Source organism: Salminus brasiliensis, chromosome 4 (genome assembly GCF_030463535.1).
Source record: "Salminus brasiliensis chromosome 4, fSalBra1.hap2, whole genome shotgun sequence".
NCBI classification, from domain to species: Eukaryota; Metazoa; Chordata; class Actinopteri; order Characiformes; family Bryconidae; genus Salminus; species Salminus brasiliensis.
In genome coordinates this window covers 50113820-50185908 of record NC_132881.1, presented here as the reverse complement: position 1 = coordinate 50185908, position 72089 = coordinate 50113820, and the positions used below count along the sequence as shown (strand labels likewise).

General features: G+C 41.4%; 5 protein-coding genes across 8 annotated transcripts in view; 2 read left to right on the top strand and 3 right to left on the bottom strand.

Annotated features, from left to right (window-relative positions):
- Nucleotides 1-18353, bottom strand: part of LOC140555024 (uncharacterized) — a 25337-nt gene extending 6984 nt beyond the window's left edge. The window contains exons 1-4 of one of the 2 annotated variants that reach the window (XM_072678628.1): nt 18017-18353; nt 17296-17397; nt 17121-17213; nt 16930-17022 (exon numbers count right to left, since the gene is read on the bottom strand). In XM_072678628.1, the coding sequence (XP_072534729.1) occupies nt 16930-17022; nt 17121-17213; nt 17296-17397; nt 18017-18326 (598 nt within the window). In that variant the 5' untranslated portion in view covers nt 18327-18353. Of the gene's footprint in view, nt 1-6187; nt 6308-6843; nt 6946-7310; nt 7410-7616; nt 8611-16929; nt 17023-17120; nt 17214-17295; nt 17398-18016 lie in introns of those variants that run through there. The other variant, XM_072678629.1, reaches the window with a different exon arrangement.
- Nucleotides 18345-25698, bottom strand: LOC140555025 (uncharacterized). 3 transcript variants are annotated; one of them, XM_072678631.1, is made up of 3 exons: nt 25633-25698; nt 22181-22997; nt 18345-18367 (listed from the first exon to the last, which is right to left on the bottom strand). In XM_072678631.1, the coding sequence occupies exon 2, from the start codon at nt 22902-22904 to the stop codon at nt 22215-22217; it is 690 nt and encodes a 229-aa protein (XP_072534732.1). In that variant the 5' UTR covers nt 22905-22997; nt 25633-25698; the 3' UTR covers nt 18345-18367; nt 22181-22214. The 3 variants fall into 3 exon arrangements, with proteins under 3 accessions (XP_072534732.1, XP_072534731.1, XP_072534733.1); XM_072678630.1 differs by lacking the exon at nt 18345-18367 and having other exon boundaries at nt 21971-22997; XM_072678632.1 differs by lacking the exon at nt 18345-18367 and having other exon boundaries at nt 21971-22967; nt 25633-25672.
- A 14792-nt stretch (nt 25699-40490) lies between these two features.
- On the top strand, nt 40491-43977 carry LOC140555023 (uncharacterized). Its single transcript, XM_072678627.1, has 2 exons — nt 40491-40568; nt 41497-43977. The coding sequence occupies exon 2, from the start codon at nt 41641-41643 to the stop codon at nt 42742-42744; it is 1104 nt and encodes a 367-aa protein (XP_072534728.1). The 5' UTR covers nt 40491-40568; nt 41497-41640; the 3' UTR covers nt 42745-43977.
- A 3367-nt stretch (nt 43978-47344) lies between these two features.
- On the top strand, nt 47345-52543 carry LOC140555022 (uncharacterized). Its single transcript, XM_072678625.1, has 6 exons — nt 47345-47618; nt 47725-47816; nt 49811-49901; nt 50090-50205; nt 51060-51135; nt 51221-52543. The coding sequence occupies exons 1-6, from the start codon at nt 47405-47407 to the stop codon at nt 51949-51951; spliced, it is 1320 nt and encodes a 439-aa protein (XP_072534726.1). The 5' UTR covers nt 47345-47404; the 3' UTR covers nt 51952-52543.
- A 1168-nt stretch (nt 52544-53711) lies between these two features.
- Nucleotides 53712-61091, bottom strand: LOC140555021 (uncharacterized). The gene is made up of 6 exons (XM_072678624.1): nt 60712-61091; nt 58703-58809; nt 57659-57785; nt 56312-56388; nt 55888-55975; nt 53712-55552 (listed from the first exon to the last, which is right to left on the bottom strand). Exons 1-6 carry the CDS (start codon nt 60947-60949, stop codon nt 54750-54752), a joined length of 1440 nt encoding a protein of 479 aa, XP_072534725.1. The 5' UTR covers nt 60950-61091; the 3' UTR covers nt 53712-54749.
- Nucleotides 61092-72089: the final 10998 nt, after the last annotated feature.

The window sequence follows — 72089 nt, the reverse complement described above, 5'->3', positions numbered from 1 at the left end:
CAGAATAGTCAAATGTTTTCGTCTTAGCCATTCTTGGGTGTTTTTAGCTGTGTGTTTTGGGTCATTGTCCTGTTGCAGGACCCATGACCAGCGACTGAGACCAAGCTTTCTGACACTGGGCAGAACATTTCTCTCTAGAAACCCTTTATAGTCTTGAGATTTCATTGTACCCTGCACAGATTCAAAACACCCTGCGCCAGATGCAGCAAAACAGCCCCAGAACATAACAGAGCCTCCTCCATGTTTTATAGTAGGGACCTTTCTTGATATGCTTCATTTTTCCATCTGTGAACATAGAGCTGATGTGTCTTGGCAAAAAGTTCCATTTCTGTCTCATCTGTCCATAGGACATTCTCCCAGAAGCTTTGGGGCTTGTCAACTAGATTGGCAAATTCCAGTCTGGTATTTTTATGATTTGTTTTTAACAATGGTGTCCTCCTTGGTCGTATCCCATGAAGTCCACTTTGGCGGATAATGCGATCTCAGCTCAGCTGTTTGCGTATCGCATCTTCCTCTTCACAATACCCCATAGATTTTCCATGGGGTTAAGGTCAGGCCAATTTGCTGGCCAATTAAGAACAGGGATATCATGGTCCTTAAACCAGGTACTGGTTTTTACTTTTTGAATAGAATTACTGAAATAAATCATCTTTTTCATGATATTCTAATTTTATGACCAGCGCCTGTATGTGCAACTGTAGTCACAGGAACATCAAGCTGCTTGGAGATGGTCTTATAGCCTTTACCTTTAACATGCTTGTTGTCATGATCCACTCGGTGAGATAAGCTCAGTATCCTGAAGTAGCCCCAAAGGTTTCTAAGGTTCAATCTGCACCGCTGGTTCGTTCAGTAAGCTAAGTTAGCTACGGTTGGAAGAGTCCACTAGATCCAGTAGGCTCAACAAGCTCGACCGGTGAATACTGAGTCCAACAGGTTCGCTGAGTACAATGGGTGCATTGGGTGCAATTCTCGGCAACCGGCAGCGGACACGAGCCCTCCTTAAATATGCCAGCCACAGGTGGAACGCATTAATCTAATCGATGAATGGACACATGATGCTAACACAAACGTGAAACAAGATACAAACAATGAGTGTCAACGTAAAAGTCTGTGTCAACCTAAAAGTCCTGAAACATAACATGGCCGTGACTGTGAACGTGAAACCTCACGAACGCCTGCGGGCCGTGGCCCGAGACCACCCCCGGGGCAGGCACGGTGATGTGGGCGTGACACTTGTCTATAATTTTCTTTCTAATCACCTGAGACAACTCTTTCCTTCGCTTCCTCTGGTCCATGTTGAGTGTGATACACACCATGTCATTAAACAGCACAGTGACTACCTGTAGCCCTATATATAGGCCCACTGACTGATTACAAGATTGAAGCCTTAAGGCAAAGAATTTTTTTAACTGAATTATTTGACTTACTAGAATAATCATTTCAGCTTTAGATAGGTTACATAATGCTGCCTGAACAGGGACAGTCTGTGGAGGGATTCTCACCCCCACTGGCTTTCACTGCCAGACCATTTTGTAGTCATCTGTACATAGAGTCTAAGGAAAAGGAAGAGATTTCTGCATGTGATCAAGAGGAAGTGGCGGAGTGGCCATTACCCCCTCCTCCACCCCACCGAGGACAGCAATCAAAGCAATCTGGTAAAGCGTCTGACTTTAGAGGAAAGAGTCAAGGCAACAGCCTTGAAACAACTCTCTAGGAGATTCAAAGGTACACTGAAAAACACCATGACGATAGGAGAGGAACTGAGGACAATGGGAGCAGAGCTAAAACAGAATGTCATTGAAGAACGACTCACATTCAACTTGCAGCAACAGGACGAAAAGCTCAAGAAGGTCATCGAATTAGAGGTGCAGGAGCTGGGAAAGTCAGTTTCTGTTTTAAGAGAAGGGATAAACAGTTAGAGAAGCAACTTCGGTCTGTGACACCCTTGGCTTCCACTCCATTTCCATCTGCTCATCTTATGAACCATACCTCTGGACATCTTCAAACCAAACCAAGTGCTATTGGTGGCTGCCTTTCCAGCATGCATCTAAGTTGAGTCCATCAAGTCCTCACCCGTTTTATCTGGAACTGCTAAGGACTTGTTGAAAGCCGGAAAGAAGACACTCAGTTCAAGAAAGCCTTTCTCAGATAATATTTATCAGAGGACTATGAGGCTGAAGCAAAGAGGCGATTGAGAGACAGGAGGCAAGACATTCATGAAAGCATCTGGGATTTTGCCTTCCAGTATCAGGCTCTGTGTCTTCAATGGAGAGAAGACATGTTGAAAACTTGCTAAAGGCCATCCTGAGTAACTACAATCCACAGCTTGCAAGTTTGCTGGGAGAAACAGTGAAGTCGGTAGATGAGCTGGTAAGGGTTGGGGCTTTGGTGCTGCAAAGAGCTACTGGAGCCAAGCCCAACAAGAAAAGCTCAACCCAAAACCTGGGTCATGCCAATGTTCTCCAACATGCTCCATCTCAGGTCAACATCATCATAAGAAGACAAGAGCCACATGCCAAGGGTTATTTGAGTTTGTAGTTCTTCCCTTTGGAATGCTGCAGCGTCATTTCAGTGTCTGATAAAGACAGTCTTGCAGGACCTAAGATGGAAATCATGTTTTGTCTACATTGACATTTTGATCTCTTCAGCTTCCATCAAGCAGCATTTCAGCCAGGAGGGCATTAGCACTGAGCCCAGCAAGGTGGAAGCAGTGCAGAGTTTTCCCCAAACACAGTCGACCAGAGATTTGCAGAGTTTCTTGGGTTCAGCCGGTTGGTATCATCAGTTTAGCACACATTTTTCAGGAAGAACAGCTGTCCTGAATGCACTGAAAAGTAAAAATGCAAACTGGGCATGGACACCGCCCAATGGACTGGGCGGAAATTGCCAGTGCGCAGGAGGAAGATGTATCAGATGTATCATGCCTATCAGGGAGGAGGGTGAAAATCCAAGGCAAAGGCTGGACAGGATCCACTTTGTTCTAAAGATTTTATTCCATGCAGTGCCCTAGCAATATCAGGGTCAAACATTGCAAGTGGTGGTCCCTAACAAATTCAGGAAAGCTTTTCTCCAGTATGCCCATGATACTCCATTAAGTGGACACTTGGGGCAGCTAAAGACCCTTCTGCGGTTGTTGGATGTGGCACACTGGCCCTAAATACGAAAGGATGTTTGGGCATATTGTAAGGAGAGTGAGAACTGTCAAAAGTACAAGCCTTGTATCTCAAAGCTTCTACTCCGGTAGTAGAGCCTGGGTCCATGCTTGGTGTTGACCTTATAGGTCTACTGCCCAAAAGCCCACGGCAGAACAAACACCTTCTGGTTATCGTTGATTACTGCAGCAAGTGGGTGGAGATGTTCCCTCTTAGTGTTGCCAAGGCACCACAAGCTCCTCCTGTGTGTTCCAGAGTTCTGTTTTTTCCAGAATACTGCTTGGCAAGAGAGTATTCGGATTTCACACCTGTCGAGGTGGCTCTGGGGGAAAAAAGGTTTCTGAGCCAGCCACCAAGCCCGGAGCAAGGAGCTTATAAGGTCATCCAGAGGCAGCAAGACCTCATTAAGCAAGGTCGGAAGAATGTGGAAAAGGATGAAGTTAAGCAAGCTAAATACTACAACCACTGACAGAAGTCCGAATTCCATGAAGGCGATCTGATTTGGTTGAGGTCACTGTTCCTGATTCTGGGTTTACTGCTATTTTTGCTGAAAAATGGAAAGGTCCAGCTCATGTCATTTAATAACTTAATCCAGGCAATTATCAAATTTCCCAGAGATCCCAAACAGGTTGAGGTGATGGATGTGAGGATGCTGTTTGGGGACAACAGGCGACACCAATCTCCAAGATTTGGGTCTGAACAGCTCTCCATGCAGCTGGATCCTGAACTTCTTGACGGGATGACAGCAGGTGGTAGGGATGGGCCATCACCACATTGACCTATTGACTCACTGACCCAAAACACCAGAGCCCCCCAAGGATGTGCCTAGCCCGCTCCTGTACTCCCTCTACACCTGTGACTGCACAGCCAGACACAGCTCCAGGGTCATCATTAAATTTGCGACAATCAAAGACATGACAATCCTAGACCTGATCTCCAACGAAGATGAGACAACCTACAGAGAGGAGATCAGCTTCCTGTCACACTGGTGCCAGGAAAACCACCTTTCTCTTAACGTTAGCAAGGAGCTGGTACTGAACTTCAGGAAACAGGAGAGAGTGCACACCCCTGTCTCAATCAACAGGGTCACTGTGGAGAGACTCAGCAGCTTCAAGTTCCTTGGTGTTCACATCACTGAGAACCTTACATGGACAGAACACATTAGCACCTCTACTACCTCAGACGTCTGAGGAGGTTTGGTATGAACCCCAGCATCCTCAGGATGTTCTACACCTGCACTGTGGAGAGTATTCTGACGGGCTGTATCACCACCTCTTTATGGGAACTGCACTGCTCAAGAGCGGAAAGCTTTGCAGAGGGTGGCGCGCACCATCAGGGTTCAGCTTCCAAACCTTCTGGATTTAAACACCAGCTGCTGTCTGAGGAAGTAAAGGAGTATTATCAAGGACTCCACCCCCCCCAAGCCACTGCCTGTTCTCACTGCTGCCCAGCAGCAGGAGGTCCAGAAGCAGTCGGTTTTGAGAGAGCTTCTGTCCTCAAGCAGTTCAGCTGCTGAATGAACAATAGCGTAGAGGACCGGTCCACAAGCTATCTGCGCACCTCCACTCCACACAAACACACTACTACTGAAACTTTTGTAAATAATGCAAACATTCAGATTATATCAAACCTGCACATTTAACTGCTTAACCAGTGCAATATTGTAAATAGAGATTGTGTATAGTGTGTGTATAATGTGTGTGGTGTGTAATGTGTGTAATCTGTGTGTATAGTGTGTAATGTGTGTAAATAGTGTGTAATGTGTGTGTATAGTGTGTAAAGTGTGTATAGTGTGTATAGAGTGTGCTGTGTAATGTGTGTGTATAGTGTGTAATGTGTGTGTATAGTGTGTAATGTGTATATAGTGTGTGTGTATAGTGTGTAATGTGTGTGTATAGTGTGTAATGTGTGTGTATAGTGTGTATAGTGTGTAATGTGTGTGGTGTGTAATGTATGTGTATAGTGTGTAATGTGTGTATAGTGTGTAATGTGTGTGGTGTGTAATGTGTGTATAGTGTGTATAGTGTGTAATGTGTGTATAGTGTGTAATGTGTGTGTATAGTGTGTAATGTGTGTATAGTAAGTTAATGTGTAAATATTCAGTATTTCTATTTTGTACATTTGTGTTCTTTTTTGTAACTACGAGGGACAAGTTTTTCACTCACTGTTACACCTGTGTAATGTGACGTGACATTGAACCTGATTTAATTTGAATTAAGTATTAGAGAGAGGACAAGAGCTCAAAAACCATAAAACATAAAAACCCCTTGTGAATAAACCAAAGACAAGACCATCTTCACCATTAGTGTTGGACACACACAGAATTTGGCCTCCACCTTTAACCCATCCATGCAGTGAAAACCCGGTCATCAATAGCCTGGAGCTCTAAAGTCAGAATCTCCCTCAGAGCTGGAGGAAGAAACCTAGGGTTATGGTGAATAATAATAATCATAATAACAATCTTACAATCCACATAAAATTCAGTGTAGTTGGTAGTAGAGGGTGGGCAGCTGGCATGAGGCAGGTAGCAGGTTTCTGTATTTCTGAGAGTGTTAAGAACTGTTACTACATGATACATGTATAATAGTTACCCCTCCCCACCCAAGTAGGATTATTAATGTAACAGAGCATGCTGTTGTAATGAAATACATTACTAATTAAAGTACATATTTAATCACTGATGCAGAAATGTAAACCTGCCTCCAACGTCTCAGTTTAATGATGCTGCTGCTGTTAATTGGTCAAACTGAATTAAGCACTGATTTACCAAACCAGGTGTTGATCTGAGGAGAACTCTAAATAATACTAGACTCCATGAGGAGACCTTTGAAGATGTTCTAATGATGAACACAGTGATGGAGAACCACCACCACTTTCTGTAGGAGTGATATTATTAGTGTTTATTCTAATATTCTAAACGTGATTTACTGAGCAGATCAGTAGCACATTTATTCCAAAAGTTTGTTTATTGTATTGTGTATTTCAAATATAAAAACAAATTTCACAAATTTCATTACAAATAAAGAGATGCTTACTCCCTGTCTCTCTGTGTTTAGAGAAACATCCCAGTCTGCGGGAGCCACGGCGATGCAGCACACACACCACTGACACCCATAGGATGAGGTGTAATAGCGCCTCCAGTGGAAGTATCCATGCTGAAACAACACTAAGCTATGTAGGATTATACACTTTTATACAGACACATATTCCACATGTTCAGTACTGCATAAGATCATTAAATAACTTAAGTTTTTTCATTCATTAATTAATTTATTTTTATATTTATTTATAGATTGTCTCTGTAGACATTTAGGGTGATAAAAGACAGGAACAATTTGTGGATATCACAGACATGAAGTTGCCATGTTTTTGTTTTTCTAATGTGTCCTTTCTTCCTTATGGGAAGTTTTAAGGATGTGTAATTCATGCAAAAAAGTTGAAATAGGCTTTCGGAGAGAGTGAGAAAGAAAGTAAAATATTTTTCTCATATAAAGGTTTTTTAAATAAATGTTGCCTATTTTACAACAGGACTGTAGCATAGTAACAGTAAGGTCAGTATGGTAACAGTTGCAGGCAGTCATAAGAAAAGTAACGTTCAACCTCTGACCTCCAGAGTCCATGATTAGATGTTCACAGCCAACAGTCTGTGAATTAACCACATCTACTTCAAAGTGCAGAAGGTTTTACTCACTTCTGTCAAAGTTTCTCATTGAAATGCCGAGGAGAACAAAAACCCCGATTTCCACCAGGCCGAATCCGATCACAATCACAGACGACAGCACAATATGACGGCCTGAGAACACACAAGGCTGTTTACTACTAATTGCGTCCTTCTGTGTTCTCCTAATCAACTTCTCAATATCTTTACTGGCCAATCGCACATTCTGACCACTGACTTTATGTTTATTTGGGTAATTTAAATGTTATATAGAGTTAATTACAGGTAGACACTCACTGACCACTGACTTTATGTTTATTTGGGTTTATTCTAATGTTATATAGAGTTAATTACAGGTAGACACTCTCACTGACCACTGACTTTATGTTTATTTGGGTTTATTCTAATGTTATATAGAGTTAATTACATATAGACACACTTGGTACTGAGATACACAGTGTTATCAAAAGGTTTTAAAAGTGTATAAAGAAAATACTTACATTCAAAGGGTTTATTTTGGAAGCCGTGTGTTTGCAGCGAGAGGACCATCATGATTAGCATGATAATGGGTGGTAAAATTGAAGGTATCTGTATGCTGTCTAAAAAAAAAAGTGTTATATAATATGTATGGATAAATGTTAGAGCACATTAGATGGCAATGTTCACAATTCTGATTGGATTTTTATTTACTGCAACATTACATCAAACATTACATGAAAAAATCAATAATTGTATTTAGTGTAATTTCATTGATTAGCTTAATAAGAAATACTTCATCTTAAAATAAAGAAATACCCAGTACTTACTATCAAAGCCATATTTACTTCTGGCCAGAAATAGACCCAGCAGAGCCCCACTGCACAGCTCCAGACCTACAGCTGAATGCATCTGGAGAGCATTAGCAGCTACAACATAAGGATGGTGGTGTTACACAGGCACTATGTTTCTCAGTACTGTCCGCTACATTTAAAAATAAACTTTAGATTTCTGTTCAGAAAATTAGAACATCTGTAGGAACAACTGAAGACTCACCAAAAACAACAGAACTGATCAGACACACCACAGCTAAACCTGCCAGCACTGTTATTACATGTTCAGATGCTGCCTGTGCCCATCGAGCGTTCTTCAACAGCACTAAATAAAATTAACAGACCTTTACAATTAATTTGATATAAAAATATAAAATTAAGTAAACATGTATAAATATACAGTTACATTTAAAATGATTCAACCCCCAATGCAAATAAGCTAAATGTCAGCTGTTTGTCATAAACCAATCATACAAGACTAATTTAATCTCAACACAGCTAACAGGACAAGTGTTTTCTCTCCAAATTCATCACAATACCCCTCTTACTGATGCCTGCAGCCTCAGAATAATTAACCCCATCATGACACCCCATTGCCACGAGAGGAGCGAACGCGCTGGACCTTGTTTACACAAACATCCCCAGCGCGTACCGGGCGGAGCCCCGCCCCCACCTCGCGTTCTCGGACCACATGTCTGTGTATCTGACTCCAGCTTACACACCCCTCATCAGACGCTCCAGACCAGTTCAGAAGCAGGTGAAAACCTGGCCGGCAGGAGCCATCTCTGCCCTTCAGGACTGTTTTGAGTGCACTGCATGGGACATGTTTAGGGAGGCTGCGACAGAAGGCGACTCTGTTAACTTGGAGGAGTACACAGCATCAGTCACTGGCTACATCAGTAAGTGTATTGATGATGTCACTGTCTCCAAGACCATCACCACACGCCCAAATCAGAAGCCGTGGATGACTCCTGAGGTGCGTGCGCTACTGAGGACCCGCGACTCTGCCTTCAGAGTGGGTGACAAGGCGGCCCTGAGGAAAGCAAAAGCCAAATTGTCACGAGCCATCCGAGAGGCAAAGCACACACACGCCCAGAGAATCCACAGCCACTTCAAGGACACTGGTGACACACGGCGCATGTGGCAGGGAATCCAGGAAATCACAAACTACAGGACAATGCCACCGTCCTGTGACAGTGATGCCTTCCTCCCCGATGCCCTGAACGACTTTTATGCACGGTTTGAGGCACAGAACAACACGTTGGTGAGAAAGACCACACCCAAGCCGGACAAGCAGGTGTTATGCCTGACTGCAGTGGACATGAGGAAAACTCTGCGCAGAGTCAACCCACGGAAAGCTGCAGGACCAGACAACATCCCCGGCAGAGTGCTCAGAGAGTGTGCAGACCAGTTGACAGATGTTCTCACGGACATCTTCAACGTCTCCCTGCGCAGCTCCACTGTCCCAACGTGCCTCAAGACCACCACCATCGTCCCCGTGCCGAAGAAGTCCACGGTGTCCTGCCTCAATGACTACCGTCCCGTAGCTCTCACGCCCATCATCATGAAGTGCTTCGAGAGGTTAGTCATGAGGAACATCAAGAACCAACTGCCCTCTTCATTGGACCCCCTGCAATTTGCATATCGTCCCAACCGCTCCACGGACGATGCCATCACCACCACCCTTCATCTCTCCCTTACCCACCTGGAGAAGAAGGACACCTACGTCAGAATGCTGTTCATAGACTTCAGTTCAGCATTCAACACCATCATCCCACAGAACCTCACCAGGAAGTTAAGCCTGCTGGGCCTCAACACCCCCCTCTGCAACTGGATCCTGGACTTCCTGACAGGAAGGCCCCAGTTAGTCCGGTTCGGGGACAGCAGCTCCAGCACCATCACCATGAACACTGGGGCACCTCAGGGCAGTGTACTGAGTCCTCTGCTGTTCACCCTGCTGACTCATGACTGTGTTGCGAAACACAGTTCTAACAGCATCATAAAGTTCGCCGATGATACAACTGTGCTGGGTCTCATCAGCAAAGGCGACGAGTCAGCATACAGAGAGGAGGTGTAGCAGCTGACAGACTGGTGTACAGTCAACAACCTTCACTGGAATGTAGAGAAGACCAAGGAAATGGTTGTTGACTTCAGGAAATCAAGACCGGACCACTCTCCGCTTAACATCAACGGCTCCTCTGTGGAGATCGTTAAGAGCACCAAGTTCCTTGGTGTCCACCTAGCGGAGAACCCCAGGAACCCTGGTCCCTGAACACCAGCTCTACAGCCAAGAAAGCCCAACAGCGTCTCTACTTCCTCCGGAAGCTGAGAAAGGCCCGTCTCCCTCCACCCATCCTCACCCTCTTCTATAGGGGAACCATAGAGAGCATCCTAAGCAGCTGCATCACTGCCTGGTTTGGGACCTGCACAGCCTCTGACCGCAAGTCCCTCCAACGCATTGTGAGGACAGCTGAGAAGATCATCGGAGTCTCTCTCCCCTCCGTCATGGACATTTACACCACCCGCTGCATCCGCAAAGCAACCAGCATTGTGGATGACTCCACCCACCCTTCACACAGACTGTTCTCCCTCCTGCCATCAGGAAGAAGGTACCGCAGCATCCGGTCCAACACGACCAGACTCTGCAACAGCTTCTTCCCCCAAGCCATCAGACTCCTCAACACAACTCAACTTCTGAACTGATATCTTTCTGGTACATGTACACTCTCCCTCTCTCTCTCTTTCCAACCATTTACCCCAGATAACATGGGAAGCATTTTTTGCACAAGCATTTGCACTAATAACTTTACGACCTCACTGGACTCTATTTATTGCACATTGCACAACTTGCACACTACCATCATTATTTATTATCCTCTGTCTGTACTGTGTTGTGTTGTCTGTCCGCACTTGTTTGTTTGTGTTGCACTTGTGTCTTGTATGCACTGTCTATGTTGCACCATGGTCCTGGAGGAACGTTGTTTCGTTTCACTGTGTACTCTGTATGTAGTTGAAATGACAATAAACCCACTTGACTTGACTTGACAGGCGTCTTCAGCACTTAGCAGAGAACCCTTCTGCTGGTCTGACCTGCTGTGATGCAGAGACCGAAACCTGTCTGAGGAACCAAAGCCCATTCCTCATGAGCAGTGGCCTCCAGTTCACTAATATCCAAGCTTTAACTTCCTTAAAGATGACATGATTTTTTTTCTCCTGGGATTTCCTGATACTTGATTGAACCCATCTTACCTTTCACAGGCTGCAGGTTTCCAGAGCCAGATATGGAGGAAGCAAAGCAGCCCCAGAGCATCACTGATATACCACCATGCTTCTTCTGAATCCTTCTCCTTGTTTGTGAAGTTCTCTGAACAACTCCCGGACAACTCTCTGGCCAAGCTCACTTGATGCAACTAATAAAGTCATTGATTTGCCTGATTTGTAATCGTGTGTGTTATGAGGGATTCTGTTCAGTGGGTGAATAATTCTGATACTGCAGTCGTCAGTAAGAGTGGTATAGTGTGTGTGAATGTGTTGTGTTAAGATATTTAAATTAGTCTTGTTTAATTGGTTTATTGCAAACAGGTGAAAGTTTCTACATTTTGCTAATAAACCTAATTTACAGTCTGGGTGAATACTTCTGTGTATATATTTGGTTGATTATCATATTTTATTGATATGTAATGCAATTTGCAGCCATTAAAGAATAATTACTAAGTTATAGATTGATAACTTTTCATATATGTTCAGTGTCTTGTGGCGTGGCGCGCAGGACTTCATGAGGCGGAATGGTGTTTCGTCTCAGTGTGTGTTTACACGGACTCTTTAGGTTCACGGACTGTGTTTTCTCCAGGACTCTTATGTTGACGTGCTGGTTGGTTTCTGCCTTCACAGTTTTGTTCCTGTTCGTGCTCGCGCCTCGTTAATTTGCATCACCTGTGGGCTGTGGTTCTCTCCCAGGCACGGCCTGTTGGGTTTGGTTGGCTCTTTCTCTAGCTCAGACCTCTCCCTGGCTTGCCAGCCTAGCCCTTGTCTCGAGTCAGCCCCAGGTGTGCTCTTTGATTTGTCCAGTTCAGTTGTCACTGTTATTGTTTTGTTCACGATTATCCCTGGTTAAATCCTGCTTCTGTTCTGCCCTGTTTATTTTGTAAATAAACTCTCTTGCTTTGGTCCATCCCCTGCGATTATTCACCCTCTTTGAGTCAGTCCCAGCGGATCAAGACATTCAGCAAGACAACAGGTAACATAACTAAATGAAAAATGTTTTTTTTAAATGAATCTAAATCCAGTTAAACATCAATTTCTCTAACTGAAAATTAGGAATTTTCAGATTAGGGTTAGGGTTAGAGCTGAAAAAGACAATTAGAACAATAATAATTAGACATGATGATGATGATAATAATGATGATGATGATAATAATAGTAATAATATGATGAAGAAGGAACTTTATTTTATAGCTATACAACTTTATAAACAGCACCTCCTGGTAGACTAACCTCAAAATAATGGTATTACAGCGTCACTTACCTGAGCATGCAGCGAGTGCTATGAGGGAGTAATAAACTGGAACAACCAGAGTTTTCACTGCTTTCTCTGAGAGCTCTGTCAATCACATTAATGTAGAGTGTTTTTACTGTTCTTTTACAGTTCAGTACAAACTGTTCTCTTTATACACTATATCACAGCTCGTAAAGCTGGGATCATGGCTTAGGGTCAGCTATGCTACAGCTGGAATCAGAATCAGAATCAGAATCTCTTTATTTCACCAAGTATGTTACCCATACAAGGAATTTGTCTTGGTGAGAGCAACACGCATGACAAGTAACAAAGAAACACAGAACACAGTCTTAAACTAAAGGAAAATGACACTAAACAATAAATAGGGTAGGGGATAAATTAAAAAAAGTAGAAAGTACTAAAGGTAATAAAGGTAATAAAGAGCTGAAAAATATATTTACAGAAAAGAAAAGGACATGGGGCATGGAGAGTTTAGGGTTAAGCCACGCCCAACAGCGGCAGTTTAGGGGAGCCAGGTATTGAACTCACAACCCTGTGATTAATAACCCAGCGCTGTAACTACTGAGACAAAACTGCCCTGTTTCACAAACCAGGCAGCACCTCTAAAGTGAAGGCATACTAAGCTCCTCCCTAGGATGCATGTAAAACAAAATGGTTTCTTGGACAATGTGTGCATGCATGTTTAGAATCTTTGTGGTTTAGTTCTAAGACCACCCACGTCATGTTAAGGTTCTATAAACAACCTTTAAATTGTTGCAGTGCTTTTGCATTATGTGAGGATCCTGGGTATTACATCCACACATCATTTACAACAATGATATATATATTTTTTTTTTTTTTAAACTAAAAACAGGGTCGACATTGAAGACGACTCGTGCATCATTCTGGATCAGTTGCAGGGGTCTGATGATGCGCAGAGGGAGACCAGCCAGAAGAGAGCTGCAGTGGTCAAGGCTGGAAGTGACGAGAGACGAGAGGGTGGAATTCTCCGGATGTTGTACAGGAGAAATCTGCAGGACCGAGTTACGTTTGCAACATGACTTGAGAATGATAACTGATCATCCATGACTACTAAATAACTGGAAACTAAATAAAACAGAAACCAAACAAGCACTAAGATTACCAAATCTAACAAACAGGCCATGTCAACAAACCGTAAAACCACATGAACATGCACAAGACCAGACAAGGGAAGGTTGAAACAAAGGGGTGCTAATACACAGGGACACACAAGGAACACCTGGGACTAACAAGGGGGCGTGGCTAGTGAGGAGACACAGGTGGGAACACTGACCAACAGGCGGGGCTGGGATGGACAAACAGAGCCATGTGATTAGGGGCACATGGTGAAACAAAACGAAGGGACAGGCGTGACAAGGACAGACAGGAACAGAGGCACATGCGTGTGTAACGGTGGTTTTACGTGTATTGTACTACTGCGCATGTGCGCCAGAGTTGTGCCTCTCTATGAAGACGGTGAGTTAGCTGTAGCATGGCCTCCGGTCTGATGTACCTACTCTAAGCTATCTGGACAGTAATGGGGAGATGCGTTGGTGCTTATGTACTATTAAACCCGTCTTCTACCCCGCATGGAGTGTGTCCTGTGTGTGTGCCTCGAGGGAAGCCAGGATTAAGTGTATTTTCTCTGCTAGCTCCTCCACCACCCGCGTTTTCACCCATTACAAGTGGCGCCCGAACAGGGACCCCAAAGTACCTGATTTCAGACAGGGGTACACCGTTCATGAGTGAGCTTTTCAATCAAATGCTGAAAATTGTGGGTTCTGAGCATCGTCTTACCACAGCTTACCACCCCCAGACGAATGCGACAGAGAGAGTGAATCGCACCCTCAAAACAGCAATTCGTGCATATGTCGGGGATAAACATAACACCTGGGACAAGTATATCCCACAAATTTGCTTTGCACTCAGAACAGCCCCTCACGAAAGTACGGGTTTCAGCCCAGCGAAAATGCTCTATGGGAGAGAACTTGCCACCCCGGTAGACTTACTGACCCAACCGTCCACTGATGGGACAGACGACCCTTTCTTGACCCCGCCACAAACCCTTGAACAGTCTATGCAAGAGACTCATGATCATGCTCGAGCAGCACTTCAGACTAGTCACAAACGTAAAAAGCACTATTATGACTTAAAACGTCGACCTGTCACCTATCAGCTCGGAGATCTGGTCCGCCTTAAGACTCATCCCCGCTCTGACGCTGTAGCAAACTTGACTGCAAAGCTAGCATGCGTTTATGCTGGACCTTACCGCGTTGTCCAAAAGCTGTCTGAGGTCAACTACCGTCTAGCCAATACGGATGGCACAGATGTGGGTGTTGTACACGTTGCTAACCTCCAGCCTTTCCACACGTGGACCACAGCAGAGTCACAGAATAAACGGCGGCGCAGCCCAAGCCGTTCCAGACAGCACGGGTCTTACAGTGCAGTCGATGAGAGTCCTGATATGCCAAATGGGAATCTGGATGGTGATAGCAGCTCAGAGGACGAGTGTTCAGCACCTGACGAGGCTGTAGGAGAGGAGCCTACGCTCGAAAGTCAAATAATCAGTCCTGAGTCTGGCCTTGTTGACTTGTCACAGCCCTTAGCTGACATGTTTGACGGTGACACTGACGTCCCACTTGCTTCAAATTATGATTTGAGGAGTAGGGCAGACACTGCTCCTATGCTTGAGGCAGACATTGACTTTACTACAGGCCAAGACCCTGACAGTAGTGCTGCTGACAGTCCTACACACTTAAGTGACCCATCTGACTTTCCACAAACTAACACGTACAATCTCAGGCCTAGAGTTCATCCTAGAGTTACCACTGACTGGAGTTCTAATAGATGGACAAATAGCTATCATACTGAGAGACTGAACCAGGTTTGAAACCTAGGTAGCGCTGGTTAAGTGCAAATGTTTTGTTTTTGTAAAAGTTTTACAGACCCGTTTCGGTGATTTGAAGAGCACGTTTTATTTCTATACTGTACACAAACAAAAGAAATGTAAATGAGTTGTAAAAAAAAAAAAAAGGGGGAGAATGAACTGTTCGTTGTTTTTATATTGAAAGTGTAAGAAAAAAAAAAACAAGGGGAAAAGATAAATGTTTATTGTTGGAAGGTTCTGTGTTTAAGCTAGTGTTTATATAAAAGAGAAAATGCGGGTCTTGAAAAGAATTGTTTAATATGCATATGTGCTTTTGTATTTTGTTTTATATGGATGTATCTTTTATTCCTTTTCTTATATATGTACTATGCCCAACTGAAATGCCAGGTATGGCCGCTAATGTGTTGACCTTTTTATAGCTTGTTGGCTGGGGTCAGCCTTTTTTTGTTGGGGGGGAATCTGTAACGGTGGTTTTACGTGTATTGTACTACTGCGCATGTGCGCCAGAGTTGTGCCTCTCTATGAAGACGGTGAGTTAGCTGTAGCATGGCCTCCGGTCTGATGTACCTACTCTAAGCTATCTGGACAGTAATGGGGAGATGCGTTGGTGCTTATGTACTATTAAACCCGTCTTCTACCCCGCATGGAGTGTGTCCTGTGTGTGTGCCTCGAGGGAAGCCAGGATTAAGTGTATTTTCTCTGCTAGCTCCTCCACCACCCGCGTTTTCACCCATTACACGTGACATAGACTTAATGTTAGACTTGACTGATACTTCCATTATTCCTGGTCCAGCAGCTAAAAATCTTGGCATATTCAATGTATCATTTGAGCAACATATATCCAGTAGTAGGACAGTGTTTCTACATCTTAGGAACATCACCAAACTAAGATACTCCTTATCTCTACAGGATACAGAAAAGTTAGTACATGCTTTTATTACCTCAAGGCTAGATTACTGTAATGCACTACTGTCAGGTTGTTCCAGCAGGAACCTCAATAAACTTCAACTAGTTCATACTTACTAAACCTAGAACTGCCACTATTAATATTACTACTATTAACCATTCCTCTCATTACTCTGACCATCACTGCTATGACTATATTAAGTTCTACTACATCATGATTATTATAGACATATTAAGATTATGTTGCACACCAGGGCAGTAGAACAGTCTTATGTGGTGGTTCGGTGACTTATCAATAATTTATAAATGGTTCTGATCAGAGGAGGATGGATCGGGTCCTCCCTTGTGAGTTTTGGTTCCTCACAAGGTTTCTTCATCCAGCTCTGAGGGAGGTTATCCTGCAATGTGGTCTTCAGCTGCTCACTGGGGGTCTTAGGTTTTCATGTATTCTTATGTTTTTGTGGTTCTTCTATGGAATCCTTCAAAGAACATTTCTCTTTTTCTCCCAGTTAAATTCAGTACTGATTACAACATCTAAAGCCCTACATGGCCTCGCTCCTGAGTACCTGCGGGATCTTATTACTGATTATGAACCATTAAGATTACTTAGATCTCAGTCTGCTGCTTCTCACTCGTTCCCAGAATTCAGAAAACTTCAGCAGGGGGAGGAGCCCCTTTTTCTTAAAGCAGGGGGGTGCAAGCGTCGGGCTGCACGCGCCTGTGTTGACAATTCACTGCCAAGATAGCATCGAACGCCTGACTGTTGACGTCTGCCTAGGTTGTTTTCAGTCAGTGGCGCTTGCGTATTTTTTGTCGCTTAGATAGCAATATTTGACCTGAACTTACCTCATTTTGAGACCACTACACCCATTGTCGCTTAGATATTCTCAAACACCATTAGCATAGCAATGAGCATCACCACACACTTTGCGCAGGGTGTAAGATAGACCCTCTGAAGTCAAAACAGACCAAAAGACGACCACCACTGGGCAAAGACTTACTTGGAAACCTCCTGAGGTAAGGAGAGGTCTTCACCAGCATGAGGGGCCGTATGATGCTGACCACTGAACAGGTCACAATCTCAGCTAGAGTCCCTGCATGTAAAAAATACACCAAACCTAAATACCCTGGACTGAAGACTAGGACTAAAATTTGCTGTTTCTGTTAGAAATAAAGATCACTGTGACCGTACCTTCCGTTGACCAGGCGATGAAAGCAGCACACATCAGAATATTGGGGCAGATGATGAGGGACGCGTGCAGCTTCACCACTCCTCCACTTGAGTCTGAAAAACACAGCAGACTCCACAGTCACACCGGCACGGATACAGGCTGGGATTATAGTACAGATACAGAGTCAGAAAATACCTTCCTTTCTCTGGAGGATGAAGATGAGAACACCAAGTCCTACTGAAATCAGCACCACACAAAAGCACAGCACTAATATCCATATATGGAACCCAGAGAAACCTGCAGAACACACAGAAATACAGGACCGTGTGCAGTAAGGGTGTTGTGGTTGAACATCTTAAAGGAAAGTTAAACTGTGGTTATCCTGACATAGTTCGAACCATGAACCTCAAACTGAAGGCAGGCAATTTGTACCATCGGCCACCAGCAGGGGGACTGGCCAGCACAATAGGAAAGCTGGTGGAGCTGGAGCCCCAGAACCCCCAGCGGTCATTAAAGCTGACTAGACCCACCTGTGTGGCACAGTATATTATATATATTCACTTCAAACATTCACTATTTGTTACACACATGACATAAACCCCCCAAAAAGTAAATTCATTACATAAATGAGCATTTTTCACCCCAACCATAAATACACACTCACTATTTATACATCAAACAACTTAAACACTCAATACACAACACATATAACACCCTATTTAATAGTATATATACTGTTTAATCACACTTAAAGATCCATCATTAAAATGGGTTTAATTAGCACAGCTCTTACAGATGTAACATTTGATTTGTCCTTCATGCACTTCAATCAACAAACACTGCATGAATGGAAAAGTTCTAGAAAGCGAGGGCACTGGAAATAACTACACTTTGAAAAAAAAAGCCCTCATGTTACCTAGTCTCTGTAGAACTACAGTGGTTCTTGCTGATAAGTTCCTTGTGTGGACCTCGCACAGGAACTCTCCTTTATCCTCCAGCCGTACATCCTTCAGCTTCAGAGAGAAGTTTCCTTTGGGGATTTCAGTGATGAAGAACTCTACTCGTCCTCGGTAGTTGTCATGTGACGAGTCTGAGAGAACCTCACTGTCCTGATAGAGCAGGACGAGAATGTCTTGGTCTGTCCTTTTCCAGGACACTTCTTCTATATCGCTAGCTGGATCTCGAGAATCCACCGAGCAGTTCAGGATGACTTCCTCACCCACCATGGCAAAGACAGCACGGTCGGCCCCCTTAATCTCAAGACCCTCTGGAAGAATTCACAAGCAAAAGATGGACAAAGTTGGACGAAGCTGGACACAAAACCTGTGTTGTATTTGCATCAGTAGAAGGATACTGTGGGTCCACCACTGGCATTAAGGTTATGCAGACCATGGTTGTGGGGTATTCTGGGTTCTGGGGGGTTGTATCTGCACTGTGCTTCTATAAATGTGTGCTACATGTTTATTGGTCCTTTAGGTGCCGTTACTGAGGACCCTGTTGTGTCTACTGACTTTGCTCTTTTTGTATGCTGTTTGTATTGGTTAGGCTTAACGAGTCATTACTAAGTGACTCACCTAAATCACGTCAGGTGAGGAATTACTTCATGATAAAAGAATTCCTTGTTTTTCCAACCAACTTTACTTCCTGGTTCCTCTGCACTGATACACAATACTCAGTACAGGACACATGCAGTTCACACTGTCCCACAGCACTGCTTTAATCGTATATATATTAATAAATACTTATAAACAAATAAATATATATTCACTATATAGTGCACTACTTTTGGGTTCCACAAATTTCTAGTGGTGTCCAAAAATGTTGTGCAGAATTTTCAGTGCACAGTAACAATCCCACAATGCACTGCAATACATATAGTACACTAAACAAACATAGACTACCCATAATCCATCACGTCGTTTGGTTTAAATTGTTTATGCAATGCCACAAGCTCCTCTAAGCTGCTGCCAAGACCCAAGAGTGATCATCATACAGTGAAGAGATTTGTAGCTGATTCAGAGCAGAGACGGGTTTGAGCAGATACAGGAATAAAAAAGAGGAAGGTTTTTTGCTGGACAAACTCATGGGATAAAGGGAACAGCTGCTAAAATCCTTTAGGGTCCCTGAAGGTGTGAAAATGACAATGGCAAAGTATATGAGTTTCTGACTGAACATTTTCCTCGATGGTACAAAAAGAAGAACTGTGCCTTCTGTATCTTCATGAATGACAATTCACCTTCTCATGCTGCAAAGAATACCCCTGTGTCATTGGCTGTTGCGAGCTCAAAAGGAGAGAAACTTATGGTGTGCCACCATCCTCCCCTGACCTCAACCCTATTAAGAACCTTTGGAGAATCCTCAAGCAAAAGCTCTGGGAGTTCCCATCACAACAGCAGCTCTGGGAAGCTATTCTGACATCCTGCAAAGAAATTCAAGCAGAAAACTCACAAGTTCAATGGATGCAGGAATTGTGAAGGTGATCTTTGTTAAGAGAGAAGGAGTCCTATGTTAACATTTAACTTGGCCTGTTAGGATGGTTTTGATTGAAATAACTTTTGATTTCAGTAAATGTGGCATAATGCAGCAAATTTAACAAATGAGCATTTTCAGTTCTTTACAACCTAGAAAATGCAAAACTCTGTTGTGAATAATAATTAAAAACATGTGATTTAAAAACAAAAAAAGTACTGTTCTCGTTGGGATGTTTGTTCAATTAAATAAACGGTTAATGACTTGAAAATAATACTGACTCACTTAGGAAAATCCGAGAATTATATAATTTGCATAATAACTTTGTACGCGGTGTAGAATGGGACTCTCTGGCCCTGAGAAACACAAACCTATTATAAGTAGAAAGTCTTCTTCAGTAGACAGTTACTCCAACAACAGGATCAGCTCTAATACCCTTGATTTCGGAAGAAACAATGAATGAGCAGGTGTCTCAATACTTTTGTCCATACAGCTCAACGTTGTGGTTCCTGTGGTTCAGTGTGCAGAGTTTCAGCTGTGAAGGGCTGACTGCCAGAAGGCCATAAAAATAAAAAGAGCCATCGGCTAAAAAACAGGATTCAACAAACTGATTCCTCGTTTTCTTACAATGTCATTTTCACCCTTTTGTCTACCTTTTTTCATTCAGGTAAACAGACATAGCTAAAGAGTCTCTTTGGTAGACTCTTTGTGTTTAGTTTTCTGATGTTCTCTTTTTTAAATTACAGTCGAGGACCTGAAACCATTTACTCACAAATAAGCAGAAACAGGAGATTATTTTTTTCACAATATCACAGTGTGACTGTTCCTTAGAACCAGTCTGAACATGCTGTTACAGGTCTGTCATTTTCTTGCTTTAGGGAACCAGAGCCAGGCTGGTCCGTTCAGCTGTACTATATAAACACTTACCTTCACATCCAATAAACAGAAGAACGAACAAGACAGAAAAAAGCATTTCCCCATAGAATCACAGGACCGATCAAGAGAACAGTAAAATATATGGTTGTTTGATTAAGCATGTAAATACTGTTCAGCATTTGTGGGCGGAGTTAAACTCTGGCTCTCTGGGATTAAAGAGACAGAGCGATTTTCCTCTAAACTAAAAAACAGCTGGTTCCTGTCTTCTCGCTGCTGATGCCCTTGTTCAAATAAAAGAGTATTCATGGGCACCAACTCTCCTGGCTTCTTCAAAACCTGCCCATGCTACAGCAGACAGGGGCGCTGATGTTGAATTTGGTCAGCTTTTTGCCCCCACCCATTTACCCTACAGCAGTTTGGCTCCACCTTCTACCAATTTAACAAACCCTGGCTAACATCTGGGTAAGGAACTTCATGTCTTTGAGTAATGTCCAGGTTCATGATTCCACCCTCAGGCAAACACTGAACAAGAAGGGAGCCAATAGCAGGATAACAAAATAGGAAGGCACTGATCTCCAAAAAGAACAGTGTTTGCTCAGAACCACATGGATGGGTGGCAGCATAATCCTTTGGGGGCGGCTTTGCTGCCTCAGGTCCTGAATGGCTTGTCATTAATGACAGACCTGCGAACGTGTGTGTGAATTAGTACCAGCAGGAGAACATTGGGGTATCTGTCTATGAACCGAGGCTTAGCCATAAGCAAGGAGTCATGCAGCAAGACAACATTCCTAAGCACACAAAGAAGTCTTTAAAGAAATGGTTAAAGAAGGACAATATCAACATTCTGGAATAGCCAAGTCAAAGTCCAGATCTTAACTCAATAGGAGCAGTTTATGCAAGGATGCTACCATCGCCATCAGTCTGAACAGTGTTTTAAGAAGTTATGAGCCAAAACTCCAACCTGTTGTTCAGGATTGTTCAGTTAGTGGAAACTTTTTTACCTGAAGGAAGTACAACACTTCCTCAAAGCAAGGCTTCACACTACACAGATATTTAGGGGTGGATCTTTTTGTTCAGTAAATAAAATATAAAACTTTAAGCTGTACGTTGTTAGATTTGCATGGTATTGAGGAAACTGTAGAGGTTGAGGACTATTGCTATGTAGTCTTATCTCCCTCAGCCCCCTCTTCGGCCTACCGTCGGTGCAGTCCCCTTTTATTCTTTATCTTAGTTCTTTTCTATTATGAAATGACTAAAAATAAACAGGTATTTCTGCCGACAATGAAGTCATGGTGGATCCATTGAGGACGGTGTGTTGCTGAACTGCCGAAGAGTTTGTGTGCTTAAACACATTCAACACACCAATGTTAACACCTCCCCCGTTTAACAAACTACAGGCTGTAACAGCTACCACTGGGGAGATCATACTGCAGTAAGAGCAACCGTACAACCGTCTTTTCAAACTAATGAAAAAGTTAATATAGAGTTCCTACTACAAAGTTATTGCTTTGAATAATGCTGGACTCGTTTGTTTTTTTCAATGGGGATCCATTCTTTTATTTTTGTTGAACATTTCTTGTGTTAATGAAAGCTTATTAGAAAAAGTGCTATAAATGCTCAGATCCAAGGTTTCACAGCAGACCTGGTGCCAGCATGTCTGCCCATCCACATGATATAAGGAGAACAAGAACAAACAAGGTGGACAGGAAGTGGATTATTAAACCCAAACAGTTACCTAGGTTTTTAAAATTTCCATTGAAACCAGCCTTTCACTCCTGTGATGGCTGACTAGTCTTAGTGCACTTGTGTATCTTAAGATCTCGAGAAATCCTGAAGTTCTTCCCACACTCTGAGCAGAAATACGGCTTCTCTCCAGTATGAATTCGCTGATGTTGTCTGAGACTACTTTGTTGATTAAACCTCTTCTCACACTCAGAGCAGTGATACGGCTTCTCTGCAGAGTGAGTGCGCTGGTGTTCTTTGAGATTACCAAGCTGAGTAAAACTCTTCCCACAGTCTGAGCAGTGATAGGGCTTTTCTCCAGTGTGGGTCAGCTGGTGTCTTTGGAGATGACTCTGATGATTGAAACTCTTCCCACAGTCTAAGCAGTGGTATGGTTTCTCCCCTGTGTGAATACGCTGGTGTCGCTGAAGATGATTTTCCTGAGTAAAACTCCAACCACATTCTGAGCAGTGATACGGTTTTTCTCCAGTGTGAATGCGCTGATGTCGTTGGAGATGACTCCAATGATTAAAACTCTTCCCACAGTCTGAGCACTGATATGGCTTGAGTGCTGTGTGACCAAGATGGTGTTTTTGGAGAGTATTCTCCTGAGGAAAACTCAAAAGGGGTCCACAGAAGGGGTGAGATTTTTCCTTATCTGTATGTTGTCCAAGAGATTCTCCCAGGTGCAGAGGACCAGAGGACATTTGTTGAATACTGGAGACTCTGGATTCCATATTGTTGTACTAATTCTCCTCCGGCAGCGTCTTTGTGGAAGTAAATTCAAGCTCTGTGGGAAACTGGATGAATGAAAACGATATTATTCATTTCTGGAAGAAAGAAAACAGAAAAGGACATTTTAAATAACTAAATTAATAATACAATTGTACTGTTCATGACTTTTACTCAATACATCCACAATGCAATCTCTGAGTAATCCTTTCTAAAAGGCTAAATTAGAGGAGTTCGGAAGTGTGGGTTCATGGGTGCTTTACCCATTAAATACAGTGAAAGAAACCCTGCTTACTGACAAATCTTCTCATGAAAGACTGGTTAGTGTGAACATTCAGAAGAAGTGTTACAGAGACGCAAGAAACTGGAGAAGGCCACAAAAGCATTGCTCAAGACCACAGTGTACATCAATCCAGTAAGACAAACAGGAAGTCCAGAAGTGCTGACACTCTAGGATAGGGCTTTAGGATCTGTTAAATTCCATCATTAGAAAAACTGAACAAGTTGTTTCTGGAAGGACATCACAAAGGTCGCTGATGTCCCAAGACCTAGAATGTTCTACAATGTACATTCTACAATTCTAGAATGTAAGGGCAGCAGTCCATGACCTGAAGCTAAAGATATGATAGGTGAAGACAGGTGGCAACAAGGCAACTACTCAAAGATCACATGATGGGGTGGGGGTTGAAAGGTTTTTGCAAGTTTATTTATTAATTATTTATTTTCATATTTTCATTTCATACTATATATATATATATATATATATATATATATATATATATACATACACGTATAGAAAAGAACAATGTTAATGAGATTGCCAGAAACACTTGAATGCAACATTTGATAATTCTGGCTATTGATGAATATATATATATATATATATAATAAACTGGGGGAAATATGGTGGTGAGGTATGATGGTTTATGTTCAGGAACATTACTGCAGTGTTTCTGAACGTTGCAGTGATGAGGCTAAAGATGGCTAAAGATTCACTTACAGTAATCCTAGCTGAGCTGAATGCTGTTACACATCACCCAGTTCTAATGTGAAGCATGTGGATAAAACGTGAAGATCTTGACAGAGTCAGACTAAGGAATGACTTCTTTCTTGGTAAAAATGTATATGTATAAAATGTGCATTGCATTAAGCAGCTGACTGTTACGACGAAGGCTTGTGATCTTACTCGTGTTGTTTCTCCACAAGAAGTTAGGACGTTTTTTCGACCTCTTTACTATTGTAGTACTGATTTCTGCGTTGTCAACAGTTTAAGATCTCATTAAATTAAATATTTAATTAATTAACACATTAAATTAGATGACAGTAATTTTACAAGCAGTTAACGGGATTATGACGGATAACACTTGTTTGAATTTGACGTTGTTAACCCAAGCATAGCTCAAGAGAGGTCTCTCTCTGAAGATCCTTCTCCTGGTCGTGATGCTCTAGATGGTAAATGCTGAAAGACTGCTTTTCCAAACCAATAAGTCACATCTATAACAGGGGCCTACAACTGGGATCTGTCCGATACTGTGCAAAGAGTCTGAAATGATTCCCTTCCGGAAAACACAGAAGACTTCACTGCTCTGATTACTATTAGAACTCCCTCTGCTCGCTAAGACTCTGGAGAAAACAGGTTACACACAAACACAAGGCTACATAACGGCTAACAGATATGGATGATGGGAAGCTGGATGGAGCCTCCTGGGTGCTCTTGGATTTTACTGCAGGTTTGATGTCACTGATTACAGTATTTCTTGATAAGCTCAGATGTCATACAGTTTCACTGTTAGCTCCTGCCTGAATGACATAGAACGCAGTCGGGTTTTAATGTTTGCATTACCGACTACAGAGACACAGAGTCACTGAGTCACAGTCACAGAGTCACAGAGTCACAGTCAGAGTCACTGAGTCACAGAGTCATTGAGAAAGAACACCTCAGAAAGAACACCTCAGCTCGCCTACAGACGGGACAGAAGCGAAGCTGATATCAAACACTAACTGAACTGGGTGTGAAACAGATAATTTCTAGAGCTTGATCCAGCTGTTCGGTCATGAGCTGCTAAAAACCATTTAAACAGAGCAGAGCTGCTGGGGGAGAGTGAGATGGAGAGTGAGGGGGAGAGTGAAATGGAGAGGGGGAGAGTGAGATGGAGAGTGAGGGGGAGGGTGAGATGGAGAGTGAGGGTGAGGGGGAGAGTGAGATGGAGAGTGAGATGGAGAGTGAGGGTGAGAGTGAGATGGAGAGTGAGGGGGAGAGTGAGATGGAGAGTGAGTCTTTTCTTAATAAAAAAGGGAAAAGGAGGGTGGACCCCCTGCAACAGCCCATCTGAGAATAAAGAATAAAAAACAAAAAGTATGAAGGTGCTTCATTTCCCTGATAACTGGGACTGTAACTCATTTATTAAAATATGAGCTGAATTTTACACAGAAATGAGGACCTGTCTGTCTGTCTGTCTGTCTGTCCGTGCAGGTCTGATGAATGAGCAGATGGGACTGAGGTTCAGGTAAACAGAGGGGGTCTGGTCTGGGGGAGGGGGTCTGGTCTGGGGGGAGAGGCTGCAGCCGGACTTGCTGCAGTTTGGGGTTTTATAGCCCTGGTTGTTCTTCAGCGTCAGATCGCGAGCCCGCAGTGTGTGGAACCGCAGTGTAAGCTGTTATCTAGAACCTGGAACCTTTTATGAAGCGGGTAATAATAAAAGCCGTGAATCGTGTGAACACAGCCGCTCCTACCTTCAACACCTCCACCGCTCCTCTCCTCCCTCTGCAGCTCCGCTCCGCCATGCGTCACCACAGCGCCTGCACACACCACACTCAGTCTGCAGCGCCGCCTAGCGACTGGAGGTAATGGCGCCACACGTTCACAGTAGATTGTACCTGCACCTGCCTCTCAACACACTGAAAGAGGTGCTCGAGACACAACCAGTCCTCACGCGAGGACATATCAATACATATCAGTACATATCAGTACATATCAATACATATCAGTACATATCAATACATATCAGTACATATCAGTACATATCAATACATATCAGTACATATAAATACATATCAGTACATATCAGTACATATCAATACATATAAATACACACCAATACACAGCAATACATATCAATACATATCAATACATATCAATACACAGCAATACATATCAATACATATCAATACATATCAATACACAGCAATACATATCAATACATATCAATACATATAAATACATATCAATACATATCAATACATATAAATACATATCAGTACATATCAGAATCAGAATCTCTTTATTTCACCAAGTATGTTACCCATACAAGGAATTTGTCTTGGTGAGAGCAACACGCATGACAAGTAACAAAGAAACACAGGACACAGTCTTAAACTAAAGGAAAATGACACTAAACAATAAATAGGGTAGGGGATAAATTAAAAAAAAAAAGTAGAAGGTAATAAAGGTAATAAAGGTAATATCAATACATATAAATACATATCAATACATATCAGTACATATCAATACATATAAATACATATCAATACATATAAATATATATCAATACATATCAATACATATCAATACATATAAATACATATCAATACATAAAAATATATACCAATACATATCAATACATATAAATACATATCAATACATATCAATACATATAAATACACATCAATACACATCAATACATATCAATACATATCAATACATAAAAAAATATATACCAATACATATCAATACATATAAATACATATCAATACATATAAATACACATCAATACACATCAATACATATAAATACACATCAATACACATCAATACATATCACTACATAGCAATACATATAAATACATATCAGTACATATCAATACATATCAATACATATAAATACATATCAGTACATATCAATACATATAAATACATATCAATACATATAAATACATATCAGTACATATCAATACATATAAATACATATCAATACATATAAATATATATCAGTACATATCAATACATATAAATACATATCAATACATATAAATATATAACAATACATATCAATACATATCAATACATTTAAATACATATAAATACACATCAATACATATCAATACATATAAATACATATCAATACATATCAATACAGTACTTTCATTTAAGTTCATTAAATACTTTTCACTCCCTGTTTATCATAAATTCTCAGCTACATTGAAATCAAGGGTTCGAGTGAAATAAAGGTAGATTCATTCATTGATATTATACTATTTTATATTATATTACAGTGTCATGCAAAAGTTTGGGCACCCCTGGTCAAAATCTGTTGGTGTGAATAGTTTAAGTGAATAGAAGACGTGTAAAGTTAAAGATGAGACATTTTTTTCAACATTTTAGTCAAGATTAGAGTTTCATTTTTGTTTTATACAAATGTAGAATAAAGAAGACTGATCAGACTCTGGAAGGATGGAGCACTGTTCTTCTGAACGACCGTGTCTGTACACTAAGTGTATTTTGTATTCATTTAATTTCATTAAAATATCTACTGTCTCCTACAAGCATTTCTTTATGTACCACGCATTAATCAGTCTGTGTAATTATTAAAATGAGCGAAACAAGAAGGAGGTGGTCAGCTCTGTGGTCCTAACCCGCGTGCACAAAAGAGCAGAGCTTCATGCAGAGGTTCGATTTGATCTACAGCATCACTGAGCTCCAGAGGCTGACAGCTGGGCTTATCACAGCTCTAGAGGCTGACAGCTGGGCTTATCACTGAGCTCCAGAGGCTGACAGCTGGGCTTATCACTGAGCTCCAGAGGCTGACAGCTGGGCTTATCACAGCTCTAGAGGCTGACAGCTGGGCTTATCACTGAGCTCCAGAGGCTGACAGCTGGGCTTATCACTGAGCTCCAGAGGCTGACAGCTGGGCTTATCACTGAGCTCCAGAGGCTGACAGCTGGGCTTATCACAGCTCTAGAGGCTGACAGCTGGGCTTATCACTGAGCTCCAGAGGCTGACAGCTGGGCTTATCACTGAGCTCCAGAGGCTGACAGCTGGGCTTATCACAGCTCTAGAGGCTGACAGCTGGGCTTATCACTGAGCTCCAGAGGCTGACAGCTGGGCTTATCACTGAGCTCCAGAGGCTGACAGCTGGGCTTATCACAGCTCCAGAGGCTGACAGCTGGGCTTATCACTGAGCTCCAGAGGCTGACAGCTGGGCTTATCACTGAGCTCCAGAGGCTGACAGCTGGGCTTATCCCTGAGAATGTGTTGGAGTTCGCTGCACAAAGGCCATGTGTTATACAAGTTCACGTCTTTGGTTTCTTTAAACTTCACTTTTAAGCTTTTTATTGTTTTTTGACGCTGCAGCAGCGCCCTCCTGTAGGTACGTTCAGACACTTCTGTAGAAACGCAGAGCTAACCCTAACCCTGTGTCTTCTAATTTAGTGTGAACAGAGACATCATCCCAGCACCTCCCTCACTGCTGTCTTCCATTTTCCCTTCTCCTCAGTGTGGACTTGAATTGATGTACCAGTCGCGTTCATTCAGATCTTTCTTGCTTGCTGGATTTTGTTTGATTGTGGCTCAAATCAGAAAACTGAAAATGTCAGATTCGGTGAGAGACAGAAGCTCTGATCTGCTGCTGCACAGTCTGTGTTGATTGTCCTGTAGTCCTTAATCAGTGCCCACAGGACGCCGCCCACGGGATGCTGTTGGTGGGATATTTCTGGTTGGTGGACTAGCCAGCAGCACTGCTGTATCTGATCCACTCCTACCATCAGCACACCACACACTGCAGTACTGCAGTCTCTCTAATCTACTTTCTTTACAGACCGTATATCAGTTTATTCAAACTCCTAAACGCATAATCTTTTCCTTTCTTTCCTCTCCCCTATGTGCTGAGCTGCCCCCTGCTGTCTGCTTGCTGCTGATGCAAGTCCATTTATTGGATCCTATCATGCTATACTCTTCCATCCTGGTTCCGCCTGACCCGGCTCTCCACTACTCTCCTGCCTGCTGTCCTGCTCTGGGTCCTTGCACTGATTCGTCCTCACTGCAGGACTCTGCTTCTGACGGTTTACCTGCAGGACTTCATCACCTCACTCACATTTTTAGCTTGTTTGGCTCAACACCACATTCACCTTTTTCTCTTAATTAAGTTTAGTTTTATTGTCTTTATTGCTTTTTATTGTGCACTCTGTTGTGTTGTCAACCTGAGGTGGACGGGTTCACCTTTTGAGTCTTGGTTCCTCTCAAGGTTTCTTTCTCTCCCGAGGCAGTTCTTCCTTGACACTGTTCCCACTAGCTGCTCAAAAGAGGCTCACCAATATATTAAAAAAGAGGCTAACCCAAATGTGACAACATTCGTTGTAAAAAAAACTATAGAAATAAAATTGAATTGAATTGAAATAAGGAGGTGGTAGTAATGTTATGGCTGATCAGTAAATTAAATAAAATGGTGTCATGGTGCAAGTCTTCTCCTTCTAGTATTTTATTTCCCACTGAGCTTCAATATACTTCCTCAAACAAACTCCATCAGGAAGTTCCACAAAGACGCTGCAGACAGAGATTCTGTTATTCTGTGAGTAACACTGTAAAGCTCACTTTATAGAAATGCTCTGGTGTAGTCAAGTCAGATTTATTTGTATAGCTTTTTACAACTGTTGTCGTCACAAAGCAGCTTTACATAATTAGTAATTAATAAAAGACAGAGACAGAGAGGAAAGAAGAAATAACATGAAGGGTCAAAGACCCCCGTGAGCAAGCCAACGGCGACAGTGGCAAGGAAAAACTCCCTCAGAGCTGGAGGAAGAAACCTTGGGAGGAACCAAGACTCACAAGGGGGACCGACCCGTCCTCCTCTGGTCAGAACTATTTAAACATTAATGATAAAAATTACCAAAGCAGATACAACAGAAAGTTAATAGTGGTGATATTAATAGTGGCAGACAGACACGAGTCCATCTAGGTTTCAACACGACCACCAAACAGGCAGCAGCGGCAGGCGGGAGAGCCGCCGGTCCGCCATGGGTGGTGGCGGGTGGGGGGGTCCGCTGGCCGGACTGGTAGGTGGCAGCTGGTTTGACGCAGGTAGAGGGGACCTCAGCGGGCAATCTTCCAGCAGGTCGGGCTGGGTGGCCATTTACTCGGGGAAGGTAAAGAGAGAGAAGTTAGTTCTAAGAGAAATTTTATGGAGGGCGGAGAATGTGGAGCACCAGCATCAGAGTGTGTCTGACGACTCTGGCAGGTCTGATTATCACAGCATAATTAAAAGGAGAGAGCCAGAAGGTAACACGGACACGGGTGCACCCCTGAAAACACCAGCATCTACCTGCTCCACCGTCAACAAACCTGAGTGATCGCGTGTAAGCAGCGAGAAGACAGCTCCAGCATCTCAGTGTACTACAATTCCCTGGGTCCTCAAACCCCTGGACCTTCAACCTTTATCTAAGAGACATTAATTACCAAAAGCTAAACTAAACAGATGAGTTTTCTGCTTGGATTTAAAGATTGAGAGTCCCGAACATTATCTGGAAGGTTATTCCAGAGTTGGGGGGCTTTATAAGAAACAGGTGATTGTTTTATTGTATTATTATTATTATTAGTATGTATTATTATGTATTTGCTATATTTCTTATAATTCATATATCTCACATCTCAAGTCAAGGGTTTTATCTAATATTCCATTGGTTTTCAAAATGGAGCACGAAAGTGCTCAAAATAATACATATATATACTGCTCCAAGAAATTAAAGAAAAACTAAAAACACATCCTAGATCTCATTAAATGAAAAGTGTGAACCTGCTCTCATCTGTGAAGTGCACCGGGCACCAATGACTAATCTGTGTGTTGGGCTGTAAGAACAGGCCCCACTTGTGGATGTCGGGCCCTCATTCCCCCCTCATGAAGTCTGATTCTGACAGTTTGAGCAGAAACATGGATATCAGTGGTCTGTGGTCTGCTGACAGACACAGCACACCTTCTTGCCACAGGTGGATGAGCTGCACTACCTAAACAGCTGTGGGTTGTAGACACTGCCTCATGCCCCCTCTAGGGGTGAGAACACTGACAAAATGCAAAAGTGAACAATGTGTGCTTGCTTTTTTACTTGGGGTCATCTTTAGCTTGTAAGGTAGGCTGGTTTTTAAATATACTTCTAACTAGATTCTGCTAACACTCTTGTCTTAAGGTTAACATAGAAGCTTGGTGCTCACTAGTTGATTGAGGTGCTGATTGAGGTGTAGTTTCAGGCCAGCTAGAAGTGTGAATTGCAGAGGAGGAGCCAAGTGCCTCCAATCTTGATAAATTAGGTGTGGAGCCACTCAGAAATCAGTGTGCTTGCTTTTTTACTTGGGGTCATCTTTAGCTTGTAAGGTAGGCTGGTTTTTAAATATACTTCTAACTAGATTCTGCTAACACTCTTGTCTTAAGGTTAACATAGAAGCTTGGTGCTCACTAGTTGATTGAGGTGCTGATTGAGGTGTAGTTTCAGGCCAGCTAGAAGTGTGAATTGCAGAGGAGGAGCCAAGTGCCTCCAATCTGTAATCTGCCTCAGCTGCAAAACATTTTTACCTAACTCTATTCTGTTGTACTTGAAGATGTGCTTTGCAATTCCTGGGTTAGCAGCCGGAGGTGCAGATACCGATGCAGACGCCGCAATTCCGCTAACCTCATTTACCCACCTTGTTCTAATACCAATGTGATGGTAACTGGGGGACTGTGGAATTGCCAGTCTGCAGTGCAGGAGGCTGATTTCATTTCAGCTTTTGCTTCTGCTCGGTCTCTAAACTTCCTGGCACTGACTGAGACGTGGATCACCCCGGACAACTCTGCAACTCCAGCTGCCTTGTCGTCTGCCTTTGCCTTTTCCCACTCTCCACGAAGGACTGGCAGGGGCGGCGGCACCGGTTTACTTCTCTCTCCTCTGTGGCGCTTCACCCCGCTCTCTTTTTCTAATCTTGACGTTTCCTCTTTTGAATACCATGCTGTTACTGTCTCCTCTCCCACTAGACTTCTCATCATTGTTCTCTATCGTCCTCCTGGTCCTTTGGGCAGTTTCATTGATGAACTGGATGTTCTCTTGAGTGGACTCCCTGTTGACGCCCCACTTATTCTACTCGGCGACTTCAATCTTCCATCAGAGAAACTCCAGTCTTCATGCCTTCTCCCAATCCTATCCTCTTTTGATCTTGCGTTCAACCAGTCTGCACCAGCACACAGAGCAGGGAACACTCTGGACCTGATCTTCAGCAGACCTGTCCCTGCTCTGGATGTGGCTGTGACTCCTTTGGACTTCTCTGATCACCACTTTCTCTCCTTCTCACTCTCCCTCTCCTCTATCATGAACAGCTCTTTGTTGTCAGGTCAGGTACCATCCGCCTTCAAGTCTGCCAGAGTCGTGCCTATCCTAAAGAAACCAACTCTGGACAGCTTGGACATCGGCAACTACAGACCTATCTCTCTTCTCTCTTTCCTCTCAAAGATTCTCGAACGTTCTGTCTACACCAACTGTCTCTCTTTCTCACTCAGAACAATCTACAGGACCCTAACCAGTCTGGCTTCAAAGCTGCACACTCTACTGAAACTGAACGAATAGAGTAATATGGTTGCCTTATTGTATTGTGTTTAGTAATGTCTAAGCTTAGAGGTATCTTTGAATTATTGGTCTATTCTAACTAGCTAAGGTTTCTTTCTTGGGTAAATGGCAAAGCACTTTGTAAGTCGCTCTGGATAAGAGCGTCTGCTAAATGCCGTAAATGTAAATGTAAATGTAAATGTAACAAAACATCAGACAGACAGGATGAGAACAGAGAAATGGCCTGTGGTCACCACCTGCAGAACCCTCCTTTATAAGAGTTGTGTTGCTAAGTGCCTCTTATTTCTACCTGTCTGTTCCATCTGCACGACAGCAGGTGAACCTGACTCACTTCATTTCACTTCAAATCCTGCAGATTTCTTCTGTACAACATCCGGAGAATTCGACCCTTCCTCTCTAGAGAGGCCACCCAGGTGCTTGTTCAGTCTCTCGTCACTTCAAGACTTGACTACTGCAACTCTCTTCTGGCTGGTCTCCCTCTGCGCACCATCAGGCCCCTGCAACTCATCCAGAATGCAGCGGCACGGGTCGTCTTCAATGTCCCAAAATTGAGCCATGTCACTCCACTGCTGCGTTCTCTCCACTGGCTTCCTGTAGCTGCCCGCATCAGATTTAAAACACTGACGCTGGCCTACAAAGCCAAGAACGGACCAGCCCCTCCGTATCTAATGGCAATGGTCAAAAGCCGATCCGCACCAAGAGCCCTTCGAGCTTCAAGTACGGCTCGGCTCGACCCACCATCCCTCAAAATCCGCGGAAGACAAGCGTCCAGGCTTTTTTCTGTCCTGGCACCAAAGTGGTGGAACGAGCTGCCCCTGGATGTCCGAATGGCCGAGTCGCTCGCTGTCTTCAAACGCAGACTGAAGACCCACCTCTTCAGAGAGTACTTGGACGAATAGTTCTATGGTCGCCTTATTGTATTGTGTTTAGCAATGTCTAAGCTTAGAGGTATCTTTTGTATTAGTCTATTCTAACTAGCTGAGGTTTTCTTGGGTAAATAGCAAAGCACTTTGTAAGTCGCTCTGGATAAGAGCGTCTGCTAAATGCCGTAAATGTAAATGTAAATTTTAACTAGTGCTAGCTAAGGTACAGGAGACAGTATTTAAAAACATGCCCTGCCCATAAAGTTGTGTATGCTGGAAGACAGGGTCAATATTAACTTAACAACAGTAATAACTTTTGCTAGCTGACTACTTACAGAATTATCAGGCTGTCTCCAAGGTGTCTCTCTCTCAGCTGTGCTGTCCTCCTCATTCAGCAGGTACATTGCTCATGAGGATGCTCGTTTCTTAATTCTTTGTTTTGAATTCATCAAAAATATTAATCACATACTAAAAATCAAATTTAGAAAAATGAAATCATTACAAAAGTTTTGCACAAATCTCTAGCAGTCAGTAGAGCCGCGCTTTTAAGGACAGCTTTAACGATGGAGCCAGAGTTTGGAGCCCAAGTCATAACTGCTGCACGCCAGCTCGAGGATGCGGGTGTTTGGGGTGCTGATCAGGAGGAGAAGGTGAGGTTCTTGAAGCAGCAGCTGCAGCACCTCGACAGTCTGAGAGGCCAGGAGGAGAAGCACTGCAGAAGCCTTATGAAGCGAGTGTGGAAGATTGCAGCAGCGCTGTTGGAGAAGGTGGAGAACTCTACAAGGTCCTGACTAAGCTGAGCGTGAATATACCTACACTGGCTCTCAGGGCAAGGAATGCTCTGGAGAGGTTGGGAGATGATGGACTGGAGGGCGGAGAAGCAGAGGATGTTCACCTCTGCAAGGATCATGCCCTTATGCAGGATCTTGAGTTCTTACACGGTTAGTAAGAGCTTTGCAGTCCATCTGGAGAGGGAGGAGAGCCAGTTGCACCATGAGAAGACATGCTTCCCGAAAAGAAAAGTGCACCTCAATTTGGAGGTAGCCCTTTTCAGGTCCACTTTAAGTGGTCAAACATAATGTGCAGTAAACCTTTCACAAACCTGTTTGGAACATCATGATTCTCCCCTGACTGAAGAAAGAATCCCAGGGCAGCGGATGCCTTGTGGCTTGTCGCTGCTCCTAGGTACATTATCTATATGAACATCACAGGTAAATTAAATAATTATAAATGAGGTTATAACGATGTGCTTTTGGTACACAGTCAAGTCGAAGAATATTATGACTACACCTTGTATCTATAGCCAGTTCCACAGATCATATAGGAGCACTTTGCAGTTCTACAATATTAGGCTGTAGAACATCTGTTTCACTGTATACTTTATTATGTTCTTCAATGATCAGGACCCTTATGGGACCACCACAGCCTGCATAGACCCTGACATGGTAGAACTGTGTAATCAACTATGTAGGTGTGTCCACTAGGGTGGACAGTAAGTGGGCAAAAAAGGGGTTAATACAGCCTGCCGAGAAAGAGGCAGACTACAGTCTGAAGTTATCCACAAAGAGCAGATTTACAAACAATGCTTATAATAATGTGACTGGACTGTTTTAGCTGTGCCGTTGAATTGTTCATTTGTTTGTTGCAGTGTGGGTGAGGTCTGGGTTTTTTAAGGATGCAGTCAGGCACAGAATGATTGGATTCGCTGAGAAATAGACACACAGCTGCACTGGCATTTCACTGGCAATGAACAAAATGAAGTCATTTTAAAAAGAATAATTATCTTTCATAGTAATACTGACCCAGGCTTATTTTCCCATCCAGTCAGAGTCGGATACACACTGTCTTATTAATAGCCGCTAGTGGTGAGAATGTTGTTAGCTTATTTCATCTGCATTTACAATTTAGACTAACTTGGGTTAGGGTTAGGGTTATAAACTTAACCTGAGCATAATGAAATGTGCAGGTAATAGAAGAGCTAGCTGTGTTAATGTTTGACTTAATTTTAACAGCACATTCTTTGCCATTTGCACTTTAAATGGGTTTAGTACTGTTTTTAATTCTGAAGCTGGGAAGTTTGTTATGGTGTGTTAAAAGTTTTTACAGTAGGATTTAATACTTATGGTCTTAGTCTTTTTCTTTTGTTGTTTTTTTGGGTTAAATGGGATTGTATTGTATTTGATTTAAGAGTATTGTTTTTTTCTTCTGTTAATTTAGACTATTCTTGGGTTTTGAGGAATTGCAAATTGATGTAATGACAGTTTATGTAATTGAGAATGCTTATTTAGTGGTGTTATATTATTATTATTATTATTATTGTTATTATTATTGTTGTTATTATTATTATTTAAAATGATCTTTAACAATCCTATTAGCATTTGTAAACATTTGTTGTTCTAACATTTGTTCACAAGAACTTTGCACATAGGACATTTTTCCCGAACAACAGATCTCACACAAACTCCCAGATCCAGTTCCAGTGTAATTCTGGCTGCAGGCCAGGTGGTGGCGCTAGTTTTGTGATTGTGATTTTGCAAACTCGATACAGAGAGAAAGAAGACAGGGCAACCCTTCAGCAGTGATCTTCAGCTGCATGGAGGAACAGCAGCTCTCCACTTCAGGTGAGCTCCACAGCAGGAGCTGCTCTGTCAAAGACGGGTTTGAAGAAAAGGGAAGAATGCAGCTCCTCCTCGTCTCCACACTCCTACTACAGGCAGGCTGCTGTTTGAAGGTGTTGCCTTGATGCTTTTATGGTCACTGATTGTCTGAACCTCTTGCCTTGTACCACATGTTTCAGGACTGTGGCTGCAGTAAACCACCATGTGCCAGCTGTAGATTTTGACACCTTTTTCCAGATATCTCCTCTGCAAGACACAGCCTCTCTCCTGGCTCCTTCTGCTCTCTCCTGACCTCAAATACACTCCTTGCATCAAACTGCTACCTCCCAACAGCCAATTTCTGCACAGCGATGTGCCTTACATTTCACTCCTTATCTGCCTCATTGTTTAAATCTATGACCATCTTTTCACAGTCCCTTCTTCACATGCTCAGTACTCTTCCCTATGAGCCTGATGGTACCTGCCAGGAGAGGGTTACAATAGTCAAATACTTGCTTAGTTAAATCCAGATGGTGAACCTGTTCTAAGAGTCTGAGCTGAGTTTGGAGCCACTGTAAAACACATTCAGTGCTAACATATCCATCTATGACACATTTACAACTCTGTAAATTCTGTATTCAAGTGCCATTACAGGTCTTGCATCGACCACTGAGTTTACTGATAAATGAGATATGTTGTGTTTGTACATGATGGAAACAGCACAAAACACACCCTGCTTGTCAGATCAATCAGAACTAGAATAAAAACAAGTATGAAGAAAATAATTGGCAGAGATTTGGCTTATTGCTTATTTGTCATGCTTTACAACAGTTGGAGTCTGGTTGAAACCTTTTGAGATGAGCTGACTGTGACCACAGACTAGATGTAAACCTCACCTGAAAACCGGCACTGCATAGACGGAAGTCTGGAAGTTGAAATGCAACACAGGATCACATTCAGTGCAAGACTCATTCCACCGAAATGACTTGGGAAATGATACTGGGAAAAGACTGCACACATAACTCCGGTGAAGTGGCTTTAAGAACAGTGAGCTGATAATCTTTGAGCGAGTCATGTTTTTGACCTTACATCTGTGGAGAGACCTGCACTAATACTTCTAGGATACAGTAAAATGTCCTGTTTATTATTTTCAAACTCTCAAATGTCCTCAGAACAAAGGAATATGAATAATGGTTTAGTTAAGAACTAATGGCAGGGTTGACTTTGTAATTTGTAGTCTTCCTTTTATTCAACCGTGTTTGCTACACTGGATAAAAGGAGTTGCAAGAATTGAAGTAGAATGATTATTCTCTGAAGCTTAATTTCTTCAGGAAAAAAACAAATAAAATCATTACATCAACTGCTTTTACTGGGACTGTTGTGTTTACCTGGGATAATTGATGGGGTAATGTTTGTAGACCATTAAGGACAAGACATTTCTATAGTTATGTTTGTAGATGAGACAGGGAGGTGTACTGAAAATGTTTGTAGATCTCACGATTACACTGTGAAGCTTTCCATGTTGCTGGGGTTCTCATGCGCTCTTTGGTTGCTATGATCAGAGTGTGGATCATTTACTTTTATCACTGATTGGTCTGATTGGTTTGACTTTGGTTTGACATTATAAACTGTGGAGCAGAGAGAGGGAGAGATGTCAAGGAAAACCTTCTTTGCCAAACATTATTAACCACCCACTACCCACTATCCACTACTTACCACCCACCATCCTCTACCCACCACCCTCTACCCACCACCCACTACCCACTACCCACCACCCACTACCCACTACCTACCACCCACCACCTTCTACCCACCACCCACTACCCACTAACATCCGGAGAATTCCACCCTTCCTCTCTAGAGAGCCCAGGTGCTCGTTCAGTCTCCCTGCAACTCATCCAGAATGCAGCGGCACGGGTCGTCTTCAATGTCCCAAAATTTAGCCATGTCACTCCACTGCTGCGTTCTCTCCACTGGCTTCCTGTAGCTGCCCGCATCAGATTCAAAACCCTGACGCTGGCCTACAAAGCCAAGAACGGACCAGCCCCTCAGTATCTGATGGCAATGGTCAAAAGCCGATCTGCACCAAGAGCCCTTCCAGCTTCAAGTATGAGCTCGGCTCGACCCGCCATCCCTCAAAATCCACGGAAGACGAGCGTCCAGCCTTTTTTCTGTCCTGCACCAAAGTGGTGGAACGAGCTTCCCCTGGGTGTCCGAACGGCCAAGTCGCTCGCTGTCTTGAAACGCAGACTGAAGACCCTCCTCTTCCGAACCCTTTTGCCCAAGCGACACTATTATGTAGGAAGCAGTCTCAGCTTCCTCACAAAAGGCATGATGTTGTCTCCTCAGATTTCCTGAAACTTGATTAAATCCATCCACACGCTGTAGGTTTCCACTGCCAGAGAAAGCAACGCAAGCAAAGTACACTTCATTCTTCTTCCTCCAAATATACATATATAAAGTGTTTAAGAGTCTCTGATGCTGAAGAACTGTAAATTACATTTAGCCGGCTTTGTGAACAACCACCTAGCTGTAGCACAGGAGCTGCTAGCGCCCAGCCCAAATAAAGCCCGGTCTAGGTGGTGGCGGCGCTCGGTCTATAACTGTGTTTCTGTGAAGAGGAGAAGGTCCCGGTTCCATGCGCGTGGGAGAAGACGTTCACAGCCTGCAGTGTTTCTAACCGGCCTGAGAGGTTGTTTATTATTTGCTTGGACCCTTTTCTCACGCCTGTGATTTACATTCAACATGTTTTATTTATCTATGAAATATCCTGTGTTCTTTACTGCTGTTTCTAAATCTCTCTCTTCTGGTCAGACAGATTTTTAATCCAGACGTGAAGCAGCTTGTTCTGTCGCAGTGATGGAAAAGTAAACTGGTTGATTTATGGCATTACTGTGTGATGTCAGCTTTTTCAAAAAGCTAAGTTTTGCCCACCCTCAAAAACACTAAATACTTCCTTAAGAACAGAGTTAGTTGTTCATGCAGGTGAGGAACCCCCAGCAGGGTTCTTAAAGATAGACAAGCAGGTTAGTTGATCTGGCACCAACATGAAACAATGAAGCATTATTATTATTATATTAAAATTCTGCCTTAATCTTCATTAATCCCACTGCGATCACATCTAATTTATTTAATTCATCAAATCATTCAATTTGTGGGACAAATATTTTTCATTTTCTTTTCTTTCTTCTTCGGCTACAATCTTTTAATTCCAGAAACCCTAGACATGTTCAATCCTAACAAAAAAGTCACTGAGAGAGATCAAATGTGAGGATATGGCATCCATTACAGACTCCAGCACTCATTTTCATCTTCCCATGCTGTCTGCACTAACTCAGAGTATAGCCGAATGCAGAACAATACTGGCAAGGAGAGAACTCATCACTGCTCAGACTGTGTGAAGAGTTTTAGGGATGGACAGAATTTTAAAATGCACCAGAGTATTCACAAAGCTGCAAAACCACATAACTGTTTGGACTGTGGGTGGAGCTTTAGGCATTACGATTCTTCAAAGATGCACAAATGCAAAGTCAGGTAAAAAGTCATTATGCAGAGCAGTAAAGGTTTAAATTTCTATTGCTAAGAGTTGTGTATCATTGTACTGTTCAAATGGCAGCTAACTTCATGTACCTGTTTGCAGCACAAGCAGACCATTTCTTCTCAGTTTTCATTAGTACCTGCTGCTACAGCTAATCAACAAGGTCCTGATATTTGCTCCCTTTAAATGCCTATATGTGTGTGTTTATGATTGTATTCGAATGATTGCAAGTTTGAGTGTTCAACCCTCACTTCCTAATGATTTTAACATACAGTGTAGTTAAATCATTGAAGGTGGTCATAGAAGTAAATTCTGTACCCCACTTCAAAGCCACAGTTTTAGCAGAGTTTAGACATGGAGAAACTGGAAATGTGAATCTGAATCTGAAATGGCCTTTTTGTAAAGTAATAAGCAAACCGGAAACTAACACACGGTGTTGATGAATATTCAAAAGAATATGAAACTGAAAAAGAGAGAATAAACAAACAAATACATGTCTTGCGGTTTTGATGCTGTGACAGATTACCAGAACACAAATGTTAGATATTAAAATACAAGTAAATGCTTGGATTCTGAAATCCTCGTAAGCTGGGCATACATTAAAGTTTTGGGGATAATGCTGGCTCAGTGGTTTGATCCCTGATCACAGGGTTATGGGTTTGATAACAGCTGTAGCATGACTCTGACCCAGACTTTCTAAGGTGGGTAATGTGGGTGTATTATGTATAAAAGCACATTATTATTATTATTATTATTATTATTATTATTATAAAAACACACAACCCACATGCCAGTTTTATATCTTGTCACCAATTATGAAACAAAAAATACTTCACGCATTTGCTAAATGATGTCACTTTTAGTTTGACTGGACAAAACAGACACCTAGACAATTAAAATCTCACCGCTTTCTGAAGCGATCTGATGGGAGGCGCGTCGGGACGTTCCAGTGGGAATCCCTCTTCAGCCCAGGTGGTGGCGCTACATCTATAACTGGGTTTATTTAAAGAGAAGAAGAAGATCCCCTTCTGATCAGCAGCTCACGGCTCTGCGCGGTCAGAGCTACCGGGGGAGGAACAGCCGCTGTTCTGCGGTGAGTACCCCTGAGCTCTTCACTCTGCTTTAACGGACCTCTGCAGAGGGTGGTCGGAGAGGGTGGTCGGAGAGGGTCAGGTTCCTTCATTCAGGACTTCAGTTCTATCCGGCTCTTCTGTTGTGTTGAGATCAGAATGATGTCTGATCTGAAGCTGAACCAGATCTTTTGTAACTGAAAGGATTAAAATAACTACAGATGATCTTCGGTTGCAGTAACAGTAACCGAGGCCTGGAGACGCTGTTGCGCGATGTTCAGGCAGCCCAGCATTTCGGGGGTTATTTATTTAGGGGTTTTCCCTTCAGTCTCCTCCCTGGAGCGAAATGCTGATCTGTTGGGTTGAGATCTGGGGATTCATTACCCAGGCCAGTCCTGAACCTCCGACTAATTGTGTCGGTGCATGAAGAAATAACTTTAATAAGACAGGATGATCCAGAATGTGCCAGAACAGAACTGTTTACATCTGAGTTTGTGCAGTTGTGCAGTATTCATTAGTATTTCTAATTTTGTGCTTTAATAACCGTGAGTGTAGTTATTTTAGGGGGGGGGGGGGTCCTTTTACACACAAAGACATGCAATGTTCTATATATTTTCAGAATAAATGAAATTGTGAACCGTTATATTTGTTTCCTCTGGGTTTTTGCATTCTTAGAGTTTGGTTTAAGATGTGATCAGTGTGTGTTTGCCATAAATCAGAATCAGCCATCATGCCTTTTGAAAGGGGTTGTATACCACAGAGATGTTATTCATGGATTCATATATGTTCTAGATTTAATATTATTAGATTAAACATTTATTTATGAAATATTCCTTTAAAGGAAACCTTTACTGTTCTTAATGTTTGTAAAATCTTATTAAACACTTGATCACATTCTTTCCTGACCCATTAATGCCATTTCTTTTTTTCCCCTATATTCTCTTTTTTCAGGAAGAACAGATTTTCTTGGAAGTTTTATCCAGCTCCAAGTGTTCATGGTTCAGACACGTTTCCAACGTGTTCATATTTACCACCATAGCCACATCCGGAGATGTGCCAAGCAAAAAAGATATCTAAGCAGAGATCAAACCTGATATGGCATCAATTACAAACTCCAGCACTCAGACACCATCTTCCCATGCTGACTGCACTAACTCGGAGTACAGCCAAATGCATAACAATACCGGCAAGGAGAGAACTCATCACTGCTCAGACTGTGTGAAGAGTTTTACTCGACTGAGTCATCTCCAGATCCACCAGCGTGTTCACACAGGAGAGAAACCTTATCACTGCTCACTGTGTGAGATGAGTTTTAGCGTACAGAGTAGTCTCCGGAAACACCAGCGCATTCACACAGGTGAGAAACCGTATCGCTGCTCAGACTGTGGGAAGAGTTTTACTCGACCAAATCATCTCCAGGAACACCAGCGCATTCACACTGGAGTGAAACCATATCACTGCTCAGAGTGTGGGAAGAGTTTTAATATAAAGAGTAGTCTTCAAAGACACCAGCTCATTCACACAGGAGAGAAACCGTATCACTGCTCAGACTGTGGGAAGAGTTTTTATCAGCTGATTAATCTCAAAACACACCAACGTATTCACACAGGAGAGAAACCGTATCACTGCTCGGAGTGTGGAAAAAGGTTTCATAAACAGAGTAGTCTCCAAACACATCGACACATTCACACAGGAGAAAAGCCGTATCGTTGCTCGGAGTGTGGAAAGTGTTTTCATGAGCAGCGTTATCTTGTAATACACCAGCGCGTCCACACGGGAGAAAAGCCATATCACTGCTCAGAATGTGGGAAGAACTTTCAGCAACAAAGTGGTCTCAAAAAACACCAGCGCATTCACACTGGAGAGAAGCCGTATTCCTGCTCAGACTGCGGGAAGGGTTTTACTGTACAGACTAGCCTTCAGAAACACCAGCGTATTCACACAGGAGAGAGGCCATATTACTGCCCAGAGTGTGGGAAGAGCTTTGCTGTACATTATACCCTTCAAGTTCACCTGCGCATTCACACAGGAGAGAAACCGTATCACTGCTCAGACTGTGGGAAGAGTTTTCGAGACAAATGTAATCTTCAGACACATCAGCGCATTCACACTGGAGAGAAACCGTATCACTGCTCAGACTGTGGGAAGAGGTTTACTCAACTGAGTAATCTCCAAGCACACCAACGTAGTCACACATGAGAGAAAACATATTGATGCTCAGACTGCAGAAAGAGTTGTGGGAAGAATTTCAGGCATTCAGATTCTTTAAAGAAACAAATGCAGAGAAGTGAAAATGTGTAAAATCACGGTGTCATTTTCTCTGTACTGAAGTTATTAATAGTGTTTTGTTTTGTTTTGTTTTGATGTGTAACTCTTTAAGTCAGTATTATATTTCCAAGAACTAGGAGATAAAAATCTAAAAGATCAATATAAATGCAATATATCACCAAAATCTTGTCATTAGACATGCACCACTATCTTTTAAAGAATTTGTTCTTCATAAGTCCTTACAACCCTGTCAGATATGGTGTGTGTTTAAACTGCAGAATAGTTTACAGCTCTGCTCTTATTATAATGATAATAATTCCACTGGTGAGTGGGGAATGTCAGAATCTTTTTTGTAAAAGTGGTTTTTAAGAAACTTTCTTACTGATCTTGAGAAGAAATGTTATCTCCATACTCTCCATACTCTCCACTCTCCAAGTGTCTTTCTTCTCCATTAAAAACATAAGTGCTGTGTTTTTTGTCTATTCATTTAGTTTACGGTGTGAGATGACCTCAACCTTCTCATCCATAAAACTGTGTTGTTTGGTGTAGGCTGGTTGCATACACACCTACATAATTTATAATATATTTATAATTTATAACAAGGCAGTTTCTAAAATACGATTTGTGGTGTGCCTGATTGACTAATCATGCCTGATTGACTAATCAAGGTCTGAGACTTTCTACCCCCCACCCCCAAAAAGCAACACTATTATAAATATTTACTATTGTGTTTATGTTTGATTAGTTACAGAGGATGTGTTTACTACTTCTCCTTTTAAAAACTTGACAGAATTTGAACAAGGAAACACTGCTATTAAGTTCTGTATAATTGTACTGTAAGGTGTGTGGCCAGTAAAATTTAGATAGAAACCAAACACAGGCTTTTATGGACTTTTATTTGAGTCAGGGTTGCCTTTAATGGTTTAGTCCTGTTAAGTTTCACCTAATTTGTTTATATTTTCATACACAATAATAAATTGCTGTTAATGAAAGCATTAAAATGAAAATTAAGTCCTGACTGTATCTCTGTATATGCATATATGTTGCTTTTCTGGTTGTATTTCAATGACAGCAAGTTATTTATGCTTAGTTAATGTAATGGAACGTCGCTCCTGTATATCAACCGAATTAACTTGGCTGTGTACACCTGGGAGTTTTATATATATATATATATATATATATATATATATATATATATATATATATATATATATATATGTATGTGTGTGTGTGTGGGTGTGATATATATTAGTGCAAATAGTTCGGTGAGTAGAAGATGATCTCCAAAAGTTAAATTCATTCTTTTTAACTTTGTAAGGAAGATTGTGTGAATGAGGGTTTGCAATGTATTTGCCTCCTTTTTGTTTTTATTTAGTTTTTATTTATTTATTTAAATAAACATTAAATGTTGGCCCTATTTAAATAGGTCACCGGCAGTACAATGGCATGCATAGGGAAAAATATAGACACAAATAATTATCAACCAGATTAACAAAGAATAAGTTTAAATATTATTTAAACCAGAAAACACCTTTTTTCAGAAGAGAAACTATTGATATTAATATTGGCAATTACACTTACTAAACTTTCTTTAGATCAAAGGACAAAGTCCTGTTGTTGTCAAAAGACAGAAAAAAAGAAAATAACATAGCACAGTCATCTTAGACTGCTATCTGAAATACAGAGAAAGTGCATGCCTTTGTAGTTTATTTTGGTATGTATTATGCAAACCTGTGAATGCACTGAATGCAAAGGAGTTCTTGTACAATTGCTAAAACAATCTGTACATGTACCTGAACTATTCTAATCCAACATAAAATTAGTATTAACCAGTACAGACCAGCATGTTTTTCCCCAAAAGGGACAGTGAAATTAGCTAGTTAATGTTAATAGTGAATTAAGGTAAAGGTGCACATATTTGTCACTGTTCTCTGTACAGCGAAGATCCTTCTTTGGAGGAAAGAAAAAATACCATTGTTACCAGTTGTGCTAAAGGCAGTGTTATAATGATTTTCAACAGGCAAATTTGAATAATTTTTATTTTATTTTATTTTATTTTATTTCATAAAGAAAATTAATAGAGTACAAAAAAGAGTATCTGTTGCAATTGTTCAAATATTAAGAATGCTGTGTACACATGAATTCATATTACATTTTAGATTAAGTAATTATTCTAAAATAATTTTTTTATTCAGAAGAATTGGCTGTGGCCTTACAAAATGTCATGTAGAATGATGCCTGATTTATCTTAAAATGAATAAATGTCCTTAAAATGCTTAGCATGTTTTTAATTCTCAGCAATATAAGATTTTGCATTACTTAAGAGTTGTTTTTTTTGTAAATATTTTTTGTAAATATTTATCGTATACTTTTAATCCATAATGTCACCGTAATTTTTCTCTTTATCACATAAATCTGATAGAATGTTTTAAACAAATACCATAAACTTAAGCATACTGTATGACTGATTATTATTTTATCTTAATAGTTACTGTTGTTATTGGTCACCACACATGACATGAAGACCTGTTGTTAAAATTCCAAATAAAAAATATATTTAAACAAATGTTTTTAAAGTTTCACAGAAATGTCATGAACACAAATGGTTCACTATTTTTTACCTTGCTTAACAGTGACATCTGGTAAACTAGATTAAAATATATAAATTAATAAATGACTAAAAATGCATAATACCCAAAGTGCTACATACACGTGCTAATGTCTTTGCATTTTCTCATGATATTGTACTAAACATAAATTCAAAAATCCAAAATGTTTGAAAACAATTCACTCATGTTCTTAAATCTATTTTTGAAAATACAAAAATAAAGTACTTTATGTATAGAAAAGATTAACTGAATATAAAATCACAAAAACATCTAATTTAGGACATCTATCTGTCATGGTAAAAAATGTTCAGTTTATTCTGCACAAAATTCACTACCTAACAGAATAAGCTAGATTTCCAAAGGTAACTATAACAATTATAATCAAAATATCCATTTATAGAAATAACATATTATTGATTATTTTTTCATGAAATCTAAATATGGGAACTACACCTTTACCCCACATTAAAAGGTTTTTTCTTTCCAAATTTGTTAGAAAGTTACAAACCTGCTGGCTGCTTCCATAGGTCCTTCACAAATCGACATATGATGCAACATCCTCTTTTGGAATAAGTTTCAACATAAAAGTCCCAAAATGTTTTCATTTCATGGACACACCACCTGATATTCTGTAAAATGGGCATTATCAGACAAAGCTTGTTTGTATATTATGATGGAAATAATAATAAAAATGCATTGCAGTTTTGCACAGGACTACATAACACATTGAAAATCAAATAGTTTCAAAACAGTCATGGCTGGACCAAATATGTAAATACTTTAAAAGTGTTCTGCAGCACTAGATAAAAACGAGGTTTATTAAAATTGTTATTAGCCACAAAAACTGATAATTGAAAAATGAACGAAAAATGAATGAAAGCTTGACTTGTATAATTCATATTAAAATATGAATTAGAGACTTTAGTCATCAGTTGACTACATGTGTACGTGTTGGGCCCTTGAGCAAGGCCCTTTACCCTCTCTGCTCCCCGGGCGCTGCCCACCGCTCTGGGTGTGTGTGTACTCACTGCCCCTAGTTCACTAGTGTGTGTGTGTGTTCACTACCACAGATGGGTTAAATGCGGAGGACACATTTCGCTCTACAGTGACAAATACATGTACCTTTACCTTTACCTTTTTTTTTACCTTTAATTCTAAAGATAAAATAGAGTGCACCTCAAATTATGACAAAGCTCTATTATCACTCACTGTCCACTGTGTGTGTGTGTGTGTGTGTGTGTGTTCACTGCATGAATGGGTTAAAGGCAGATGCTATCTGTGCTTTGATGGCAAAATACATGGCTTTGAAATATTTCTATTTTTTACAGCAGATAAAAATGAAATATTAAAAAAATATGCATATTTAATTGTTTATTTGAATGTTTTATTATTATTTATTTTATTACATTTTAGTGCTCAGCTTACTACTTTAATACATTTCAATAATATCAATATTAATTAGTATATAAATAAATATTATAAATAACAAAGAAGAAGCAGGACAATCATCATGAATCTCCACACTGAGTGAACGGATCTTCTGAAACGCACCAGAACAGGGAGAAGTTTAGAACCTTCTGACAGAACCTTCTGACAGAACCTTCTGATGGAACCTTCTGATAGAACCTTCTGATAGAACCTTCTCTCATAGACAACATTATCAGTACAACACATCATGATGCATTAGCAATGCTAATTAATCTTAGCCCTTATTTATTTACTTTATTGTATTTATGTATTTGTTGTTGCCACACGATATTGCAGAGATTATATATTTGTAATGAAGAAATGAAAGTTGTAATTTCTCATTTCTCTTTTTCATAATAAACTAAATCGTTCCACTTGTTTTACACGGTATCGTTTAACGAGCTGGAAACTCAAGAGAACTTTTATTTTGAAACGCTGCGCCGGAGCCGACCGTGTGTTCCGTGTGAAGAGCTCGGCAGTCCGCGCTGTTTGCTCTGATTAAATAAACAGTGAAGATGCCGGGGGTGGATTTCCAGTCTCAGATATCCTCTATAATGGAGATGTTAGCCAACGCGGCTGTGGCGGAAATCTGTAAGGTTATCGAGGACGGCTGTGCTGTCCTGCAGCTGGAGATCTCCCAGAGCCTGAAAGAGAACGAGTATCTGAGGAGGAGAGTCAGTGTGATGGAGAGAGCCTTACTGCCCACTGAGAGAGAGACTGCCGCTTCAGGTCACTGCTGTTTTCTCACTCTAATAATAATAATAAGAAGAACAATAACAATAATATGTGTGGCTTACACTGTTTGGATTTCTATAAATATATATTATTTTCCCAGGAGGCTTTTCCCAGTTAAAGAGACCGGCAGTGTCCAGCAGAATTGAACACAGATCTACAGACCAGCATGGAGCAGGCAGCATTAAGGATGAGGTCATAAATCACCAACAGTATATAAATATATAATCAGAAATTACACCTATTACCCATTGCACGTGCACAGCTTGTTGTAGTGTCCTGTAGTAAACTATAGTGATGTATAATACTGGTGTAGTGTCCTGTAGTAAACTATAGTGATGTATAATACTGGTGTAGTGTCCTGTAGTGAACTATAGTGGTGTATAATACTGGTGTAGTGTCCTGTAGTGATGTATAATACTGGTGTAGTGTCCTGTAGTAACCTGTAGTGATGTATAATACTGGTGTAGTGTCCTGTAGTAACTTATAGTGATGTATAATACTGGTGTAGTGTCCTGTAGTAAACTATAGTGGTGTTTAATACTGGTGTAGTGTCCTGTAGTAACCTATAGTGATGTATAGTACTGGTGTAGTGTCCTGTAGTAACCTATAGTGATATATAGTACTGGTGTAGTGTCCTGTAGTAACCTGTAGTGATGTATAGTACTGGTGTAGTGTCCTGTAGTAACCTGTAGTGATGTATAGTACTGGTGTAGTGTCCTGTAGTAACTTATAGTGATGTATAATACTGGTGTAGTGTCCTGTAGTAAACTATAGTGATGTATAATACTGGTGTAGTGTCCTGTAGTAAACTATAGTGGTGTTTAATACTGGTGTAGTGTCCTGTAGTAAACTATAGTGATGTATAATACTGGTGTAGTGTCCTGTAGTGAACTATAATGATGTATAATACTGGTGTAGTGTCCTGTAGTGAACTATAGTGGTGTATAATACTGGTGTAGTGTCCTGTAGTAAACTATGGTGGTGTATAATACTAGTGTAGTGTCCTGTAGTAAACTATAGTGGTGTATAATACTGGTGTAGTGTCCTGTAGTAAACTATAGTGGTATTTAATACTGGTGTAGTGTCCTGTAGTAAACTATAGTGGTGTATAATACTAGTGTAGTGTCCTGTAGTAAACTATAGTGGTGTATAATGCTGGTGTAGTGTCCTGTAGTAAACTATAGTGGTGTATAATGCTGGTGTAGTGTCCTGTAGTAACTTATAGTGATGTATAATACTGGTGTAGTGTCCTGTAGTAAACTATAGTGGTGTATAATACTGGTGTAGTGTCCTGTAGTAAACTATAGTGATGTATAATACTGGTGTAGTGTCCTGTAGTAAACTATAGTGATGTATAATACTGGTGTGGTGTCCTGTAGTAAACTATAGTGATGTATAATACTGGTGTGGTGTTCTGTAGTAACCTATAGTGATGTATAATACTGGTGTAGTGTCCTGTAGTAACTTATAGTGATGTATAATGCTGGTGTGGTGTCCTGTAGTAACCTATAGTGATGTATAATACTGGTGTGGTGTCCTGTAGTAACCTATAGTGATGTATAATACTGGTGTAGTGTCCTTTAGTAACTTATAGTGATGTATAATGCTGGTGTAGTGTCCTGTAGTGATGTATAATGCTGGTGTGGTGTCCTGTAGTAACCTATAGTGATGTATAATACTGGTGTGGTGTCCTGTAGTAACCTATAGTGATGTATAATACTGGTGTAGTGTCCTTTAGTAACTTATAGTGATGTATAATGCTGGTGTAGTGTCCTGTAGTGATGTATAATACTGGTGTAGTGTCCTGTAGTAACCTGTAGTGATGTATAATACTGGTGTAGTGTCCTGTAGTAACCTATAGTGATCTATAGTACTGGTGTAGTGTCCTGTAGTAACCTGTAGTGATGTATAGTACTGGTGTAGTGTCCTGTAGTAACCTGTAGTGATGTATAATACTGGTGTAGTGTCCTGTAGTAACCTATAGTGATGTATAATACTGGTGTAGTGTCCTGTAGTAAACTATAGTGATGTATAGTACTGGTGTAGTGTCCTGTAGTAAACTATAGTGATGTATAGTACTGGTGTAGTGTCCTGTAGTAAACTATAATGATGTATAATACTGGTGTAGTGTTTGATATATATGTTAAATCAAATGCAAATAATCGTTGGTTGTTTGCTCTTTGAAGCTTGTAGACCTGGAAAACGAGGCAGATGTTCTTATAGTCAAAGAAGAAAAGCTACAAACAGTTTGCGGTGACGTCTCTTGCAGTGTGCAGGGTAAGTTATCATCCATTCCTGAAGAATAGATATCACGTAATTGCTGTAATTGCTGACATCTTTGAGTCTAACTACATTCTGTTTATCAATAAATTATTAACTTCAGCATCTTCATTTGTCAGTGTTTAATTAATATATTACTTTTAGTATGTTATATTAATTGTGTAATATTTGAATTGTTTTTACAGCATCTGTCAGATCTGACCTGTGTCGGACAGAGAGGGTGTGTATTGCAGATGCAGCAGCTTTCCCTTCTGAAGAACCAAACTATGAAACTGAGAAATGCAGAAGAAGCTCTGAGGAGGTGAGTGAAATTTTCAGAGGAGTTGAAAAATATGAATAATAATAATAATAACAGTTCATTAAATACCAGTTGCATTTTAAAGCATCACACTGTGGAGAACCTAACAGGGAAGTGCAGCAACAATCAATCAATTTCATCAGATCATTAACACTGAAAACATGAAAGGACATCAAAAGAAGAAAACACAAATATGACGAACAGAACAAAGACTAATGGACCTACTGTATCATCTTCTAGTATAACATTGTTATCTGCAGTGAAAAGACTGACCTGAAAATGCTGTTAAACGACTAGATCGAGCAGAGTGTTCCTCACAGCTGAAAGTTTGCATTAACAAAAATAGAGTTAAGTTTCAAGACCAAGTTCAGCTTCACGATTGACGCTTAGTAGTGTTACTGCTGCTGAAGCTTTTTATTTCTTTTTTTTCCGCTGCTCTAAAATAAAGCTGTTAGCTCCGACTTAGTGTCGTTCTGCCCTCTTATCTGTTCTTGTTTCTTCAGTGTGGAAGTTCTGTATTGATTCTTGGCTCTGAAACTGTTCAGAAGTGAAAGTATTTGGACTGGAAACAGCATTCCTTCAAGATACTTTATTTTTAACTCAGAACACTGTCTTTAGCGTAATATCAGATCTGAGAGTGGAATAATGTAAATATGAGGATTTATATACTTATAGAAGTATCTGTGGAATAGTCTGTTTTATATAGTTTGGTATGGGTTTTGGTGCTTGGAATCAGCAGATACTTAAAGATTAGCTGCCAGAACTGAAGGGAAGTCAGTGCAGCTCCACAGTAAAAATCTACAGTAAATCTTGTGTTGTTAATTTTTTTTTTTTTTTTATGTTCTTCTGCATTACAGGTTGAACCTGCTGTGAGTGCAGAGTCTACAGGGCAGAATGTTACTGTTATTAACACCGTGGATACGATTGAAAACGGTATGTCTTTTTTATTAGATTTACATCATACAACCTTTTAATGTTTTAATATGTAACACTGCAGCTTTTCTGTGGTTAAATGTAGGAGTCGACCAAACTGAGGCTATCGTCAGTATGGACACGAATACAGCATGTGAGGGAGCCGAGACAGCAGGAAGTGGCTTTGATCAACATTTGGAATTTCTGTCAGCTCAGCAGTCTTGTTCCAACACTGTCGTGAAGCCAGATTTCCTAACTGTTGAACCTGGACCTGCAGAAGAGGAACTGGATGGACTAGGAGCATGTCTGCAAAGAGGCTCGGATGAACTGGTTAGCACACGGCGTGAGCTCCAGCACAGACACGGGGCTTCTGAACAGCATATCTTAGGCTTTGTTGACTCACTTAGCGGCACGAGTTTAGACCATGTGCCTTGGATATGTCACCCTCAGGGTCATTCTAATCAAACTCACAGTGGACCTCAAAATCTGCGTGGAGATGCACCGTTGGACTGCGGTGTGTGCGGCCAAAGCTTCAGCCATGTGAGGCAGCTGAAGCACCATGAGCGAGTCCACACAGAGGAGAAAGTGTTCCGCTGTGGCCGCTGTGGCCGGCAGTTTCCTCAGCTGTGCAGACTGAAACGCCACGAGAGGGTCCACACCGGAGAAAAGCCGTTCCGCTGCGCCAGGTGTGGTAAGCATTTTGCACAGGCCAATAACCTGAAGGTGCACCAGAGCGTTCACACGGGAGAGAGACGATTCAGCTGTGCTCAGTGTGGGAAGAATTTCTCTTTCCTCAGCAACCTTATACGTCATAAAGCAGTTCACACTGGAAAGTAACTGCTAATGGCTTTGTTTCAGTGCTGTTTTTAACAAACCCCCTTCAGTTTATCCTCACTATTCAAGTACTTCCCTTCAGGGTAAGTGCCATCTTCAAACCGGAGCTGTTCTACAGTGGAGGTGAAGGGAAGCAGACGTCTGAAGCTCTAATAAAAGCTCCTCACAGAAAATTCTTCACCTAATGGTGATGAAGACGCTGCCTGATGCCTGAGACACTGTTCTACCAGAGTTCTGAGAAGAGTTCGGCTCTAGAACCTGCTTTTAGAACCAGATCATTAAAGTGGTGGAAGGATACATGCTGCAGGGTGTAGTGCGGCTACAGAAAGTAGTCCCTAAAGAAAACTGCATTAGTTCAGATTCTCTATTCACTATTTTACCTTCATCATCATCATCATCATCATCATTCCTTATAAGACTCGTGTAGCTGCACTGGTGGGTTTGGATAGGAGATAAATTATGGGCTGTATCTGTGTGTTGTAGTCATGGAGACTGACGCCTGGTTCCATTCACCATCACTGTAAAGAGATCAGAGTCAGTACAATGAACCATTTCACACCCCCCCCCCCCATCAAAATAAAATACTTGATTCTTATTCTTTAAAATTCTTTCTTGTTCTGAACTTCACTGTTTGATTAGCTTTGCTCTGTTTTACATCACTGCTGTGGCAGTCCTGTGCTCCACACTTCAGAGCTGTGAGAAGCTGGAGACAACACATTAAAACTGCTCATTGTTTTATTCTGTTTGTTCAGTAAACCATAGATATAGTTTCTATTCCTCTTTGTGTAATAATGTAAAGTTTGTAGAAATGAATGTGCTGTGTCTTCGGTCTGCACATTCTGACACTAGTTCTACAGGATGGAGATAAAGGAGAGGGAGTGAGGTTTGGGCTGCTGCATTAAAAACACTGAACACTAAAAGGAAACAGAAATAACTGTAATCCGTATCAGAAATAGCTGATATTACACTCTCCGTCTGTGTAGTACTTTCTTAACTACCACAGACACAGTGAAGTGAAAGACTTTTGGAGACGACTGTTTTAGAATATCAGAATTGGTCTTTGCAGAATAAGCTCAGCTACAGCCATCACATTTGTTAGTAAGTAATAATTTTCAGTGTGTTAAGACTGGTGTTCTGTGAGATCTTGATTCTGATCAGTTAGTGTAAATCCAGGACACTGCTGATCTGTAAAGCCAGGAAAACAGTGGATTCAATGTTACTCTAATTTAACCACTCAACCACCATGTTGTTTTGCCTCATATATCACTTTAATATTTAATCTTAATTCTAGTGTGTTTTCTTTCCACCCAGTTTTACTATGTTTTAACTGTTTCCACACAAAATAAAACACTTATTTGTCTGTGTTTTATGAGTGTTAGCAGTCTGGTATTTTCTGTGGAATGTGACACTGGCTCAGAGTTGGATCATTCCTCCAGTGTTGAGCTAAGAAAACTGGGCTCCTCTTTACTTTAACCAAGGAGAGGAATGACATGACCTATTACATCCAAACATTCAGACACAAACGTGATTAAATGTGCTAGAAAACCAAGTGTATTAATGGCTGCCCTGTAAAGCTCCCATCAATCCATACAGCATTGTGGAAGCAGATGTTCTGCTGGTCTGCGTGGAGAACAGCAGTGTTGATCCACTGTGGAAGAGATGTTTGAGTTCTGCTCAGCAAAAGTTATCTGGTTTATGTTCTCTGATTGAGTCAGGTATTGTCTTACCACCACCCCTGCCCAGACCAGGTCTCCCCATACACCCAGGGTTCAATTCAGATTTATTTGTAACTGTAGAAAATTTTCACAACAGACATCATAAAGCAGCTTTATAGGCCGTGTTAAACCCCCACTTCGTCTACGGTCACAGAACAGTGTGCTGTTTTCATGACCAGGCGCCCATTAACACGTACACACTCGTGTGGTTTGGTTATTCTGGTCTGCAGGGGTGTTATACTGGGAAATTGGGGGTGAGTGATTAACTTCTCCCCAACTAAACAAACAAAAAGCAGAAATGTCAGTTATTATTACAGACACATTCGTTTTTAAAATAAATAGAAATGGACGTTCAAGTTTATAGAGAAAGAGGACAGGTGTTTGAGTGAGTTAAAGCTGATCAATAAGATTTCAGAGATCATCAATGGCCAACAACTAACTTAGCACCGATACCTGACAGGTGACAATGAGCCATGTTAGAAAAGAGAACTGAGTAGGCCTAATTTAACCCAACAACTTATTTAATTTCACATAATATTTATATTCATTTCTTTTGTTTCACTTTACAACCAGTTCATAATAATCCCTATAATAATGTATTTTCACAGGCAATACCAAGGTGTTGCTCATACCTAGGATACTGTTCTCAGATAGTATTGAGAAGGTTTTGCCCAAAAATCTACCTATTTATTTATATTTTTTAATCTATTGCTGGTGGAGTGATACACAGGATTCTCCACCATTATAATCATGCCATATAAAACTCAGAGGACTCGTGTAGTTTCACTGGTGGATTTGGATAGGAAATAATTTATGGGCTGTATCGGTGTTGTAGTCATGGTGACCAACACCTGCTTCCATTCACTACCACTGTAAATCAGAGTGGGTCAGTTTCTCACTGAACCCCCACTGTTCATTTACAACTGATTTTTTTATTTATTTATTTTTTTTAAACCAAGTACAGAACTGAATTGGCAAATTAAATTCAGCACGTTTGTCTGCTCTGTTCTGTTCTTTCAGACCCATGAAAAAGATCCAGAAGAACACATGATCCATTCAGTGAGAGTTAGTGGAGGACCAGCTCTGCTAATGATCTGGAGCGTAGAACTGTCCAACTGGGCTTTGTTGAACCAGACAGTTCTTCTGTTGGTGTTTTAACAAGCTGTTTTTGTAGGCGAATATCTGCCCGCATCGTTCACACCCGAAGGGCTTCTCGCGCGTATGGATCTTCATGTGCGTTTTTAGGTTGGAAGACTGGTTAAAGGTTTTTCCACACTGGCTGCAGCCATATGGTTTCTCACCCGTGTGGACGTTTACATGCTTTCTCAGGTTGCTCTGGTCTGAGAACTGCTTGCCGCAGTGGACGCACCTGAAGGGCTTCTCGCCCAGGTGAATGCTGTAATGTTTCTTCAGGCTAGACGACTGGCTGAACCGCTTCCCGCAGAGCGTACAGTAGTAGGGCTTCTCTCCAGTGTGAACTCTCTGGTGTAAAACCAGTGCACTGGTGTTGGGGAAGGCCTTTCCACAGTATTTACACACAAACCTCTCCTTCATCAGCTGTGGAGGAAATCCTGGCTTGAATGGAGGAACCTCACACTGAGGAACCATGGTGTCGGCCCCGGGCAGCTCTTCCCCGTGCGTTAGATGACCGTCCACATCTGGAAGAGTGGAACTGTTCAAGTTCATCTGCGTCCCAAAGTGGCACAGAGTCTCCCCCGTGCCTCCGTGTATGTAGTACTCGTTGATGGAGGTTCCTACACCGCAGTCCGGTCCAGGATAGGACAGACTGTGGCTGGCTGCCTCAAACCTGCCACCGTCCCATGAAGCATTAGCAGCAGGGTGCAGGTCAGCTTCAGGTTCTGCTTCAGAACAACTCTCCTTAGGACTTCCTGATCAAAAGAGATCATATGGCTTAAAAACGAATAATACAATGGAACACAAAGAACCATTTAGATGATTAAATTGTTCTCTGCCTAATTAAAGGATGTGTTAAATTAGTAGATCAGTCTTTTGGAACACATTTAACCATCTGGATGTTTGGGATGCATGTAATCAACAGTGAGAGATGGAGGAAATATAACTAAACTCACATAACTGAAGAAAATGTGAACATCATAATTCATCTTCTTTTGAGGAAAAGCACCACCCACATTTATTACTACTCAAAATGTCCAAAATCAGAATCATCTGCAGAGGATTAGAACCCTGTAACCGTGAAAATTACCCTCAATCATCTGCGCGTCTCGGTCATCTTCTGCCACATGCTGCTCCAGATTCTCTTCTTTAAGAAAATCACGCCCCTCTCGGTCACACTGAAACGACAGAGGTGTGTATGAGCTCCAACAGAACAGCTATTACAGAATTAGCAGCTCTCCAACTACATAGGAGTTCAGTAAAACTGCTGTTCTGGAGATACAATGTTGTGTGGCAGTATCGAGATGTGAGACTCTTGTCTCATGTCTTGATTGTTTATGTGTCTCGTTTTTGTAAATCCTTGATGTCTCTAAAAGGACGTGACTTTGGCTTGTTCTGATTGGCTGCAGAGACCAGGACAAAAACACAAGCCTCTTATTTCACACAGAGGCCGATCGCCCTGCTTTCCTCTCACACCATTACCTAGTGTCAAATGACCTGAGATCACTACTCACCTGCTGTTGACACATCTGTTCGGTGTTCTGCTCCAGGAAATTCTCTCCGTCCTCAGAAAGCCTGAACTGGTTCCCTCCTTTATTTACAGGAAAAGAAAGAAACCATCGTTAACCATCAGCATCGACTCCGATTCCAGCATAGCTTTTCTTCACTGCTGAGAGGTAGACAATAAATACTGTGAGACTAACACTCTGGACTAAAGACAGGTTCTGGGTAATCCTGGGTGTTTTAATGTTTAGTAAATTTGGGCAGCTGGAACAAAATCCTGAACTTCCGGATCTCTACTGAACACATTATTTTATTTTAAGTAAGAAGGATGAACATGAATGATGAATAAAGCTGGAAAAGTGTCTTATCACACAAAGTGGCTCAATCTGTGTTTATGGCATTTCATTAAACATATAAAGACATAAAAGCAAACCCTACAGGTTCTCTGGATAAATACCCAGCATGTTTGTCTAAGAATCATTTTAAGGGTTCTCTGCACAAGTAAAGGTTTATCTCTACAATAACATCACTGTTGTATATGTCTGTCGAAAGAAGCTTTAACCCTTCAGTTATTATGCGGGTGATAGTTTAAAAATACAGGAAAAATGTTGTATTATGTTTGGAGCATTAAACCTTTCCTGCTAGGTTTAATTAGTGTAATGAATATATTAATAGAAAATGACTCCTTTAAATGTAGAACACGGAATAGACTCTAAGGTATAAAACCTTCCACAAAAGTGATGTTTTCTTTAATTGAGATACAATGTAACTGCTTTTAAAAACAAATGATCAGACAAACTATTTTCTTCTAAATGTAAAATGCAATTACACTAAATATTGGTTATATATATTATATATAAATATTGCTAGAGCTACAGACTAGACAAATTCTGAGTATTTGTAGAAATTCTCAGACTCTACCTATAGACGGTTAAACCTGGACCAGTTCAATCTGACCAGGAACAGGACTGCTGAACCTGACATTGCAATATACATTAAATTCAGTAATTAATAGAGAAACGTCACAAAAATAAAGGAACTGTCACCAGAAGTGATGCTATTTTATTTTATGTTATATTATGTTGTGTTATTAATAATGTATTTCTGGGAGTAAAATAAATGATATTTAGCAGAAAATCTGCTTCTGGTCATGGAAAATGATAAGAGTGCAGCAAAAACAAAAGTTGTAGTAGATGATGATATAACACACATTCTGCGATGGCCCATTGCTTATGAACACATTACAATGGCAATACTGAGAGCACACACCCCCCACACACACACCCTCACACACACACACACACACCCTCACACACACCAACAACGGACTCAACACAAAGACAGAAAACCAAACTTGCGTTCATCTCCCAGGTTCTGCTGCAGATCCGGTTCTTTATTCCGGGTTGAATCCACTCTCTCTTCTTTAATGATGAGCACGTCCGGATCTTCATCCTCCACACTCTGCAGTAACGGCTGCTGAACAGTCTGTCACACACACACACACATACACACACACACACACACAATTAACAAGATTTACTGGCCAAGACTGACGGTGTAAACAGGGCTCTTCCATTCTCACAGTCCGACTGGGGTCCGAGTCAAAGCTGTAATGAAACCGGGGGTCCAGGCTGATGTAAGCTGGACTGTTGAAGGTGGAAACTCTCAGGCTGCTCCACATTTCTCACACAGAGCTTCTGGGACACTGTTCAACATCAGTGATGAAACTGCTAAAATAAGATTCCACACTCTACATTCACTTTTATACAAACCTCTACCTCTCCATCTGTCCAACTACATACATATGTCCAAATGTTTGTGGACACCCCTTCTATTGAATGCATTCAACTACTTTTACTTTAAGCACCGATTGCTGACACTGATGTGCAAATGCACACATACGCACAGCTTGTCTAGTCCCTGTAGAGAAGTACTGCCAATAGAATAGGACCCTTTGGAGCAGATCAACATGACCCTATTGGCAAAAAGCAATCAAATCCTCACAATCCTTTTTTTCCTCCCATATTTGGATCGACAATAACCAAACTCGTACGTACTCTCGCCCCCAATCGCACGTGATGCCCCAATACTAGTGCCCTCTGACGCGTGCACAGTCAAGCTGCTCATTTTTCGAACTGCCGCCAATGCAATGTCACCGGGAAACCAACGCGCCTGGAGGGAAGCGTCGCATACCATACCTCCAACACAACAGCACCGCAGACGCCAGCGATGACCAGCACTGCAGCGAAGCAATGCAGGAGAGTGTGCTTGTGTATTTTTCTGCCGACATCACCTACTGATCAATCCCAAATCATCTTGTTCATTTACAGTGATGCTGCTGTCAAACCGGACTGACTGTAAACAGCCCATCAACACCTGGAGGAACAGCAGGTAAAACACACCTCCTGACTGGACGCTGGGATTAAATTCTCTGGAGCTCTGGGCGTCTCCACACCTTCCCCGGAGTGCTGAGTATCCACAGATCTAATCCTCACCCGGACCATTCTGCCTGCAGACACACAGACAGACAGACACGCAGAACTGCTTAAGTTCACAGAGCAGTGACTCCTCTGTTCTCCATATTTATATCTATTTAATTCAGTCTGCACTGTTCTTTACTGCTGCCCTTAGCACTTTACTTTAAATATACAACTCTGCATATGTTAAGCTTACAGGGGTGTCTGTGCATGTACGTCACTGTGTGTGTGTGTGTGTGTGTGTGTGTGTGTAGGATGGGTGTGTTTGTTACTTCTGTAATGTCAGTTATCGTGCACTGTGAGCTACTGTAACCAAAAACAAATTCCTTGTATGTGTAAGCATACTTGGCCAATAAAGTCCGATTCTGATTCTGATTAAGAGATGCATATTTTGAACACAGTTTAACACATAATAATAATAATAATAATAACAATAATGTTAATTATTAATAGCAATAAGAGAGCCAGAGATGCAAGCACACATCAGTCTGCTGGCTTAATTAGGTTTGCACCCTACTGACGGTTTGCCACTGTAGGGCCACCCTCAGACCACACCATTAAATTGTCATAAGCACAAGCTCTAACTCCTGCAATCTTTGCAAACTGATTTTAAAAGCAGCAAGACTTTTATTTTAGTACATAAACAAATATTACAAAAAACTGAGAGAAAAATAATAATGACCTGGTCTGAAATATTATAAATTAAGCTAATTAATGAAGGATAACTAAAGTACATGTAAAAAAAGAAGTCAACTGGACTGTAAACCAGCAATGAAAAGGGGTGTGTTGCCTAACACTCAGCCTAACCCCACCAGCGGGCCACCCAGAAACCGCTGAGGGAAACCCCAGAGGACTGCCAGCTTTACTGTCCGTGGGCCAACAGTGGGCCGCTATCCTCCTACTATCAGGGTCCTTCACTTCTGTCTCAGTTTATCCATCAAGCTCAGATCCTCCTTCATTTCAGAGGAGAACCTCTTCTTCCTCAGTGTCACAGTCTCCCACAGCAGCACAGATACCCTGCTGAAACTGGGGCTTCTACTGGGAGCTGGTCTAAGCTGGTCTCGGATGGTCTAAGCTGGTCTCGGATGGTCTAAGCCGGTCTAAGATGGTCTAAGCTGGTCTAAGCCGGTCTCGGATGGTCTAAGCTGGTCTAAGCCGGTCTCGGATGGTCTAAAATGGTCTAAGCTGGTCTAAGCCAGTCTTGGATGGTCTAAGCCCGTCTCGGATGGTCTAAGCCGGTCTAAGCTGGTCTCAGATGGTCTAAGCTGGTCTAAGCCGGTCTCGGATGGTCTAAGCCGGTCTAAGCCAGTCTTGGATGGTCTAAGCCGGTCTCGGATGGTCTAAGATGGTCTAAGCCGGTCTAAGCCGGTCTAAGATGGTCTCGGATGGTCTAAGCTGGTCTAAGCCGGTCTCGGATGGTCTAAGCTGGTCTCGGATGGTCTAAAATGGTCTAAGCCGGTCTCGGATGGTCTAAACTGGTCTAAGCCGGTCTCGGATGGTCTAAACTGGTCTAAGCCGGTCTCGGATGGTCTAAGCTGGTCTAAGATGGTCTATGCCGGTCTCGGATGGTCTATGCCGGTCTCGGATGGTCTAAGCCGGTCTCGGATGGTCTAAGCTGGTCTCGGATGGTCTAAAATGGTCTAAGCCGGTCTCGGATGGTCTAAGCTGGTCTCGGATGGTCTAAGCCGGTCTCGGAGCTGCTCACATTGCCTCTACTGGTAAGAGGACTGGTAGAAGAGGTTGACCAGCATAGGGCCTGTTTTTATTGGAGTTATTTGATGGATTAGCTGGTATCTGGTAAACCATGAAGCTCAAACAGATCCTACACTGGTCAAAAGCTAAACTGGTCAAGCTCACGCAGCAGTGTTTCTGAACTCCACTGAAGGTCCAGGTGGGCAGAAAGCCCCTCAGCGTGTTTACCATCAGTTCTTTACCTGACACTTTACCGTCCGGACCCTTCAGTTTGTGAGATCTTTTATAAAACGCCTCCCTGATTTCGATCATCTTGAGTTTCCTCTTCAGGAGGTTGTTCTCCTTCTGGTGCTTCAGCATCTCTATCTGCAGCTGGCTGTAGCTGATCTCCACCAGCTTACAGATCTCCTCCACAGCAGCATTAGCGAAAACCTCCATCACCGAGGCGATCTGCGTCTGAAAGCCCACCATTCCGGCCATACTGCCGCAGCACGAGTCCGCAGCCCGCTGCTTACACCAGGTGAGCAGGTAAACAGGTAAACAGGTAAACAGGCTCGCTCACACTAACAGCACAAACAAAGAGTGAAGCTGAGAAGAGCTGAGAAACCAGGGAACGAGGCTCAAACCCTACTTCCGCCTGGACACTTTTCAAAATACAAGCCCTTTTTCTTCTTCTGTGGATTATAGCGGGTCGCATACCACGCGTGTATACCGCCACCTAGCGTGCTGCTGTGCGGTCAAAAAACAGGCTAGCGTTCAACCAACCCACTGCCATTGGAGACTGTGACCCGGATCAGGGACTCTCACTCTGGGAGCCTTGGTGAGGAGCTGTGATTGGAATTGTGGGCCGAAGTGATAACTGAAGTCCAAATACTTATGGACACTCCTTCTAATGAATGCATTCAGCTACTTTGAGCTGCACCCATTGCTGACACAGATGTGCAAATGCACACACACACACACACACACAGCTTGTCTAGTCCCTGTAGAGAAGAAGTACTGCCAATAGAACAGGACTCTCTGGAGCAGATCAACATCATGACCCTATTGGCTCCATGCTGCCTAATAATGCCAGGTGTGGGCTAGAGGGGTATAAAGCCCCCCAGCATTGAGGAGCTGTGGAGCAGTGGAGGAACTGTGTTCTCTGGAATGATGGTGGTGGAGCTCCATCCAGTACTTTTGGGATGAATTGGGGATGATGAGGTGGGGTGGTGATCATCATCCAACATCCTGACCTCACTAACACTCTTGTTGCTGAATGCAATCAGATCCTCCCCTTCCTTCTCTGGACAGTAGAGACAGTTACTTCAACAAAAGCAGGATAAACTTTTATTAATATCCTTGATTTCAGAAGAAACTGTGATTAAGTAGGTGTCCCAATACCTTTGTCCATATAGTGTAAAATACAGAAATTGAGATTAAACTAACTATAATCAGCTTAACAGAGAAATAGAACATGTATTAGTAGAAGATCCAAATGCAGGAAGCTGAATAAAATACAGATCTTTTTTCAGAATCATCTAAACGCTCTGCTGGAGATGAGTAAACACATCAGCACATCTCAAAGCTCAGAGACCACAACAAAGTCCTGATCTACTTCACTGCTAAACCCATTCACTAGCGGCACAAGAGGCTAACATACAGTGAAGAAAGACACTCTTTTTTTCTTTACCTACAAAACCTCTGACCAGTGGCACTGTGTTGATCAAAGGAGGTCTGAAAGCATGGGACCATGATGTCCATCATAGAACAAAGAGTGGCAAACAAAGCAAACCTCATGTAACGAGCAGCCGAGCAAACATCTCTCGCCTTCGACAAACAAATCCCCGCTAACGGGCAGTCAGACACAGAGAGGAGCTGGTCTGGAACGGGTCATCAGTTTCATTAAAGAAGCTCAGACTGAGCTACAGACTATTAGCATACGTCCCTAGAACAGCACTGAACAGAGTGAGTTCTAAGATAACAGGGCTGTGATGTGTCTGAGAGCATGAGTAGTAGTTACTTACTTAGTTTCACTTACCCCTGTGAAATCTGCTTTCCAATCACTTACTTCAACAAGTTGCACCAACTGATCACAGCCCTCCAGCATTGAGCTGTGGAGCAGTGGAGGAACTGTGTTCTCTAGAATGATGGTGGTGGAGCTCCATCCAGTACTGATGAGATTTTTGTTTGGTGATCATCATCCGACTGACAGTAGAGACAGTTACTTGAACAAAAGCAGGAAAAACTTTTAATAACCTTCAGAAGACTTCAGAAGAAACAATCAATGAGCAGGTGTCCCAATAGTCCATGTAGTGCATGTAGCATAATGTAACATTTTTTTGTCTCAGAAACCAAATAATCAAATGTATAGAGATTCCTGAACACATGGTTAAAGAAGAGTGTGTGATGCTTTAGGCATAAGTGTATGACCACTCTTGGGGTTCTTCAGTAAGGACATTACTTCTATATAGAGCCACAAACACTCAACATTCTGGTGCTATATGGAACTATAACAACACATTCTATCAATCTGAAGAACCAGCTTTTTAAATGTTCACTGTTCTATACAGAACCACTGTCTTTACTAAAGCGCTCTTAACTCTTACTAAACTCACTCTTCTGTAGAATCCCCCACTATTGAACTGCCTCAGCATAAGTAATGAGATGCTCTACTGCAAAAGTTACAGGATGAGAGCAAGCTCTCACAATCGAGTAACACAGTAACAGGTAATGCCACTCCGAGGTTTTACCATTTGTGGTTAAAATCGCATGTTATTTTAAAATTGCGCTGTTTATCAGAGAGGAGGGAGATGTGGGCTGAAGCACATCTTGGGCTGAGAGGGGCTCTCAGTAATGTGACACAAAATTCATTTTCAAATAAAAGAAGTAGTTCAACTTCAACAACCTCACTTCCCCATTCTGTTCAGGTAAAACTATAGAAGCAAACCTCAAACATGTCTTGGATGATTACATTGGGGATAAATAGGAAATAATCTAAAGTTGATTTTTCGACAAACTAGTACTTTAAATAAAGACTAGACAGTTTCTGTTTGTATTTATGATCTTACATCGTCATAAAATGGATACAAAGTTCCAAACAGAATAAGTTAAGTTTGAGAAGATAAAGCATTTAAGGATATTTGTGGGTTAGCTAAACCGCTAACTTTGAGTATTTCAGTCAGAAACTTGCTTGGCGTCTTGATGTCCCCCTCCACAAAGACATATTCTGCATCAGCCTGGATCACTGTATCATTACCCCTGGAAGGAATACAGAAACAAACTAATCACCATGGTCTTTAAACGTCAACAATATAAGAATTTCCACCTTTTCATTTGCTGATCAATTCAAACCAACTCAAGCAAAAGAGGATAAGACTTACGTGAAGTTTGCTCGTTGGAAGACAAAAGGTGGAGCACTTGGGTCATTCAGAATAGTGTTCAGCTAAACAAAAGCATAAAGATTAGTTTTGTTTTATGAAAATTAAAACATCTATGTACATATAGTTATTTTATAGATTAAGGATGGTGCTGTTTGTCATGGCTGGTCCTGCTCCCAGCACACCTTATTAAAGTGATGGAATAATTATCAACCCCCTGAGGTGCACTGAGGGATACTGCACTCTGTGTATCATAAGATATTGTAACTGTGCTCTTTACTAAGGCTGGGTTATAAGTTGTATACTGAGTAAAAACTAGTACTTTACACATTGCTTACTGTCAGGGTCTCTCAGAGGGAACTGCCCAGGACACTACACATTCTGGCCACCAGAGGTAGGCATCACCAGAATTTTAGTAAATACTCCACTTCCTGTCCCTCTCACCTGAATCTGAAGACAGAGCTGTTTGGTTCAAACAGTTGTGCATCAGGTTGATTTAGCAGTGTGTTCAGCTGGAGACAGAAACAAAGACATTCAGCTCTATTAATAAATGTGATGTTGGAACTATTTACATAAAATCACATAATACAGTAAATTCAGAATACACACATCTAGACTGTTATGCTTGAAAGAACATGTTCAGCTGTGTTTATTTAGACAGTCAGTGATATAGACTCACCGCTGCGTTGATGGAGTTCTACACTTGGATGTAGGTGCTGTTCCTGAGGTCAGGGCTCTCTGGCATGCTGACATTACTGAGTGTGAAGATGACCACGTAGAAGATGTCCGAAATTCCTGTGAAAAAAAAAACGGTCTACCTCAAATCACAAAATTTTGAAGCCTTTGGCTCACTCACTGGGGTCTTAGGTTTTAATGTTTTTAAAGATTGTTGATTTATTTTGCTGATAACTGCTTGTGTAAAGCTGCTTTGTGACAACACCAGTTGTAAACAATGTTATACAAATAACATTGAATCGTTGAGGTTTGAGGATCGAGAATTGATCAGAGTTCTGGTAACATTGAGGACCAAACTCTCACTGGGAACGGGAGAGGAGGAGTTGAACACCAGCTTGGTGGAGACCACTGCAGCACCAGATCTGGAGGAATAATCTTGTTATTTATTTATTTTATTTTTCATGTGTAATAAATTTTCATTTTACATTCATATAATACCTACTTTTCTATTAGTTCTTCTTGTGTACTTGTGGTTGCTGATTCTGTATTTGAAGTATGGAAAGTGTACTTTTTCAGAAGGGGCACTAAATTCTGCTTAAAAATGTAAGCGGTTGATATAGAACAAGCTAAGAAGATGTTTTTCTTTTTTGTTTTATTTAAAGTTTTGTTTCGAAGCCTTCCACCATCCAGGCAGTTCATACATTTGTTCTACTAGAGATCCAAACACAACTCAATAAAATACAAAGTGTTTCAATAAACACAGACTCTGTGTTGAGTAGCCTAAACTGCAGAAATCAAATCACGTTTAAATATCTGCACATCCATCCAATCTGAGCTCCAATCCATCTGTAACTCAGTTCTGCTGTGTGTTCTAAAAGTGCAGGGTCGCTATGGGACGTTATTTGTTAAAAAGACAGTTTGACATTGTAAGGTGTGGCTACAGGTTCTGCCTCTCCCTCTTCTTTTACTCAGTCAACAATAACAGGTGTACGTCCACAGGCTGGTGATTATTACTGAGTGAATTCCAAATATGCCGTTATTACAGACTGAATACAGAATAGCAATAGTCAATACACACCCTCAACACAGCCTCTTCACGCTCCTACCATTGGGTCGGTGCTACAGGAGTGTGAAGTCCAGGACAGCCAGACTGAAAAACAGTTTCTATCCACAAGCCATCAGGCTTGTAAACACTTTCTCCCCCCTTTCACTCTGAACTGACTGAACTTTGACATGCCCCCATTAATATGAGCCCACTACACACATCACTGCTACTGTTTTACTGTTACTGTTTACTGTTACTGTTTACTTTTGTACTGCACAATACACTTTACACCTGCACATGCAGCTCTACTCGCACAACTTTCATAGGTATCCATACTGTTCTCTTTAACTTTCTTAGTGTTTTTCTTTTACTTAGCTTTACTTTAGTGTGTATATATACCTACAATATATATATATATATATATATATATATATATATATATATATATATATATATATCTTTTTATATTGATATTTATAAGATAAATATAGGTAAATGGACAGTCAGTAAATGGACAGTCTGCATACAGTGTAACGGCTTGTTTCTGCTGTGCACATGTCATTAAACTCTTGAATATTTGCTCTCTAGAACACCATCCTGGGATTAGATCTGTGGTACACATCACTGGGTGATCAGGACAGTTTTGGTTGGTGGGTGTGTGTCAGACTAAAATGGTTTAACTAGAGTTCACTGCAGAAATGGCAAGTTTAAATAACTGTTAGTATTAGGTATTAGGCAGTTTTTCTGGTCTTATTCCACTCCAATATTTAAATACTTGCAACCATTTACAGAAAAATAACAATTTTAGATAAAGTTTTTATTGCTTAAATTCTGCATTTTTTTTTAAATGTACTGATTGAAAAAAAATCAAATCTCGAATGTGAAGACAGTTTTGAAAATGACAATCAAAACATTTAAATGAGTAATTTCCAGGTTGTCACTGAATACAATGTAATAACACTATTCTGTGTTATTGTTCTTATTAAACTTTCATGTGTTTCATGTGTTTTTGGAAATGAATGGGATATATAAATCGCATGACCTTAAGTGGTCTTATTATTAATATTTATTAATAGTTTAATAACATTGTTGATGTGTTAATAAATTAACACTGAAACCCTGAAAAGCCCAAATTCCTGAAAAGTCAGGAATGTGACCTCACTGCTTTCCAACCTAAAGCTCAATTTTTCTTAATTATCCTCTGTTATTAGGGATTATATTGGGATTATATTGTATTAAGAAATTGTTTGTTTTTATGTAAACTCAGCAGAGTAGGTTTTTGTTCCATAAATTCATTTCTAAATAATATTTAAAAATTGAAAATGGAAATTTAGTTTTTTAGTTATATTGTAGTTTATAGTTGTGTATGTGTTTGTTGGTGATGTAGAGACGCTTCTTTGTTACTGTATTTAATGATTATTGAGGCTGAATGCATTTTTCTTTGACCTGAAAGTACACTCTTTACGTATCCTTAGGACTGGAAATTTTTTACTCCAATCAGGGGTGAGTTTCTTAAAAGCAAACGATCTTAGTGAATAGTGAACCAAAACCAAAAAACAAAGGGGTGTTTTTGTTGACTAATCACATTTTATTGTATCTAAAATATGTGGCAAATTATTTAATACATTTTTTCTGTGGACTCTGAGGATTTATTAATGATAAATGGTCCACCGAAAACAAACATGCCTTTTCAGCAAATTTAGATACAACTTGTATTTATGTTTTTTATTTAAGATTTAATGTGTAATGTGGCATTATTTTTACAAATGACACATTTTCTTATTATTCTTATTTTATTAAAATGTTAAATTCAGTAAATAAGCAGTAATTGTTCTGTTGTATATGCACTTTGCAATCTGTCAGTGTAGAGAACATATTTACACTCTGAAAACCAAACACAGAGAACACTGTTCCACTGTTCCACAGCTCAATGCAGGAGAGGTTCATACCCCCCTAGCCCACACCTGGCATGTAAAATGAAACTCAATAGTTATGATAATTGATTCATGCACAGTGACTGCCTATTAGTCACACAAACACACACACACACTGTGTGGCACCCATGCTGAAAAATCCAGCTCAAGGCCAGCTCCTGCTGGAAACTGGTTTGGGATGGTCTAAGCTGGTCTTTGATGGTCAAAGTGGTTGGAAAGCTGCTCGTCCAGATAAAACACCCTTAACCAGTTTGGGCAGGGCAAATAATTAAGTAAGTAGTTAATTACTGCACTTTTTGTCATTTTTGAAGTATTTGTGCTTGAGTCTTACTGTGACTTCTGGCACATAACATTTTTACTTTTAGTCCATAAATTTCTAAAGGATAATCTGTACTTTTCACTCACTACTTCAGGCTTGTTACTTTACATTTAGTTCGCCTGAAGCTTAAACAAAACTAAGCTTTGGTTCTGTAATCTGATGGAAATGCGAACTGTTTCCAGCTATTTAATGTGATGAACCACGGTGCCAGCTTAACTTTAACACACCCACAGGCCCTGCTCTCGGTGCGTGCCCCCTGGTTTTTGGTGCTGCACCTCATAGTGAACTCTCTGCGCTTTGACAATTCACATTCAAGTCAACCTCGCTTTAAAGTGTCTGTATACATATTATGGTAAATGAACGTGCACACTGAGAATTAGCCCAAAAAGCAGAGGGAAGGGGAGACTTAAAATATTTAAAATTATATATTTAATTTCTATATTTTATTTATACTCACAAACACTGTGACCAAGCAAAGAACTTAATTTGCTCACTTCATAGCCAGTAAAATACATAAAATGATGCTATGAAGTAAATACAAATTGCTTTTATAACCAATGAGCAGATTTTTCTGTAATGTCTTACAGGTACATAGACTGACAGTTCCATCATTATTTGCGATTTACTGTATACTTTTCCTCCTGCCTCCCGCCACCTGCACTGGGTCTAAGAGGCTTCCCAGGAGGACAGAGCCTCTGGCCCTCTTTTACGGTTTGTTCAGTCTCTTTATTTTTTTTTGCTGCCGTCGAGATAACACTCTATAAAAGATGAAAGATGCTGTGTCAAAAAAACAATAGTATTTATTCAAAAAATATATTCTATTATATATTTTATTTTTTCTAGAATGGCTCAACGGTTTCACAATAATTTCATACAGGTACTCCTTGACCATCACTTCTTTATTTTTTATGAGAATGTTCCCCATTTTTTTCACATTTCATTTTAAAAGTATACAGTGAAATTTCCTCCAACCTGAACTAGTGGTGGTATGTCATGCATGGTCAGGCGTGGCAGTGAACACAAGGAGACACTTGTAGGGATGGAAGATGCAAGACTTTAATGAAAACCAGGTAAAACAAACAGAAACCACAAAGCAAGAGATAACAGTGGTGACAGCAATGTAATGGACAAGAAACCAAAATCAGAGTTTGACAAATCAAACTGGTCACAGTAACACACCTGGGACTGGGAGCAAGCTGAGGGGGAAAATGGCTGCAGAGCAGATGCACGGCCAACTTCCGGAATCCCCGGCTCCTTTTTTGGGCTTGGGGACGGAGTCCAGGGATCACCCAGGGGAGAACTGGATAACAAGGGCCTGACATGGTACTGGTATGGCCTTATTGGAAATTATGAGAAATTGTAATAAAATATGCATGACTTTTATATAGAATATATATAGAAAAATAGAGATGTCAAGATGGCATCTTATCTTATATAGGCATTATCATCTTATATAGGGAGAAATAGCCAGACATTCAGATGTAAAATGTAGATAAATTACCACTATATACACAATATAAATACCGTAATAGGAGTAAAAAAAATGAGAAAAAAAAAATTATTTACAGATAATTACAAATTGACCCTTAATTTCACATGTGTGTGTGTGTGTGGGGGGGGGGGGGGGGGGGGTATTGCACATTGTATTTTTACATTGAGGGATCTCTGTTCCCTGAACATGTGTGTGTAGTTTAGGTGTGTGTGTGTGTGGTGTTAGTTTGTGTGTATGTGGTCCGCTGGGAGCAGTGCTGGTTATGGAGTCTTATGACAGCAGGAAGGAAGGACCTGTGATACCCCTCCTTCACACACTTGGGGGGAAGCAGCCGGTCACTAAAGGAGCTGCCCAGTGCCCAGAGTCTCATGTATGGGGTGGGAGCTGTTCTCCAGCATGGATGCCAGCTTGGCTGTCATCCTCCTGTCTCCCACCACCTGCACTGGGTCTAAGAAGCACCCCAGGACAGAGCCGGCCCTCTTTATGAGCTTATTCAGTCTTTTTTTATCTGCCGTTGAGATGCTACTGCCCCAGCAGACCACTTCCACACCACTGTGTGGAAGATAGTCCTCAGGAGTGCTCCCTGCACTCCAAAGGACCTCAGTCTCCTCAGTAGGTAGAGTCTGCCTGACCAGTCCAGTTTGTTGTTCAGATGAACACCCAGGTATTTATAAGAGTCCACACTCTCGATGTTCATACCCTGGATGTTCACTGATGGAGGGGGGTGTCTGCACCTGCGGAAATCCACCACCAGTTCTTTGGTCTTTCCTGTGTTTATCTGAAGGTGGTTCTGTAGACACCAGTCCACAAAGTCCTGAATCAGTTCTCTGTACTCGCCGCCTGTACGTGAGCTGTACAATGAAGTCAGCAGTGTACAGAGTGAAGACGAAAGGTGCCAAGATCGTTTCCTGAGGGGCCCCTGTGCTGCTGACTTATATATAGACTTCTATATATTCTATTATAACAAAGTTATAATAGTAGGAGACTTTAATATTCATTTTGAAAAATCAGACGATAAAAAAAAAAGGTGTTGGCATTGATCTTAGATTCTGTCGACATCACACAAAATATCACTGGACCCACACATTTCTGTAATCACACATAAATATTCTACCTCAAAGCTCAGTAATATCCGACCATTATCTAATCTCCTATCAGCTACATCTTAGTCTAAAGTGCTCAATAACCCCAATGGCCACTGTACAGTTTACTGAAAACCTTCCAGACCTATCGACCTTAGCTTACACTCCGTCAGACCAAACAGGGCTAGTTAAATTAACAAACGGTCTAGAAAATACTCTTCCATCAACCTTAGACAAAGTGGCACTGCTTAAATGTAAAATGAGGAGGCAGTAAAGGCTCGCACCGTGGTCCAGTGATCAAACTCCTACATTACTAGAGCGGAAACTAGGGGGGAAACGGCGGACGACCAAACTAGATGTGTTCCACTCTGCGTGGAAGGACAGCCTTAGTCAGTATAGAAGGACACTCATTAAAGTCATTAGAAATAAAAAAACATTAGAAATCTGACTTAATGTTAGACTTGGCCGATGCTTCCATTATTCCTGGTCCAGCAGTTAAAAATCTTGGCGTCATATTCGATTCAGATCATTTAAGCAACATATAGCCAATATTAGTAGAACAGCCTTTATGCAGCTTAGGAACATCTCCAAACTAAGAGACTTCTTATCTCTACAGGACGCAGAAAAGCTAGTACATGCTTTTATCACCTCAAGACTAGATTACTGTAATGCACTACTGTCAGGGCAGTGGTGGCTCAGCGCTTAGAGGCTCGGCAAGCTGCCACTGTTGGGTCCTTGAGCAAGGCCCTTTACCCTCTCTGCTCCCCGGGCGCTGGAGTTGGATGCCCACCGCTCTGGGTGTGTGTGTGTACTCACTGCCCCGAACACATGTGTGTGTGAGTGTGTGTTCACTACCAGATGGGTTAAATACGGAGGACACATTTCACTGTACAGTGACAAATACGTGCACCTTTACCTTTGTTCCAGAAGGAACCTCAACTTCAGCTAGTTCAGAACACTGCAGCTAGGGTTCTTACTAAACCTAGAACATCTGACCATAGAAGACTGGAAGAATGACTGCTGGGGTCCCCTCTACCTGCGTCAGACCAGCTGCCACCTACCACTCCGACCACCAGGTTCCCTCACCACCCATGCCAGACCAGGCAGACTTCCTACCACTGCTACCTGCCTAATGACCATGTTAAAAGCTACCTGCCTAATGACCATGTTAAAACCTACCTGCCTAATGACCATGTTAAAAGCTACCTGCCTAATGACCATGTTAAAACCTACCTGCCTAGTGACCATGTTAAAACCTACCTGCCTAATGACCATGTTAAATGGACTCTTAACCATCTGCCACTTTTAATATTACCACCATTACCCATAATTCCTCTCATTCCTCTCGTGAGCTGTAATCGCCAAGGAGCATGAGCAGGAAGCGAAGCAACATGCTTTCCTCTAGAACCAGACTGGGATAACTCTCGAACCAGATCAGACCTCTAGCCTACATGAACACGCCACCGACGCATGGAGAAATGTGGAGAGTCAAGGTGATTCAATTCACAGCCCCAAGTCACAGTCAGTGAGCTGCTCGAATGCTCCCGGTCCCAGGTGCAACACATGAATGAGAATCAAACACAAATTACCGGAACAAACACAAATGAACTTGAAACAAGGCAGAAGTCCTTATATGGGCCTGTGGGCGGCGGCCTGGGTTGGCTCCAGGAGACAGTGCAATAACGAGGGCCTGACATGAGAGAGGTAGACTTTG

Bases quoted from the DNA above. Each gene is read 5' to 3' on its own strand.
- LOC140555025 (XM_072678631.1), bottom strand. From the start codon at position 22,904: ATGGAATCCAGAGTCTCCAGTATTCAACAAATGTCCTCTGGTCCTCTG.
- LOC140555022 (XM_072678625.1), top strand. From the start codon at position 47,405: ATGCCGGGGGTGGATTTCCAGTCTCAGATATCCTCTATAATGGAGATG. The intron at 47,817-49,810 runs GTCATAAATCAC...TGCTCTTTGAAG, and splicing joins CAGGCAGCATTAAGGATGAG to CTTGTAGACCTGGAAAACGA. The intron at 49,902-50,089 runs GTAAGTTATCAT...TTGTTTTTACAG, and splicing joins CGTCTCTTGCAGTGTGCAGG to CATCTGTCAGATCTGACCTG.
- LOC140555021 (XM_072678624.1), bottom strand. From the start codon at position 60,949: ATGGCCGGAATGGTGGGCTTTCAGACGCAGATCGCCTCGGTGATGGAG. The intron at 58,810-60,711 runs GTAAAGAACTGA...GTGTGTCTGCAG, and splicing joins TCCGGACGGTAAAGTGTCAG to GCAGAATGGTCCGGGTGAGG. The intron at 55,553-55,887 runs GTAATTTTCACG...TCTTTTGATCAG, and splicing joins AGACGCGCAGATGATTGAGG to GAAGTCCTAAGGAGAGTTGT.
- LOC140555023 (XM_072678627.1), top strand. From the start codon at position 41,641: ATGGCATCAATTACAAACTCCAGCACTCAGACACCATCTTCCCATGCT.